At 44.6% G+C, this 71,179-nt stretch overlaps 2 protein-coding genes across 2 annotated transcripts; both read left to right on the forward strand.

Annotated features, from left to right (window-relative positions):
* The first annotated feature begins 15,016 nt into the window (after window positions 1–15,016).
* On the forward strand, window positions 15,017–31,949 carry LOC116520195. The gene is made up of 4 exons (XM_032234343.1): window positions 15,017–15,086; window positions 16,939–17,259; window positions 30,771–30,881; window positions 31,759–31,949. The coding sequence occupies exons 1-4, from the start codon at window positions 15,017–15,019 to the stop codon at window positions 31,947–31,949; spliced, it is 693 nt and encodes a 230-aa protein (XP_032090234.1).
* A 20,439-nt stretch (window positions 31,950–52,388) lies between these two features.
* LOC116520061 (T-lymphocyte surface antigen Ly-9-like) lies at window positions 52,389–63,925 on the forward strand. Its single transcript, XM_032234211.1, has 6 exons — window positions 52,389–52,804; window positions 54,572–54,892; window positions 55,655–55,918; window positions 56,135–56,251; window positions 56,942–57,349; window positions 63,435–63,925. The coding sequence occupies exons 2-5, from the start codon at window positions 54,760–54,762 to the stop codon at window positions 56,989–56,991; spliced, it is 564 nt and encodes a 187-aa protein (XP_032090102.1). The 5' UTR covers window positions 52,389–52,804; window positions 54,572–54,759; the 3' UTR covers window positions 56,992–57,349; window positions 63,435–63,925.
* Window positions 63,926–71,179: the final 7,254 nt, after the last annotated feature.

Here is a 71,179-nt window from a genome sequence, read left to right on the forward strand (position 1 = left end):
TTATATATGTCAGCCTCTGCTTTGCTGCTGCTTCGGCTGCCATTGAAACGGGGAGGGGGGCATGGTATTTGGGAGGGGACTGATTGTTGTGCTGGAGGAAGATTCTAGAGTTTGAACTGTCCACCTTACTGCACATGTGGAGGAGGAGGGTTTTCCGCCAAGGCCAATGGAACCAGCATTCCATCCTGGTGATGCCTTTAGAAGTTATCTCAAACCTGACAATTGGGAGAATTATGATTGGACTGAGCATGGGATGCCAAGGCGAGGGGAATGAATTATACAATATATTATTCGCTTTCGCGCCTAAATAATCAGACTTCGCTTAGCTTCGCTTCTATTCATTTATAATTAGTAAAAGTACACTTAATTTCTATCAATGGAGTCCTGTGGTTTTCTTTCCTGATTTTTGAATGAAGAAGGGTTGACAATATACTTCAATGGTTTGAGAACTTGACACTCAACAAAGCCCAGCCAGTTTTCTTATTCTGTATATTCTTTCAATAAAGAGACATTTATTTTCCTTTAAAAAATTGTCGGTATGTTTCTTTGCTAGAAAACAAAACCTAATCCCCGTTTGGAGCAAATGACCTTCCCCTAATACCAGTCAGCTGTTTTACTGGCTGTTTTTAAATTGGTTTGTGTTCAGGCTTAGCAAACTTTCGGAAGATTGTTTTAAGCAATTTGTTTACATCTTTTTGATTTCCTTACTTTCTTATTGTGTATTTGTCAGATCCCTAAAAGTGATACTGCCATTCAATTGGGAGGAGGGGGGCCTTGGAGTCGATGCTGCCAGCTCAACTGAGCAGTGACCAAGGAGGGATTTGGCTTTGGAGGGGTGAGTGGGATCTTTTTGGGTTGAGCAGAGATTGACCCCGATGCTCTGTGTTTAGGGAACACCAGGAGCAGTTAAATACATGGAGCATTGGAAAAGCAACTCAGTGGTCATCCTGTGCCCAGGGAAGTGGACAAGTACACTGGACGCCCTTCATGGGAGGAGAGGTAGTTGCAGAGGTCTCCTTTTGACCGAAAGTCTGGTGCAAAGTGAAAGGCTTCCCTTGATCTACCAGCTCCCTCCCACTTCCAAAGAAACAAGGGTGATCTGGATCCAGGGAGCAGCCGTGGGAAAGCAGGGTGGGAGGGCGGGACCTGCAACCAGGCAGGCGCTCCCACCTGCAAAAGTTCCACCCGTTGGAGACGGAGCCAAGCTCAGCTCTGACACACAGATCCCATCTTCAGGAGGGAACTTTTCAGAAGGGAGGGGGAGGCAAAGCCACAGCGGTTCTCCACTTTGTGAGAAAATCAGCTGGGCTGCAGACAGTGAAAGCACACAGGCACAAAACTCAACCCATGAAGAGCTAACAGAACCGAAAGCAGAAGCAGTTGGGCTCTCCCCTTTCATAGAAGATAGGATCCTAGGCCTGGGAGGGACCTCGGAGGTCTTCTTGTCCAACCCCCTGCTCAAGCAGGAGAATCGATAGCATTCCAGACAAATGGTTGTCCAATCTCTTCTTGAGGACCTCCAGTGATGGGGCACCTACAACTTCTGAAGGGAAGCCCTTCCACTGGTTAATTCTTCTTACTATCATGAACTTTCTTCTTAGTTCTAGGTTGTCCCAAAAGTGCTTTTTAAAGAGGCTGTTGGACTTTCTGATTGCTTTTTTTGAAGACATTTTGCTTCTCATCCAAGAAGCTTCTTCAGCTCTGAAAAAGCTTCTTGGACGAGAAGCAAAATGTCTTCAAAGAAAAAACAAAAAGTCCAGTTCCTCTTGAAAAAGCAACCCTGGGGCCACCATGACCTGGATGACAGAGAATCTCCACAGACATTTAGTTCTAGGTTGCTTCTCTCCTTGATTAGTTTCCATCCGTTGCTTCTTGTTCTGCCTTCAGGTGCTTTGGAGAATAGCTTGACTCCCTCTTCTATGTGGCAGCCCCTCAAATATGGAAGACTGCTATCCTATCTTCTCTGGTCCTTTCCCCCCTAGACTAGATGTATCCAGCTCCCCCAACTGTTTATCATTCAACTCCTATTCTGTCTTCAAATGCATACGTTTATCTTTTAACAATACGTTCAATCCCATATCCTTGGTTTCTAAAATCCTCCCTCTTGTGGCTAATGTTGAAATAATACTAAAATGTTAGTGTTTCACCCCCTTATGGCTAAAGTTGAAGAAAACTTTAAATGTAACCCTTTGAAGGCAAATCAGGTCTCCTTCAAGATGTACTTTATAATCCATCGAGAGATGAAGCAAAAAGAATAAAAGGGGGGAAAGTTTCTCCATTTGAAATTATTGTGAAAAGTACAGAAAAATAGTAAATTCTCAATTGTTCTTAGTAGTTCCAGGCCAGTCTTGCTTTTTTTTTTAAAGTAGTATTTCTAATTATCAGAACTGCCTTGAACTTGGGGTTCTAAGTAAAAATTGATCCTTCGGTGAGAAAGGTATAGTTTACTAGAAGTCGAGCGAATTGCAAGAGAGCAAAGCTAGAATCAAAAGTTCATGTGCCAATTTCCCCCAGTTAACTCTCCTCCCTCCCTCCCTTCCCATTGTTTGGGTCTCATTGTCCAATCAACTTTAAAAGGGATGTTTTGGGGGAAATCACTCTGTGCCAGCATTCTGCTCCCAGGGAAACGACCTTGGAAACTTTGTGGGTTCTCACAGAGAGCTGCTCTGCTCTCACAGTCCAGTTCCACTTTCCCTCCAAGCCCTTCACTCTCCCTCCCAGCCTCCCCCTCACCCCCAGCCCACTCCCCTGGTTCATGGCAGACTGATAGTGAGGAGGCAGTTCTGACACCAAGTTGGTGTGAAATTTAGAAATCTTTGGATCTTTTCTTTCGTTTAAAATTCAAGGAGCACAACCAACGTGTTTCTTTTTATTAAGACAATAATTCTCTCATGAAGACAGGAGCAGGAGAAGGGTGGGAAAGTATCTTTAGGTGCACATGGATTAAATAAATAAGTCTTGCAATGAGACTTGATTATTGGGTTTGGGGTCCGGCAGTTGATTCCAGAGAGATTGACTTCAGAAGTGAGATTCACAATTTTCTACCTGCGATTGGCGGATGACTGTCGACTGGCTGTTATAGTGAGTTTGATCCCATTACTTTCCCGCTGCCACGTAAGAGGACCATTTGGGAGGTGTGCAAGGCAGCAACCTGTGTTTAAAAATCAGTTAAGACTTAAAATTTATTTAATTTTTTGTGTGATTCTTTTTTTAAACAAATTAGTTTTATGAAGGCTTTAATTTTTTATTAATAAGTTGGTGGGGGGGAGGGTTACTATTTGGGTCCCTTTTTTCTTTAATTTAAAAAAAATGCAAAAACCTAAAAAAATTAAATATTTAACATTTAAAATTTAAATAGGTATCGTGTATTATTGCTCTGTTATTCTTTTTCCCCAATAACAAATTATTGTACTATTTCTATCAGAACTTCCACAGCTTCAACCTCACTTCAACCTAAGTAAAGATGATCCTTTTTGGAGAAAGGTGTATTTTTTTTATTCAAATGGAGGAATGCAAAGCCAGAACTGAGATTCGTGTGCCAAAATCACTAAGTTCTACTCCCTCTCCCCTTATCTGCCCCTTGACCAATCCAGTTCATGCAAGATGCTTTCATAACAGCCAGTCTGAGGGCAGGTTGGTATGCGTCTCCCTCCTTCCTCCAGTTATGTAACCTTGAAGCAGTTTCCTGAAGCAGCACAGCTTTCAGTTTCCCCAAAACATCCTCCCCGCATCGCTCGCCCTCCCTCCTGTTCATGGCAGGCTGTGGAAGCAAAGTACAAGCGAAGGATAAGATGGCAGCTGACAATTTCTCTTTTTTAGCTGTAAAAAAGATAAAGTAACATCAAATAAAGGTCGTGGATTTGATTTGATGTTCATCTTGCAGGATCTTTTCTCACTCAGACTTTTTTCTGCCTTTACATAAAACATATGAGTTCAGAATATCAGAGTTGGAAGGGGCCTTGTAGGTCATCTAGTCCAACCCTCCAACCAAGCAGGAGACCCTACACCATTTCTAACAGATGGCTATGCAGTCTCTTCTTGAAAGCTTCCAGTGATCCACAACCTCTGAAGGCAACTTCTGTTCCATGAGTTGATTTTCACTGTCAGAAAATTCCTCCTTATTTCCAGATTGAATCTCTCCTTAATCTCCCTCCTAACCTCAGAGGTTGTGGGTGCTCAGTCCCTGGAGGCTTTCAGAAAGAGATTGGACAACCATCTGCCTGAAATGGTAGAGGGTCTCCTGCTCAAGCAGGGAGTTGGACTAGAAGACCTCCAAGGTCTCTTCCAACTATTATTTCATGTTCTATTGTGTGCCACCCAGCCCTGCTGCAAGATTAACAGTGGCAAGTCTCTTCTGAATCAACACCACTAGCCAAAGAAAGGGAACCAAAGGGCTGGTTTCACATTGACAGAAGAAAAAAATACTGATAAACCATTAGTTTTCAATAAAGTCAAGGTTTAATATGTTGATTTTTCCCTGTTTGTATATGTTTACAATGTAAATATTTATATTATCTAGGTATTTTTCTCCCTTCTTCCTAATTTCTTACTTCATTTGTTTGTTTTCCATGATGTTTCAATGCCTTTTGTTCAATTTTCCTCTTTTGTAGATTAAGCACAATTTCTTAAAAAGCCTTGAATAATGCTTCAGTGTGATGCTCAGCTGATGAGGCTCAAGCAAAGCCAGTCAGGTCCCTCCTCCTGTGGCTCAGAAGGACACTCAACTCGGGGACTGAGATTCATCTGTTTGGGAGTGGAATTGTGCACCCCATTCTTAGAAGTCCTGAATTTGTGGGTGGGAGTTTGGCTGCAAGTGCTCTGGTGGTCACCCGACAATGGGTATTTCCATGGGATTCCCCCCTTCCTCCTTGTGCAACCACAAGACCATTTGCCAAGCAGAAGCTTCCTTTCTGCTGAAGGGGATCCATCGTACTTCCTCATCTGGCGCAGGTGTAACGCGAGCCACTGTGGGAGGGGAGAGATATCTGACGCTGCCTTCAAGCTCCTGCTCTCCTGGCATGACAGTTGGACCGCAGGACGGGACAAAGGAGCCGAAACAGAGAACTAACATGCCAGGAATTATGCGACGTAATGGAGGCCCAGCCCAGCTCCCTCCAGGTTTCCCTTTTCATGGAAAACAGGCTGTGCCGGACCAGACCAAGTGGGTTCCCAGATGGGATGGCCGGAAGAGAGTGGCCACACAGGTGGTATTCAGCTGGTTCTGACAGGTTCCGTAGAAGCAGCAGAAATCCCAGCTGAGCTTCTTCTATTGCCCTGGACAGGAGAACGGAGCTGGAAAGCAGGATAGTGGGGTGGGGTGGGAATGGGGATTTTGCAGTGTCCTTCCCCTGCCACGCTCACCAAGCCACGCCCACCAAGCCACGCCCACAGAACCAGTAGTAAAAAAAAAAATGAATCCCACCACTGAGTGGCAGGTGTGCTTTGAGTCTGGATCTCCAGAGAGATGGCTTGTGATCACCGCAGAATGCCACCATTTTCCTCCCTGTTCCACCCTGCCCACCATCTTCCATGCCAGGAGCTTTGGCACAGCTGAGGATTTGCATTTCTGTGATGGGATAGAAAAAGATCTCAGGTCCTGTTAGCCAACAGGGCAGAGGGACCATCCTCTGCCCACAAGGCCCAAAAAGACCAAGGAAAGGGAACAATCACCCTTCGGCACTCCTGCTGACCGAATCCAGGAGAGCCAGGCCAAGCAACACAAAACCAGACAATCCACAACAAAAGAGAAAACATCAATTACTTCTCAGTGCCCTTCATGAATGATTACGATTATACGTAGTATGCACTGGATTGTGCCTGATCTGAATTTTCCTTTCCCTGATCCCTTGCACAGCAGAGGAAATGGCAGAGGAAGGGATTACAAGAGACCAGGCAGGCACAAAATACACAGCATTTATTTAATTTAATTAATTAAATGATAATTAATTAAATAGATAGATAGATAGATAGATAGATAGATAGATAGATAGATAGATAGATAGATAGATAGATAGATAGATAGATAGATTCATGTGGCAGTTCTAGCATCCCCAAGCACACTACACAAATACCTCAGTGTGTTCCCTGTTGTTGTTACTGTTCTGTTTCATTTTTGCTGATACACAGAGAGATTACCTATATTGAAATCATTTTGGGGGGGTCTCTCCCTCCCACCCACCCCCAGACTGTAGAGATTGCTCCACCAAGCAAGGAGAGGGGGGAAAAGAGGGAAAAAGTCATTTCTTTAGCCAGTCTCTCCTGTGCCTGACTCATTGCCTTCTCTGTGGCTGCTCCGACCCTCTGGAATGAACTCCCCATGGAGATTCGAACCCTCACCACCCTCCAGGCCTTCCGCAAAGCCCTTAAAACCTGGCTGTTCCGACAGGCCTGGGGCTAAACAGCTGTTGCCCCCGTCTCGAATGGTATGACTGTTGTGTGTTTTTAAATTATGCATTGTTATGTTTCATTTTTTAATTTTTTGTCTGTACCCCCCTTCCCTGATTTGAATTGTGAGCCGCCCTGAGTCCCCTTCGGGGGAAAAGGGCAGCATATAAATATAATAAAATCAATCAATCAATCAATTTTTCTCTTCCCCATCGCAGAGTGGAGGGATTGGAGAGGAAGGGATTACAAGAGGTCAGACCAATGCGTGCTCCCGTGGGTCAGAAGAGAACTGGACTCAGGGACTGAGATTCATCTCTTTTGAAGTAGAATTGTGCATCCCAACACACAGGTGTACAACCATGGACAAGTCCTGAATTTGCAGGTGGGAGTTGTGGTGAGACAGGCCTTGCTGTCAGATCCTGAGCTTTACTATAGAGTTGGGCTACCAGTTAGTGGTCACCCAGGCCCAACACTGGGCCTTTCCCATGGAGTAAAACTTCTTCCTCTTTGTGCAACCACAAAGCATTTTGTCAAGAGGAGACTTCCTTTCTGCAGAAGAGAGTCCATCATCCTTCCTCATCTGGCACACAGAAAACATGTAACACAACACATTGCTGCTGGGAGGGGCCTTCAAGCACATGCTACATCAGTCAAAACAGAGAGCCAACATGTCAGGAACTATGTTCACCAGACAAAAACAATTGCAGTTTGCTTGTGAGGAAGTTGTTTTAAGTACACAACGGAGTAAGGAAGGCCCTTCATGGAATCTTTGGGTTCAAATCATCTAATCAGTGGTTCTCAACATTGGCAACTTTGGTCTTCAACCCCCAGAATTCCCCAGTGTGTGTCCTCACACCTCAAAGTTGCCAGGTTTGAGAACTACTGACCTATTCTAGCCTCCTGATCCGTGTAGGAGCTGTTTAAAGTATTCTCAACAGAGGTCCATGTTCTGTGTGAAGATCTCTAATGGAGGGCTTCCTGTGACAGTCTGTTCCACTGACACACAGTTTGTCCAGTCAGGTAGTTCCTTCTAAGGTCCACCTTTAATCTTCTTCCTTGTAGGTCTGGCCCATCTGTTCTCTTCCTCACCTTGGGCAACAGAGAATAAGTCCACAGTTTTTCTTCAGCTCTTCAGATATTGGAAGGTTGCTCTCATAGCTCCTCTTGGTCATCTTTTCCATAAATACTCAGGTCCTCCAGAGCTTTGTTTCTTGAGCCTTCACCATCTTGGCTTCCTCACAACTTGCTCCAATTGGTTGTTTTCCTTTTGGAATTGGTGTGCCCAGAATTGGACCCTAAACAGGGTCTGGGGCCCCATTAATACACCAGAAGATAATTTTGGCCTTGGGGCAGCTGCATCTCACAGTTGGCTTTTCCCTACCAAGTCACAGATGCTGAACTGCCTTAAGTTGGATCAGCCTTTGTAGACCATTCAGGAGCTTCAGCTGGTCCTCTGAGTGTCAGCAGAAGCAACTGGAGGCACGCTAATAAAGGAGGACATTTATAGCTCAGGGTTCAAATGATGGGTCCTCGTTGCTCCCTGAGTTTTCTGTATAAAATATTTTATTCAATTTTCACATTCCATTTGCAATCATTTATATACAGGGTATTTACTATAAGAAAAGAAATCACCAGGATGTGTGTGTCTCGCTGTCTTTTTTTTGGCTGTGGAAGAGATTAGATCCAGCCGAAGCGGAGCTTTTATCTCCGGCCAGTTCTTCTCAGCTGCCTTTTTTTTTTTTTGGCAGCCCCAGACAGGCTAGCCCCCCCCAGGACAAAACAAAGTTTTTTTCAAGCTAGATTTGATACGGGAGGGTACCACCCCTGTGAGATTTATGCTTTTATTACTATCTTAAATACCAGCACCATTCGTCTTAAAGACTTCTTTGTTTAAATAGACTTCAAAATGGCGATTTCTCTCCGTGGATGATTACTGGATGTACTTAGCCGGGCTTATCTTCCTGCAGACCACTCCTTAACAAAATAAACTCTTTTTCTTTGGAAATAGAGGGGAGCGAAGCGCTGCTTACTTGTTTATTTATTATGGCACCCAGATCAAAGAAGCGTCTTGCTACAAATGTGTCTAAAGAATTTAAAGAATCTTTTTTGGAAATACAGCCTTTGTCTCCTACGCCCTCTACTGGAGAAGTTTTAACACAGGAATATCTCTTTAAAATTTTTGATGCCTTTAAGCAAGAACTTAAGGAATTTGTATTGCAACTTTATGATGATCTAAAATCTAAAGTTAATCAAATGAAGGCGAATACGTTTGCAGCCGTGTCTGCCCTGTCGGATTACTCTGCTGAAATAGATAACAAATTGGAAAGTCTGGAGAAGGCTAATTTTGATTTGACTACCAATATTCAAATTTTACAAGAAAAAATTAGAAATAACGAAGAACAGCTTATGATGCTAAATTTTGATAGGAAGGCATTTTCAATAAGAGTCAGAGGATTCCGTGAAAAGGAGCAAGAGAATTTGAAACAGACCTTTGCTGAAGCCTTCAGCCATGCGCTGGGAAGCCCGGGACTTAACTTTGATTGGCAGATTCGGAAAATCTATCGCCAGAACTCATTGACAGCGGAACAGCGACAGCTCCCGAGGGATATAATTATACATTTCTCTACCAAAGAATCTAGAAACGCGATTGTGCAAAAGTTTCATAATAACAGTCTCCGAGTTGATGACCAGGACGTGATTGTCTTCAAAAATATACCTTCCCAGATGTTGAAAGCAAGAAGGGACTACACCTTTTTAACTAAAGAGCTTAGGAGTCAACAGATTCGATACAGATGGGAGGCCCCTGCCGGCATCACGGTTACATTTGAGAATCAAAGATTTCGTCTTAATTCTGTTTCAGAGGCTCAAGATTTCTATTGTAGGATTCTGAAGGCGGGACTTCCTGACGCGCTTGGAAGAGAGGAGAGACAAGCGGAAGGAGAAAGCAAACGGCTGGCCATGCGGCTGCAAGATGGAGGGGGTAGCCCCTCCTCCCTCGGAGAAGCAGAAGAACGCAGATCGAGAATTTAGATACTTCAAAGACTTCCTAAAGTTGAGGACTGAATGGGGGTTTGAGACCTCTCTCCGGTAGAAAAAGTGGACTAATTTTTATCAGAAGGGAAAGCTGGGTGAAACTACTTTGAGCTAGATTCTAAAGTAACGTTAGCATAAATTTGATAGTGGTTAAAAGAATGCGGAATGATTTATGTTGTTTAAACTTTGTTAGATGGGACTATTTTAAAATAGAAGGTTAACTGACTCCTGCTGAAAGTATTATTTGAATATGATCCATGCTATTTAACTTTTATTTGAAGGGAAAGTTGGTTGTAATAGTTTTGAGTTACATTTCAAATAAACGCTAGTATAAATTTGATAGTGGTAAATATTAGACAAGCAAGAGATGAGGGTAAAATGCATGTGGAATGAACTACGTTATTTGAGGTAAATACCAGACAAGCAAGGGAAGAGGGCAAAATTTATGTTGTTTAAAGCTTATTAGAATAAGAAGCCGCTTGGGATTATTTTAAGATAACTGTAAAAAGAATGCGGAATGATTTATGTTGTTTAAACTTTGTTAGAAGCGACTACCTTAAAATAGAAGGTTAACTGATTCTTGCTGAAAGTATTATTGGAATATGTGGAATGATTTATGCTACAAATCGCTCTGAGTTATATTTTAAACAAATGGTAGTATAAATTTGATAGTGGTAAATATCAGACAAGTGGGGGATGAGGGTAAAATACATGTGGAATGAACTAAGTTATTTAAATTCTATTAGAAGGGGAAGTCGGTTGGAATTATCTTAAGATAGAAATTGATTCCTGTGTAAAGTAATATCTGATCTACGCTGCTTAACTTTACTAAGAAGGGGAAATCTGGTTAGATTATTTTGAATTACTGTTTGAAAAAGGGGTAAAGAAAGATCACTTACGTTGTTTAAATTTTACTAGAAGGGAAAGTTTGATTACTTGTCTGTAAAGTTATATTTGAATATATGGCATGAACCACGTTGCTTAAATCTTATTGGAAGGGATCATGAGGTTTAGGAAGGGAACGGGAGAGCCTACAGAAGGTCGGGGTAAATAGCAAAGAAGTAAGAGATGAGAATAAAATATAGATAGAATGATTTATACTATTTAAGCATAGATAAAGATGGGGGGCTGAGATCAACACGAAGAGTGGTTTCTTTTTTTCTTTTTTCTCTTTTCTCTTTTCTTTCTTTTTTTTTTCTTTCTCTGCTTTTCTTTTTTTTTTTCTTTTGATATATTATTTTTTAATCCATATGTATACAAGATATTTTAGACAGAAGGTAGTGCCAGGTGTGGGCCCTGGGAAGCCGGGAGGATTAGGGATGGGGATTTGTGGGGGGTGGGGTGGGGGGGTGTTAATATAGTTTTAATAAGAACAAGAATGTATTTATATACGGTGGTTCTTTTTATTATTATTATTATTATTAAGGAGTATGTAAGGAGTAAGGGGAGAAGGAAGGTTTGAGGGGAAAGGGAAGTAGGAGGGGAGTGTTAGAGGGAGAAAGGAAAGTTGGAGGGGGTAGATGGGGTGTATGGAGGATGGAAGGGTTAGGTGGGGTTGTGAATGATGAGTTGTGTTTCCTTTTTATTTGTTCGTTTTATTCCCTTTTTCTTTTTTTTTCTTTTCTTATAGTTGCTCCCTGAGTTTTGTGGTTTTCTTGCAAATGTTTCATTACCCAAACTAGGTAACATCAGCAGTGCACTGATTTTGTTACTTAGTTTGGTAAAGGAATGCCTGCAAGAAAACAACCCAACTCAGGGAGCACTAAGGGCCCCTCACTTGTGAGCACAGCTTGGTCCACCCTGGTGACGCCTTCTCTGGTTGCTGGAGAGGCTCTTGGTTGGGTTCCAGTTTCTGTCCTCTGCCTGGGGCTGGTGGCTCTTCTGCAGCAATGCAGCCAGGCGCTGGTGGTTCTCCACAGTGGTGCAGTGGTCAGAGTGCAGTACTGCAGGTTCCTTCTGCTGCCTGCTGACTACCTGCAATTTGACAGTTCAAATCTCACCAGGTTCAAGGTTGACTCAGCCTTCCGCCCTTCCAAGGTGGGTAAAATGAGGGGCCAGATTGTTGGGGGCAAGAGGCTGACTCTGTAAACCATTTAAGTGCTATATATATTTATTTCTTTGGGGCCTCCTGAAAGGATTAACAAGGGCCCCTGCTCTGTTTTCAGGACAGACCGATAACCTCTCTGGGCTGCCTCACTGGGCCAAGGTGTTCCTTAGCATAATGGGAAGACTTCTCCTTCCAGGCTCCGCAGGGCTCATTCTCATGATAAAATTGAGAAAAGGTATGGATGATCTCTGGGGAAACCAACCCTTCCCTTCTCTTTTCTCGCTTCTCCTGCCCTGCGGGAGATTGTGGTGGTGCAGTGGTTAGAATGCCATGCTACAGGCCTCTCTTTTTGCCCCCACCCCACCTCTGCCTCCTGGCTCCTTCTGTCTCCTAAAGCTAATTGGCTTATTCCCTGCAGGCGGAGGAGGAAATATTTTGGTTTAATTCCATTGGCAAATAGACCTCATTGACGGATGCCTCCTGGTATGAGTCTTCCTCCTGCCCTGCACTTCTAGATGACTATAGTCTTCCTCGGTGGCTTTTAAGAACGTTCTTTGGGACAAGGGTGCTTCCATGGGCAACCCAAGGAAGTCGATTGCCAATTTGGCTAGTGGGAGGGTCCATCTTGCTTCTCTGTAACTGCTTTCACTTCTGCCTTGCCTGGCCCCAAAGAACCCCATCCCAGCTCCACATTTGCTTCCCTATTTAATATTCGGGAGTGAGGGTGAAAGCATCACAGCCATCATTAGAAAGGCACAACAATGAATGTTCTTCCTGAGTCGATTCAGAAAGCTCAGACTGCCCAAGGATCTGCTCACCCCGTTTTATAGAGGCATAATTGATTCGATTCCATTTCGATTCGATTTTATTGTATTTTTATGCCGCCCTTTTCCCAGAGGGACTCAGGGCGGCTCACAACCAAATCGGGGGGGGGGGGGGTACAAACGGAAAGAAAAAAAAGACAACGGACAACATAACACCACAATTTTAAAAACAATCAACAGCCACACCATTCGAGTGGGGACAGGAACTCATCAGCCCCAGGCCTGTCAGAACAGCCAGGTTTTAAGGGCTTTGCGGAAGGCCTGGAGGGTGGTGAGGGTCCGAATCTCCATGGGGAGTTCGTTCCAGAGGGCCGGAGCAGCCACAGAGAAGGCCCTCCTCCGGGTGGTAGCCAATCGGCATTGGCCAGCGGATGGAATTTGGAGGAGGCCTAATCTGTGGGATCTAATCGGTCTGTTGGAGGTAATTGGCAGCAGGCGGTCTCTCAAGTAAAATTCTCTCATTTGTACCTCAATAACAGTCTGGTTTCGCACTGCGACCAAACAAGACAGAGACAGACTTCAACAGATATTTAGAAGTGAAGGAAAAAACTATTGCAACCAGCCTGCCTCTGCTGCCTCGCTCCCTGCCCCCCCCAACACACATGTATGGTAAGAGTTCTACAGATGTTTATTAATCCCCCCCAAAAAACAGGTCCTTGGAAAGCACCTCTCTTGCACAGGTCCACTGCAGACGATTGGCTCCTATTTTACTGGGGGGGGGGCACTAAGACTCCAAGATCCCTCTCAGAGTTACTGCTATTAAGAAAGGTTTCAGACCTGGAAGCCATCTTTTCATTTTTGGATTTCAGGCCTGCCACACTTTCTTCTGTGGGGAAATGGGAGGGGGGATTATACAGAGTTGGATGATGTGTTGCCATAATAACTTTCTTTCTCAGAAAGTCAAGGTCGCTTTTGTCCCGGCACCTGGACGGATGTGGACGGAAGGAATCTTTCGTTGGGGGTGTTTTGGGACCCTGACATACTTTACCAGCTACCCCCAACTTTGGGGTGCTGCCCGGGGTCCTGAGCCGCAGTGCCGACCTGAAACCGGGCAGTGGGAAGACTCAGGGAAGATGGAGGAAGAGAAGAAACCCATAGGTGATAGCTCGGTGATTTATGTCGAGACCATCTACTCTCCTTCCCAAGCTGTGGTGGAAGCTGAGAAGGCAGCTGAAAAGGAAAGGTCCAAAGAGCCGGCTCCTGGGCGAATCCTGTGAGGTGAAGCGGTGGGATTCCCTCCCCTCAGGAGATGCTGTTGGAACCACAGACGAGCCTCGACTCACAAATGGAGAATGCCAAAGCATTCCTCCGCGAGCTGCACTGGCTGCCCGTTGGTCTCCGGACGTGCTTCAAGGTGCTAGTCGTTACTTTTAAAGCCCTACATGGTATTGGACCTGGGTACTTGAGAGACCGCCTCCTGCCAATTACCCCCCATAGACCTATTAGATCCCACAGATTAGGCCTCCTCCGGATTCCATCTGCCGGCCAATGTCGACTGGCAACTCCACGGGGGAGGGCCTTCTCTGTGGTTGCTCCAGCCCTCTGGAACGATCTCCCCATTGAGATCCGGACCCTCACCTCCCTTCCGGCTTTCTGCAAAGCAGTTAAGACCTGGCTGTTCCGGCAGGCCTGGGGCTGCTGAATTTTTCAGCCCCATTCAAAGGGTATGACTGTTGTTGTTTTTAAAATGTGTATGTCTTCTTATTATTTTTTTTTTATTTTGTACCCCCTTCCTTTTTTGATTGTTAGCCACCCTGAGTCTCTCGGGAATAGGGCGGCATACAAACTGAATAAATCAAATCAAATCAAAGCAGACACACAACAGGTGTATACTTGGTACTACTTGGACTTCAGGAAGGCATTTGATAAAGTAGACCACAACCTACTTCTTGATAAGAGAGAACGATGTGGGATGGACAGCATCACCACCAGATGGATTTGTAACTGCCTGATAAACACAGTCAACGTGTAGCCCTTAACGGAAGTACTTTTACATGGAGGGAAGCTTACAATGAGGTACCCCAAAGTTCTGTCTTAGGTCCAATACTCCTCAACATCTTCATACATGAGTTAGATGAGGGATGGGGGAATATTGGAGGAATTGTCACAGAGAAACAAGGCTAACCTATTCTCCACAGAGGGCAGGACAAGGAGCAATTAATGGAAATATATCCAGGAGAAATCCAACCTAGAACTAAGGAGAAATTTCCTGACAGTGAGAACAATTAATCAGAGGAATGGCTTCCCTTCAGAGGTTGTGGGGGCTCCATCACTGGAGATTTTCAAGAAAAGGTTGAATAGCCATTTGCCCGGAATGATGTAGGGTCTCCTGCTTGGGTAGGGGTTTGGACTAGAAGACCTCCAGGGTCCCTTTCAACTCTGTTATTCTGTATTCTTCCCACCCCAGTTGCTCATGCAGGGGGCACTTCAGCCCAAATAGACCAGAGCAGTAAATACCCCGCCCCAAAGACCACCAAAGGGACCAGAAATTGTGGTCTCTCTTGTGAAAGGTATTGCTTACATTCTAATTTTCTTTGCTGCCCAGATGATGAGCACAATATTTCCCTATATCAAGCACATAAAAATTGCAAAAAAATAAAAATAAATATTGTTTCACGTAGTACTAAGATAGCTGCACAATTTTGCAACTGAATCTTCCTCATACCAAAGAGGCAGTCCTTGAATATTTGCAGAAGTTGCCCTAAGCTTCTCCTCACTTCTTACTGAAATGCCAACTGCTGTCATGTCACACAAGATCCTTCTCAGTTTGTGGTTCCTGGTCCTTCTCTTAGCAGCCGGTAAGTTGTGTTTCTCTTACTGTATTTCTGGCTTCAGAAGGAGTTTCAGAGCAGGATTGAAACGGGGGCTCCAGTATGCCAAGCCAGAAGGTTGGGGGATGCTGAGTTAAACCATTCAGTGCCCCCCACCTTTCCTCACTGCCCTTTGCTCCTGCCATCCTGGTTGAAGGGAAAAATTAAATTGGTGGCAACAACGAGGAGGGAAAGGTATGTGTGTGTGTGTGTGTGTGTGTGTGTGTGTGTGTGTGTGTGTGTCTGTGTTTCACTTTCATAACATATAATCAACATAATATTATATTATTAAATGTTTACATCAATTCATCTTACCAACAACCCCCCAAAACACAATTGTTGGCTCTTCCATACATCGTATTTGTACCTTATTCATCACTTTCTACTCCCTCTCTCCTCCTCCCCCCTACCTCCTTTCTTCCCTCTGTCATCCTTCTGTTCTCTATTTCCCCTTCCTTCCTCCTTCTCCTCTCTCCCCTTTCCACTCCTTCTTTCTCTCCTCCTCTTCTTCCCCCCCTTGTCCTCTCTCCTATCCCTTTCTTCTTCCCTTACCTCTCTCCTCTACTTCACACCCTTCATCTCATTTACTTGGTGTATTTCAGCCTCTGAGCAGGCTCCATTTTATGTTGATGGTATTTTTAATTCCTTTTCAATATACACATGTAATTTTATTATGTCTGTGAAATACAGAAAAGAAATCCAGTATTTAATACTACATATAATTACGGCGGCAAGGATTGCCTTTGCACAGAAATGGAAAAACAAATTAATTCCAAGCGAAGATGAAATAATAAGAAAGGTTATGGATTGTGCTGAAATGGACAAACTAACTAAAGAAATCCAGGGAAAAGAAGAATCTGAATTGTACAAGATATGGGATAAATAGTTTAGGTGGATGGAGGAAAGAAACAAGTATAAATGAAGGAATATAACAAAACTCAAAAAATAATAGTTATGAGTAAAATAAGAGGGTTAAGAATGGTGAAATCCAAATGAAATACAATAGAAGGGGAAATAATATAAGGCGAGCGGAATTGATTGATGATTGCTATTATAAAAAACAGGAACTTCCTGTTCGTACTGTATTGTATAAATGTGGTGTATGTCTAACTTTTGTGTTTGTGTATTTTACATGTTTGTTAATAAAAATCTTAAAAAAAACATATGTAATTTTAACATATATTCTCCTCCCTTCTTTAAAAAAATAGAAAAAAAAGGATACACATATTGTCATTGTGCTTTTTAAAAAAAAAAAAACCCTCCCCAGCCTAATTTTGGCTGAGATGTCGACCTGGGTACAATTCCCAGCTATTCTCATCATTATATTTATATAGTTATGCATCCTTACACGCCCCCAATTTGAGATTCTGTCTTTAAATCTCAATAGTTTCCCATTGTAGGTATATTTCATGTTCCCTCTCCATGTTCCCATATCTTGGATTAGGTTAATTTCATTGGGTAATGAAGTGTTTACAAGAGGAGGGGCATCTGAAGGGGTGCAGCCTGGGGGCAGGGAGGAGAGACCCCAAGGGGTTTAGGTTAATCCTTCAGGTGACCTGAGGCTTGGAGGAGCTTTGGGGTCCTTGATGGGGCAGATCCTCCTTTTGAGCTCCAAAGTGAAGCCCTTGTGGGGCATTTGAACCCCTCTTTCTTCTCCAAGAAGGAAAGGCCATTGCCCAGAGCGCCCCCAACAGGTCCTCTGGCCTGGAGCCATTTTGATCCTTCTTGGAAAAGGTTTTCCTGGAGTCTGAGGGTCAGAAATGGGATGCTGGGAAGGTCTTTTGTGCCCCAACTCTGATGTCCTCCTCTCTCTCTCTCTCTTCTCTCTGGTGACTTTCAGAGACTTCTGGGATAGAAGAACTGACTGGCATTCTAGGGGCATCTATCACTTTCCAGGTGAAGACTTCTTCACCATACAAGAAGATTTCCTGGAGTAAACTGGACGGCAACAAGTCAATCAATATTGCTGAGGTGACTTTTGCACAGCCATGTGGCCACCAGGTCTTCCTCCCAGCCTTCCAAAGCAGAGTGAACGTCTCCAAGGACTGCAGAGAATTGCATCTCAGCCAACTAAAGCAAGAGGACGCCGGACGGTACTCTGCACGAATGGTTTCACCGAGCAAAGCAGAGATGGTTGAGTTCTTTGACCTGAGAGTTTCTAGTGAGTATCCCAGCCATGCCAGCAAATTCCTGGCTTCCTTCCTTTGCCAGGCTGATGTGGGGGGGGGGGGGGGGGAGAGGATGTCTGTTGGGGGGCTCCAGGTTTTGAAGAGACACACTTTCTGGATGGAACCCAGGGCTGCTCACCTGTGGCTGTCACCTTAACGTCTCTCAAAGCTTCATCTGCACATCAGAGGTTTCAGCAGAGATCTGGCATTTTAGCAATGCCAATTGGTTTAAAAAAAAATATGATCAGGTCTATCCTGGCTTGTAGACACACACCACAGATGCCCCCATTTTCCTCTGGGTTCCACCCTGCCCGCCGTATTCTTTACCAGGAGGTTTGGCACAGCCCAGAACTTGCATTTCTCTGAGGGGTTAGAAGTGGAGCTCGAGCTGTGCCTTGTGAAAAGGGAGCAGGTGGGGCCCTATCCCAGACCTTATTGCCCCCCCTCTCCCTTTGGCCAGGCCCAAAGGGGGTTCCCAGGTGGGGTGGCTGGAAGAAAGACAGGTGGGTTTGCTTTGAGGCTGGGAATCTCCAAAGAGGCACTTTGGGATCCCCTCTGTGGATCTGGTGGGAGTGGCTGGACCCACAAAGTCTTTGGGGAAGAGTCAGGGGGTCCTTGAGGGGTGAGCCTGGAGCCCTCAATCCATGGTTTGGTATAAAAAGGAGTAAGGCAGAGGACAATGTGTCCTTTTGTCCTCTACCATGCTGGGCCTCTCCCTTCACTGGTGAGGTGGAGACTGTTGTGGGATTGTTATTTGTGACCAAAATGAGTAACATGTTATTTTCTAATTTAAGCTAAACTATTCACTCAGCTGTTGCTGCTTTTCCTTCCTCTTTGGCCTTCCTGTGCGTTTGTGGTCTTTCACAAATGGAGTCTCTCCATCTCCTGCTCAGGTTGTTTGCTGGACTCTCAGCTGAGGCTGAATTGCTTGTGAAAATGGGGCTTGGCAGCTGCATTTCCCAAATGGACCTCCTGGGAAAATGGGCGAGAACTCAGCTGGACCTCAGCCGTCCACCACCTGAGTGTCCTGGGATCAAACCCATCTCCTAAGGTCTTGATCTTAATGTCAACCAGCAGAAAACCCCGCTAGGCAGCCATCCAGGGTAGTTGCTTTTGCATCTTGGAGCGAAGGGACGGGGACGCGACAAGCGGGTATGCAACAGCAACCTTTATTGAGAACAGAGTGACTACGATTCAACGTGGCATGGTTCGCGCCAAACATTTATACCCCCGGGTTTGAACGAGGAGCCAATGGGGCGTCGAGTAGCTCGACCAATCGGGGCGAGGATTGAACCGGCTCCGCCCGGGAACCAATCAGAAGGGGAGTCCTTTATCCTCGCGCTTGTATTTCCCGCACTAGTATTCAACACCCCTCCCCCCCTAGTCACAGAGTTCCCTTAGGAGGGCAAACATAGTCTTGTAAGTAGGTGGGACGGCGACGTTCTCGTCCCGACCTTCGTAGCTCCCCGGCGGTTGTCGTCGGGGGGGGTGCCGCCGGCGGAGGTGTGTCTGTGGCGGGGCGGTGAATCTGCGACGCGGCCTCGTGAGATGGCGCTGGCCCCCGGCCCCGTGCCCAATGTCCATTTGTCCGGGGTGGCGTCTCCGTGGCAACAGGAGTGTCCGACAGCGGCCCCGCGCCGTCTGGTTGGGGTGTAGGTTCAGAGTCTCGATAAGGGCTCCGAGGAAGGGAGTAGCCGGGTGAGGCGCGTCTGTCCGAAAAGTTCGTATCTGCTGGTCCCCCGTTCCCCGGGTGGAGGCGGTCCATTGGGGGGAAGGTCATCGAGGGTGGCTCGTGCTGAGAGTGGGTGTCTGAGAGGCTCGGGCCGTCTGTTTCCGTGGGGAGGCGTCGCCTTAATTGGTCCACGTGGCGCCTCCATTGTGTTCCGTCGGCCAGAGCGACCCTGAAGGAACAGGGGCCGGTCAGAGCTGTGATGGTTGCGGGAACCCACCGTGGATCCCCAGAAAAGGAACGGGCCCATACAGGATCCCCTAACTTAAACGCGTGGGAAGGGAGGGCCCCCAGGTTGCTTGGCAGATCCCCTGCGTAAAGTGGATGGAGCCTGTCTAGGGAGGTTCGCAATCTCCTACCCATCAAGAGCTCCGCGGGACTTTTATTAGTCGTTGGGCAGGGTATGGAGTGCTGACTCAAGAGGTAAGCTGCCACTCTTTCTTGCCAGTCGCCCTGGTCCATGCGGCCCAAGGCTTCTTTGGCTGAGCGAACTGCGCGCTCCGCCCGGCCGTTACTAGCTGGGTGATAAGGGGCTGTGGCTGCGTGTCTGATTCCTTGTTCGGCCAGGAATTCTTGGAACGTGGTGGAGGTAAACTGGGGCCCATTATCTGAGACTATCACATCCGGTAACCCATGGGTGGCGAACATCTTACGAAGGGCCCTCACTGTACTCTCTGCTGTGGTGGAGGTCATGATTACCAGCTCCACCCACTTGGAGTAAGCATCGACTACTATCATGAAGTTTCGGCCGTGGAAGGGGCCGGCGAAGTCAATGTGTAAACGGGACCATGGGCCTCTAGGGATTTCCCACTCCCGGGGGGCGGCTGTGGGGGGATTCGGCCTAGAGTTTTGGCAGATCCTGCAGCGGCCTACGTAGTCTGCAATTTCCGAATCTAGCAAGGGCCACCACACATAGCTACGGGCTAAGGCTTTCATTCGCGCTATGCCGGGGTGGTTTTTGTGGAGTGCGGGCAGGATTCGTGCCCGCAGGGCTGTGGGGATCACTACCCTGTCCCCCCAGACAAGACAACCCCCGTGTAGGGCGAGTTCTGCTTGTCGTGCTTTAAATGGTCGGAATCCTTCCGCTACCTTTTCCGTGGGCCAACCCCTCAAGACCCATGAAGCTACTTGGGATAGGATGGGGTCGGCCTTTGTGCAAGCTGCGACGTCCGCGGCAGAGACGGGGAGGTCGGATTCGGCGATGGACAAAATAGAGAGAGCGGGCACGTGGGCTGTGTCCGTCTCTGGCAAGGGGCAACGGCTCAGGGCGTCTGCGTGCCCTAGCTGCTTACCCGGACGGTATAACAGCGTATACGAATACGCCGTTAGGAACTCCGTCCAGCGTGTCATGCGGGGAGACAAAATGGGGGGGGTTGGCTTGTCGCCTGCCAGTAGCCCCAGGAGTGGCTTGTGATCCGTGACAAGGGTGAAGTTCCTACCATAGAGGTAGTCATGGAACCGCTTAATGCCAGACACTGCAGCCAGGGCTTCTTTATCGATTTGGCTGTAGTTCCGCTCCGTGGAGGAGAGTGTCCGGGAATAGAAGGCTATGGGGGCCTCTGAGCCGTTCGGGAGGGCATGGCTCAGGACCGCCCCTATGCCATAGGGAGAGGCGTCGCAAGTCAGAACTAGGGGCATCCTGTCGCTATATTGAATTAGGACTGCCGACGAGGTCAAAATGTCTTTTATAGCCGCGAACGCGTGCGCTTCGCGGCTACCCCATTGCCAGGCCGCTGACCGGTCAAGCAGTCGGTGTAGCGGCTCGGCTAGCGACGCCTTGTGGGGAATAAACGGGGCGTAGAAATTTAAAAGCCCCAGGAACGCCTGCAATTCCGCCCTAGAGGTGGGTGCAGGTGCGTTTTTGATGGCGGCAACCTTGGAAGGAGTGGGGTGGATGCCTTGGGCATCGATGAGGAAACCCAAGAATTCTACTTTGGGAACAGCAATTTCGCATTTGCTGCGCTTTAGTTTCAGTCCTGCCTCCCTAAAACGTGTGAGGACCTCCCGCAGTATTTTCAGGAGTTCCGAGTGGCAGGGGGCTGCGACCAGGACGTCGTCGAAGTAGGGAACGACGCCTGGGAGCCCGTGGAGCAACCGCTCCATGAGGCTCTGAAAAATCCCCGGGGCAACCGAAACGCCGAATTGGAGGCGGCGGCAACGAAAGGCCCCGCGGTGGGTGACGATGGTCTGGGCTGTAGCCGCATCGTCGTCTACGGGCAGCTGCTGGTAGGCCTGTGCCATATCTAGCTTGGCGAAAATGCGGCCTTGCCCTAAGGAGTGGAGTAGGTGTTGCACTACGGGGACCGGATATGGATTTGCCTGCAGGGCCAAATTGATGGTCGACTTATAGTCGGCACATATTCTCACCGATCCGTCGGGTTTGACCGGGAGGACTATGGGGGTTTCCCAACGGGCGTGATCTACGGGCTCGATTACCCCCTGCTCTATAAGCTTATCAAGTTCGGCGTCTACCTTTGTTCTCAATGCGAAGGGGACCCTGCGTGCCTTCAGCCTAATGGGAGCGACCTGGGGATCGAGGCAGAGAGAAATGGGGGTGCCCTTATAACAGCCCAATTTCCCATCGAACACATCTGCGAACTCGTCTAGAACGCTATCTACGGTGAGGGGAACTACCCTGTGCACCCCCTCTATGGTGAGGCCCAAGGCAGGGAACCAATCCAACCCAAGGAGAGCGGGCAGATCGTTCCTGACGATTAGAACTGGGAGTTTCCCCTTAAAGTCTCCGTATTCCACTCGGATGTGGAATATTCCTGCCGTGGGAATCCCCTTTCCCTGGTAGTCTAGGAGGGAGACCCCGACGGGGCGCAGTTTGCTCTGGGGAACCCCGGGACAAAGGCGGGAAAACAGGGCCCAAGATAGGAGAGAACGGGAAGACCCGGAGTCCACCTCCATTCGACAAAGCTGACCTTCGAGACGGACGGCGGTGCTGATTTTGCGATCGCCGGCGGGAACGTGGGAAGCCTGGTAGACCACGCAGTCGGCGCTGGAGGGCTGGTAGGTTGAGTGGCAGTCCTCAGCTCGCCTCGCAGGACGTGGCTGTTGGCGGCGTTGCGGTGCCTGGCGCTGGTCGCTGGGCTGCATGAACGATGGGGCTGGCACGAGAGCCCGGCAGACCCTGGCGAGGTGTCCTTCTCCTCGGCAGCGGCGGCAGACGGCAGAACGGAACGGGCAGGATGCGCGGCTGTGGCGGCCGCCGCATCCGCGGCAAGGTGCGTTTGAGGCTGGCTGAGCTGGCGTCGGTGGTTGCTGGTGTGGCCTCCGCTTCGGCTGCGTCCTCATTTGTCCGACGGTTTCCTCCTCCTCGTCTTCAGCAGGAGAGAGGTCGTCGACGAGGTTCGTCTGGGTGGAAGGCCCCGCGGCGGTTTGCGCGGGGGTTTTCAGCTGGAGGCGTTCGATATCGGCCGTGGATTGTTCGGAGAGCTCCGCTGCTCGCGCGGTCTCCACGGCTTGCACCAAGGTGATTTTGTGGTTCCGGAGCATGCGGCTTCGCAAATGCGGGTCGCGGACCCCGCATACAAACTGCTCTACGAGGTTCTCCTCCAGGTCTGCAAAATCGCACTGGGCGGCCACGGTGCGCAAAGCCTCTAGAAACTGGCTGATGGATTCGTTGGGCTTCTGCACTCGGCGGCGGAAGGTGAAGCGGCGTGCGATCAGAGAGGGTGAGGGAGCGTAGTGGTTCCTCAGCCTGGACATCAGCTCGTCCCACCCGAGTTTGTAGGCTGGCCTCGGGGCGGCCAGGGCTCTCGCAGAGGCGAACATGGAAGGCTCACAGCAAGACAAGAAGAAACTGCATTTCTCCTCGTCGGTCTGTGCCTGGTTCCTCGATGCGATTAAGTAGCACTCGAAACGCTCCATGAAGCCGTCCCATGATTCTCCGGCGGATCCGAATGGCGCGAAAGGAGGAAGCGCTGATGCCATCGTGGTGTGGAGCCAGAGAGGGGGAGGAAGAGAGCGGAGAAAATTTTTGCGTTCGCTGCCGGAGTTCTCAGCCTGAGATAACGTTCATGCTGATTCAGACGCGGTGGCAGCTGGCTCGTTCTACTCCGTGGTCGCGGGAATCGGGATCCCACCTTCGTCGCCAGTTTTGCATCTTGGAGCGAAGGGACGGGGACGCGACAAGCGGGTATGCAACAGCAACCTTTATTGAGAACAGAGTGACTACGATTCAACGTGGCATGGTTCGCGCCAAACATTTATACCCCCGGGTTTGAACGAGGAGCCAATGGGGCGTCGAGTAGCTCGACCAATCAGGGCGAGGATTGAACCGGCTCCGCCCGGGAACCAATCAGAAGGGGAGTCCTTTATCCTCGCGCTTGTATTTCCCGCGCTAGTATTCAACAGTTGCCTTAAAGTATGTTTGTGCAGGTAGAACATAGAATCCCAAGGCTGGAAGGGACTTCAAAGGTCTTCTCACCTGTCTCCCTGCTCAAGGCAGGAGACCCTCTACCATCCCAGGCAAGTGCCTGCCCAAGTTTCTTCTTAAAAGCCTCCAGGGGTTGATTGTTCCCACTGCCAGGAAATTTCTCCTTAGTTCAAGGTTGGTGGTTATAGCTCTTCAAGAAGTAGAACACAATCTGTATAAAAGGTAGAAAATATATAAAAAGAAAATCATGAAGTAATACAAACTTTCTAACAAAGTAGAAAATATTAAAAAGAGAAAGGGAAAATTATAAAAACACATACAAAAATCAATAAAAATGTAAAAACCACACATATATGGTATTAAAAATGTAAGAATATATATACAGAGAGAGAGAGACAGAGAGAGAGAGACAGAGAGAGAGACAGAGAAACAGAGAAACAGAGAGAGAGGGAGAGAGAGACAGAGAGAGAGAGAGAGAGAGAGACAGAGAGACAGGGAGACAGAGAGACAGAGAAAGAGAAACAGAGAGAGAGAGACAGAGATAGAGAAACAGAGAGAGAGAGACAGAGATAGAGAAACAGAGAGAGAGAGACAGAGAGACAGAGACAGAGAAACAGAGAGAGAGAGAGACAGAGAGACAGAGAGACAGAGAGAGAGAGAGAAAGAGAGAGACAGAGAGACAGGGAGACAGAGAGACAGAGAAAGAGAAACAGAGAGAGAGAGACAGAGATAGAGAAACAGAGAGAGAGAGAGAGAGAGACAGAGACAGAGAAACAGAGAGAGAGAGAGAGACAGAGAGACAGAGAGACAGAGAGACAGAGAGACAGAGAGACAGAGAGGCACAGGCAGTTCTTATACTTTACAAGAAATGGGCTGATAAGAATCTTTTTAAGTAATGGTGAAATCAAGAGGAAAAGTACAAGAGATGTTTTTAAAAATCTGATAATTAGTCATTTGCTCCCTGTTGTGGTTAGTAGTGAAATAGTACCAGGTATAACCAACTTCTGGTTGGAAGTTTCCAATATGTTTATAGGGGAGAATAGAAGGAAGGAAGGAGGGAGGGAGGAGAGAGGGAGATTCACAAAAGGGTAACTATTCCATTCACAAATGGCTTTATAGCCTTCAAAAAGAGAGATTCTCCTTCTGCTGCTCTTGCTTCCTTACTCTCTCCTTCCTTCTCTTTAGCAATCACTGCTTGATGAAAACTGGCAAAGAGCCTTGTGTCTCACCACTCTTTGACCCTCTTCCTCCCCCTCCCCCCTCCTCCATCATCTCCTCCTCCTCTTTGTCTCTATTCTCCTTCTCTTCTTTTGCCTTCTCCCTCTTTTTCTCCTTCTCCTCCCTCTCCTCCCTCAGGAAAATTAGCAGGCTCCTTAGGGGAGAAACAGCAGTTATGGGGCAGCATTCAGGCAGGGGACGGAAAGTTTACCAGAGCTTAAGCGAGGGGAGGGGGGCATGGAAGATCTTTCCATTTACTGGCATTTAAGTGGGGCAGGGAGATCCTTCAGCTTCTTCCTGGTGATTAATGATCTACTGGCAAAGCTTCTTGGCTGGGTTGGGGGCAGGCAGGCACCCTCTCCATCCGCCCCCCCCCCCCCCCGGATCCATGCAGGATGTGTCCCTCCTGGTCTCCGTCTTCCAGGAAAGTTTTTTTTCTCAGGAAAGTTTCCTCTCTTTGCAAGAGGCCAGGGATGAGAGTTCTAGAACTGCCCAACCTCTTTTGGTGCCTCTGGATGGCTGACAGCAATTAAAAAGACAAGCAACACAAAAATAAAAATACACAAAGCCAGCAGCCAAGGTAAAACAACAACAGCCACAGTAACAGCAATTAAAGCAACCATCTTATCTATGCAAGACACAAACACTTTCTGGATGGGCCAAGCACCACTCCGTGGCAGTGATTTCTCTGAGGGGAGAAGAGAAGAAAAGAGGTAATGGAGTGGAAGGGAAGGGAAGGGAAAGGAAGAGGAGAGCAGAGCAGAGCAAAGGAGAAGAGAAGAGGGGAGAGAAGAGAAGAAAAGAGAAGAGAAGAGAAGAGATAATAGAATGGAATGGAAGGGAAGGGAAAGGAAGAGGAGAGAAGAGAAAAGAGAAGAGAGAATAGGAATAGAGTAGGGTAGGGTAGGGTAGGGTAGGGTAGGGTAGGGTAGGGTAGAGTAGAGTAGAGTAGAGGAAAGTACAGTGGAGTGGAGTGGAGTGGAATCTTTACTGAGAATAGAATAGCATAGAATCTTTATTGAGAATAGAACAGAACAACAGAGTTGGAAGGGACCTTGGAGGTCTTCTGGTCCAACCCCCTTCTCAGGTAGGAAATCCTACACCATTTCAGGCAAATGGTTGTACAATCTCTTTTTTAAAACTTCCAGTGTTGGAGCATTCACAACTTCAGGAGGCAAGTTTACAGTTTACACATTACAGATGAACAGAGTTGGAAGGGGCCTTGTAGGTCATCTAGTCCAACCCCCTCCCCCCAAGCAGGAGACCCTCCACCATTTCTGACAGAGGGCAGTCCAGTCTCGTCTTGAAAGCCTCCAGTGATGAAGCTCCCACACCTTCTGAAGGCAACTTCTGTTCCATGGGTTGATTGTTCTCCCTGTCAGGAAATTCCTCCTTTATTTCTAGGTTGAATCTCTCCTTGGTCAATTTCCATCCGTTGTTCCTTCTTTCTTTCTTTTTTGCATTTTTTATTTTTAAACATAAAAACAACATAAAAAATTCTAATCCATTACATACAGCATTTCGTTTGGTTACAAGTGTTTTTGCACCCATATTTTCAGTTACATATACAATCACAGATTTTCCGTCTAATATAACTAGATACCTCACTTTCATTGTACAACATATATTCAATTATGATTAATATTTCTTTCTTTTCAACAAACCTAATTCCCTTGCATTCTTGATTGTCTGTTTAATAACAATATACCTTTATGTAATCACTTATCTCATTCTGAATATTTTTACAGTATAAAATAATTTACTGTTTATGTTTATACATCACTATTTTCAATTATGTATAATCCCGCCAATCATCCATCGAGTATGCTTATGTTCATTATTGTCCTTGTACATCATGCATTCAAACAAAAATGTTATTCCTTCATTTTTCAACAAGGTATTCTAAATACTCACTTCATATATATACCAGTTTTTGATTACTTCCTTATTAAAATTATTTATCAACAACAAGATTTCTTTATAATATACACTTAGGGTTATACATTATATCACCAATCCTCTATCAAATGTACATAGATTCATTATTATCCTTATCCTTCATTTTAAAACAAATTTTTCAAATAACTTCTTCCTGTTTTGATATTGTTTCATTTTTCCAGTTTTTTGCAAATACGATTCTAGCTGCTGTTAAAACATTTACAATCAGATATTTTAAGTCTTTGTTATAGATTTCTGTTATGATTCCCAGTAACAAAATCTCTGGTTTAAGGTCTATGTGTTTGTGTATCATTTTCTCCAACCACATGTGAATTTTAGTCCAGTATCTTTGGGCTTCAATACAGTTTCTGATGACATTTCCAGCACTTTTCCAATTTATTCTTGGACATTCTTGCCATTCTCGTTGGGGGTAGATGCCATCTGTAATGCATCTTATACAAATTTTCTCTATATGCAGTTGACATTGTCGTTTTATAATTTTGAGACCACAATTTTTGCCATTTCTCTAAATCAATCCCATGCTCAAAGTTTCCCCCCCCCCAAACTATGTCTATTTGAATAAAAAGTATATTGTTCTTTTGTAGTATTTCTTTCTCTCCATATATCTTTTAAATTTATTTCATCTATCATCCTGAAGAAGGATTTCGGAAGCAGTTTTCTATTTAATTTTGTTGTTTTGTGTGTTTTGTAGTCCATGTTCTGGTTTACAATGCCATTAAAATCTCCCATCATACAAATATCAACATAGCCCAAATCCAAGATTTTTTTGTGCAGTTATTTTTATAAAATTCATCTTGCTTTTCATTAGAAGCATAGATTCCTATTAGGAGTATTTTTAAAAAATATTATCCATAATTTCCACCATCAAAATTCTTCTCTCTTCATCTGCATAGATTAGTTTCGCTGGAATATTATCTTTAATATAGAAGATCACTCCTTTTTTCTTACAATTCACCAGTGTAGTAAACATTTTCCCAAGCTTTGGTAGTCTTAGTAGGTGTTCATGTCTCTTTTAAATGTGTACTTCTTGTAGGCAGATTATGTCAAGTTTTAACTGTTTTAATTTGTGAAATATTTTCTTTCTTTTAATTGCTGAGTTAAGTCCATTTATATTGATTGTGACCATTTTTTCCCTCCATATTTATACTTTATAGGATTTATAGCTCTAGTTGATCTGGGTTCTCATTGTTCTCTGAGATTTACACACACAAACACACCCCACACCACCTTCTTTATCAATTCCCCCTATGGCTCCTTCTACTTTTTCAATCTCAGTTATGGGTGTCTGCAGTAGTTGTGCCACTAATTCATCTTTTCCAGTTTCCTTATCGATTGTATCTATTCTATATCTTTGTCTTTGCCATGTAAATAATAGACCTTCTGGTATGAGCCATCTATAATTAACACCTATTTTAATCAGAACCTTAATCAAGAATTGATATTCTCGTCTCTTCTCTCTCACTCTTCTCGGAATTTGTTTCAGAACTACAATCTCCTTGCCTTTATATTCTAATTTTCTATCTCTCATTTTCTGTAGTATTTGTAGTTTGGTTGCTTTCTTGGTAAATCTTACGTGGACTTCCCTTGGAAGGGCATTTCTCATTGCATATTTTGTATGTACTCGGAACATTTCATCTATCCTGTCCATCATCTTCTCTTGGGATATCTCTAATACATTTGTCAATATCTCAGATCTGTACTAGGTTCCCTCCTCTTTCTTCTGTTTTGAAATCTTAGGAAAAATTCAGACCTATCCATCTCCCATCCTAGTATTCCACTGTTCTCCCTTTCCATGTCGCTCAATCACCTGTTTAACTCCACAACCTTTTTCTCTTCTTGTTGAACCTTTTCTTCAATTTTTTGGACTCTGTCTTTGTATTTCATCATCCAGTTTTGCATATCTTCCATTTTCCTTCCATTTTAGCAACTTTTTGTTCTATACTTTGATTTTGTTGCTCTATTGTCTCAATTCTTTTTTCTATCCTCTCAGTCTTCTTTACAATGGTGTCTAACTTTTCATCCTTGCTATCAGTTCCTGCTTGTAATTTCTGTATCGCTTGCATGTTTACCTCTAAAGTTACTCCCTTCTCCTTTTCTTGTTGAAGCATTGACTGTATTAATCTTTGTCCTCCTGCAGGTGAGGAGGCAGGGGTTGTTGTTGTAGAACTAACAGCTGTTGTTTTTCTACTCATCTTCTAAATTTTTTCTTTTATATTCTAGTCCAGTTAATATCACAAAAAATTAAACATCAACTTATGAAGATAAGAGATTATAAATAAAGTGAGAGGAGAGAAAAAAGAAGGAGGAAAGAGGAAAAAGTGAAAATCACTTAAAAAAAATAAAGGAATAAAAAAGAGAAAAGAAAGAGAGAGGAGGAAAAAAAGTCTTCAATCCAATTTACTCAAATTTTAAGGCAAGCCATCCATTTGTGTCCAAAATCTTCAAAAGAAAAAGACAGCAAAAAAAAAATCAGGAATCAATACTTCAAAGCCTAAAAAAAGGGGGAAGTCAAAGAGCCAAGGGAAAAAAATAATCACCTCCCCAGCAAGATAATATAATAGTATAAGAACTGCCACAAAGCTCGAAAAAGTAAGTTCAGTCTCTTTTTTTATAAGATAAAAGTCTTTCCAAGGTCACTCTGAGCTTTCCCTTAGCGCTTCTGTTTAGTCTAAAGTAAGTTTCCAGATACTGAAAGTTCCACAGGAAACAGCTGTGTAAACAGTTGTATTCCTGCCCCTTTCAGCCCTTAACCAAACAGCATTCAAGGGAATCGCTTCTCTCTAGTAATAATGTTTCAAGTCCACTAGATGGCAGTGTTAATTGTATCAACTCTCAATGCTTATTTCTTCCATCTTTATTTTGACTTTTCTTTAAAAAAATCGGAAATACAACAAGAGTAGCCAAAAAAGAAATAAAAGAGAAAAAAAATATTCAGGGCAATTAAGATTTAAATATATTCAATGTCCCCACAAGGTCCAAAATTAAAAGTATAAAAAAGCGGAGTAAACCAATCCACATTGGATTACAATGTAAGTCCAGCCTGACTTCTGAAAATAAAAAGGGGGGAAAGACTTCAATTGGACAACTTATACCCGCTGCTTTTCTCTCTAGTCAGCCTCATTTTAAATTAAGTTTCCAAATTTAGGGTGTTCTCTTTCCAATAGAAAAAAGGGTTTAAAAACTCTCACCAACACGACATGCTTCTCTCCTGCCCTTACGTGTAGGAGCTGTCATCAGCTTCAGCAGCCTGGTGGCTGACTCACAATCGCTGGCAAAGGGGGCTTTTTCTGGGTCACCAGAGACTTTGCGAGTGTCTCTGGGACCACTGGATCTCCCCCTACCTTTCACCATCTCTCCGGGATGGCTTAGATCCAGATAGGACCATCCAGATGATCTGAATTAGACGGCTATTCCGGAGAAGCCGGAAAGTCCATCTTCTCACTGTGACGTGAAGCTCCTCCCTCTTGTTCCTTCTCTGGACCTTCAGGGTCTTTGGAAACAGAAACAGTTCACTTACTGGTCCACCAGATCACGCTCCCGAATTGATGGGGCACCAAGGAGGCCGATTCTGCCAGATCTGGTGGGATGTGGGGGCCCAGTCAGGGAGAGGAATAGGAATAGGAATAGGAATAAGTTTATTTATAGGCCGCCCTTTTCCCTGAGAGGACTCAGGGCGGCTAACAACTTATATGGGAGGGGATACAAACAGTAACATATAACATAACACGTAATTAAAAGAATAAACAACATTCATTCAGCATTCGGGTGCGGGCGAATCAAATCTTTACCCCCAGGCCTGACGGGATAGCCAGCTCTTGTGGGCTGCGCGGAAGGTCTGAAGGGTGGTGAGGGTACAAATCTCCATGGGGAGATCGTTCCAAAGGGTCGGAGCTGCTACTGAAAAGGCTCTCCTCCACGTAGTGGCCAGCCGGCACTGGCTGGCAGATGGCACTCGGAGGAGGCCTAATCTGTGAGATCTGATAGGTCTCGAGGAGGTAATTGGCAGGAGGCGGTCTCCTCATACCAACACAAGAATGGCAAAAAAGATACGGATGAACTTTACCCAGAACCACTTAGAATCTATTGTAACTCATGCTGACAAACCCATTAGAATCTCATGTTGACCTTTAGATTCCCTCCACAGGGGCTTCATGTCAAGCATTTAAGGAAGGGGCTTAAGGAAAGGATTAACAGGGGATGCTGATCTTTTTCAGACCAGAGTGTCTCCGGGTTGCCTCTCTGGGCCCTGCTGTTCCTTAGCAAAATGGGAAGCCTTCTCCTCCTTGGATGCTTGGGACTCATCTTGAGAATGAAATCCAGAAAAGGTACCACTTTAAGGGTGATCTCTGAGAAACCCACACTCTTTTCCTGCTCCTTCTGCCCCAGAAGAGTTCATGGGTTGCCCAGAGGAACAGGGAGGCTCCAGAACCAATGAGCACCATGGACATCTCCTAAAGCTAATGGCCCCTATCTGGTCATTGGAGCTAAGTGCAGAGGTCCATTGGTTCAGATCCTGGTAGAAACTTTTAAGCCCGGAGAACAGGATCTGGCCATGTATATTTGATGGGTCCTAAAATGGATACAACTGAACCCATACTGGTCAATCCAAATATAATCTCACTCTCTCCATCTTGGTCTCACCAAGGACACCGGTGTATGACTGGTGCAGTTTCAGTCTCACACCAAGACCTGAGACTTGACTCAGAGAGTCTGATAGTCTTCAACCACCATCTCTGCATCTCCAAAGGGAACATCTCTTCAATGAACAATGCATTTACCACTGCCTGCATCCAGCCCCCTCGCCCCTCCCTGGTCACTCTGGCCAGCTAGTGGGGGAGAGATCTAATCCACAGGTGGCACAAGTGAGAACAGGACCTCCTGATCTCTACAGGCTGAGAATGACGTCATGTACCGCCACAAAAACAAAGCCTCTCGGTGAGGTTTGCCCAGCTTAAGATGTCCAGGGGGGCTAAGAGAGAGAGATTGACACAAAGTGATCCCATAAGATTAATGTGGGTTTCCAGTTTGAGCATACCTCTTTCATGGGAGCAGAAATACAATAGATGGATAGATGGGTGGGTGGGTGGGTGCCCCTTCTCCCTTTGCCCCTTCTGACCCACTCCACTGCTGGCCCCTTGGACCTCTGTCCTCTGGCACCATCGGTCTCCTAAAGCTCAACCATGGCCTTGCTTTGCTTCCCAGGAGATGGAGGAGGGAGTCTGCTGGGCCAATTCCTGCCAGCCTTCCTGAGGAGCCAGCCGCTGCCACCATCTCCATGGGCCAAAGCTTGCGATCTTCCGAGCTCCATTTCGGACCCTGATCTTCCGCAGTGGCATTTGAGAAGGTTCTTTGGGACAAGGTCGCTTCCATTCCACCAGGGGGCAGCCCAGTGAGATCCTTCACCCGTTTGGCTAGAGGGAGGGGCTCCGAGGGTGGTCTGTGTTGCTTCCCTCTGGCTGCTTTCACTGCTGCCTTGCCTAGCCCCCAAAGACCCTCCCCAACAGCCCCACGCTTGCTTCATTGTAAATAGTCCTCAACTAAAACAGTTCATTTAGTGACTGCTTTTCAGCAGCACTGAAAAAATGGACTCTTTTTTCACTCTTACGACCGTCACAGCAACCCCATGTTATTCAGTATGCTATATATTCTCCATTAAAAAGGCTTTGGGATCAAAGATAAAGCTGACATCGAATTGGGACAGAAAAGATCCTGGGGAAGACATAACTTTCCATAGTTATTTGTGCAGGAGAACTGTGGGGATTGGAAAGGGCTTGGACTGCAACAACAATAAAATGCCCGCCTTTGTTGGTCCTTTCTATCATTCCTCGGTTCACTTGGCCTCTTTGAATCCTAACCCTCATCTATATGCCCAAGAACGTGCTGTGTAATTGTGGTCTTGATAAACTTTAAACCCCCAAAAAACCTTTTGGGAAGGAAGGAAGGAAGGAAGGAAGGAAGGAAGGAAGGAAGGAAGGAAGGAAGGAAGGAAGGAAGGAAGGAGGCCTGGATGCTGGACCTTCTAGGAACTTAAAATTGTAGAGTTGTAGAGTCAGGGGTCGCGCTAGTGCGAATACGTAGCCACCCCTTCCTCCAGTTAATGCGAGGGTTCCATTTACGAAGCCAGGGAAGCCCTAAAATAAGGGGCTGGTCCATGCCAGGTACTGCAATAAAAGTGATTAACTCCTGATGGGTTCCCATCTTCATCTCTAAAGGCTCAGTAGAAAAATGAGCAGGGCCCCCACCCGCAATAGAACCATCAATCTGGCAAAAAACAATAGGAGTTTTAAAGTCCTCAACTTCAACCCCAGTTTTTCCACCTTCGCCGGACAAATCATACAGCGAGAACAGCCGGAGTCTAGCAGAGCTAAAAGCTTTTCAGTCATGCCGGGTGGCACCCTTAGTTCAATAGGGATCAGCATGGGGCCTTTGTTTGAACTCACCCAATGATGCGAGCGGTCATCATCTGATTCGTCAGACGAGCTGGAGCTAACGTCATCCTCCTCCTCCGGCTGGAAATGCTGGGGGACATTTTCAGCAGCGCACGCAGCCTCTCTCTTCTTTCCCGGGGCCTTGCTTGCCCTCCCCTCTCTTCTGGGAGGGGGCAGAGCGGTCTGAGCCAGTTTAATGCGGCAATTCACGGCGCGATGGCCTTCCTTTCTGCAGCGGAAGCACGTGAAAGGCCTGGCCTTGGCGGCGAAGCTTCCCTTCCCTTCACTTCTGGTGCCATGGGAGGGGGGCTTTTTGGGCCGATGGGGGGGGGCGAAAACTTCTCCGCTTCTCCCTCTTTCATGCATTGAAGTCTGGCCAAATCTAACTCAACATCTGCTGCATGTTCATACCAAGCAGTCACTCGGCAGGGAAGGTGTCTGTTAACGCACTGTTGGTAAAATTTTTTATTCAATCCCCCAGCGAACTGATCTAACAAAGCGTCTTCTGACCATCCCCTCATATAGGCTGACAGCTGTTGAAACTCCTGAATATACTCAGCCACCGTTCTATTTCCCTGCTTCAGGGCCATAAATTTCACCTTCCCGCGTTTCTCAATCAGCGGGTCATCAAACCTCCTCTTCATTGCAGACATAAAGTCATTAAAATTCCTCAGGAGAGGGGAATTGCATTGGTGTAAGCCCACCATCCAGTCGGCCGCTTTGTCTTCCAATGAGAGTAAGACCATCCTTACTTTCATATCATCCGTTTCTAAATCCGGACCATAAATTTCCATATAGTTCCAAATCTGTATGACAAACAACCCTAATTTTTTGGGATTGCCATTATATTTCTTTGTTAAGGGAGGGACTTTTGCCAATCGGCATCGCCTGCCCCCCCTACTCTTTGAGCAGCCCTAGCTGGGGGGGGGGAGGCTGGTTCTGGGTTTCCTTGCTCCCAACCCCCTTCGGCCTCTTCACCCTCCCTTAACCTATGCATGGCGTACCTTTGCTCAAACTCTTCAGCTTGCTCCCTTTCCATTGCTCTTCCACGGTTTTTGTGTTTGGACATAGCTTCCTCAAGGAGTCGCATGGCGTGGAACAATTTGTAATCCTCGTCCCCAGCATCATCCCATTCAACTGGTTTCTTACTGGTTTCCTTCTCGTGACTCTGATTCTGATGTAATTTCCAGAGTTGGAATCCCACAGCACGATGCCAACATGCCAGTCTTATTAAATTGGAACTTTAAGCATAGTTTTGCCTTCGACTCTGATTTAATTCTGCATGGTATTTGGAACGCTGACATGTTCAGCATTCCCTAACAAAGCTCTGTCTTATATGCCAGAAAATGTATTTCTTTCCTCTTCTAAGATCCACTGTTTTCAGTGTGCTGAGAAAAATCATGAGGTTTGTGTAACATGAATTAATGCTTCTAACACTATGACGATCTGTACAATCTGTGTAAGACTATGAGAAGTTTGACAAAAAGGTTTTGAGTCTGTGGTTTTCTCTCTCTATGACTGCCCTGTTAAGGTGGGAGACAAAAATGCCATCAAGTCTTTTTGCTTTCTGCAGAAAATAAAAACTGATTATCAGTAGCCTTGTGTTCAGAGTGTCATTGGAATTATCAGATTCTAGGCTGAATTCACAAACCTTACATGAGGAAGAAAATTAATTGGTGGCAGAAATTAACAGGGGCATCCCATAGGTCCCAGATAAAAGGGACCAGCCTGGTAGCACAGAGAGTCTAAACCCAACTGGGACTTCAAATGACTCCATCAGGTCTTCCCCAGGTGAGTCTTTCAGGTGGCCAGGTCAACCTGAGGCTAAGTGGAGCTTTGAGTCTCTCTGATGGGGAAGATCCTCCATTTGAGCCCCAGGCTCCTACGTAAGAGACATTTGAACCCCTCTTGAGAGGCCATCACCAAGGCAGGCATCCCACCATGTCCTCCCTCCTGGAGCCATTTTGTCCTTTCTCAGAAAAGATTTTCCTGGAGTTTGTATATCAGAAATGGGACTTTTAGGGGGCCTCTTGGGACCCAACATGGAAGCTTCTTCTCTCTGGCCTTGCAGGAGCTCCTGGAGCAGAAGAACTGAATGACCTTCTGGGGAAGTCTGTCATGTTCCAAGTGAAGACTAATCTATCATTGCATCAATTTCCTGGAATAAAATTGGCAGCAGCAACTCTGAAAATATTTCTGTTTTAGTATCCCAGTGGCCAGGCCAAGTGGGTTCCCGTTTGGGGTGTCAGGAAGGGAGAGACAGTTTGCTTTGAGGCTGGAATCTCCAGAGTTGCAGTTCAGGATCTTATCTGTGGATCTGGTGGGACCAGCTGGAGCTACAAACTCTTTGGGGGAGAGTCAGGGGGTCCTTGTGAGGCTGAGCTCAGAGGGTCATCATCTTGCCCTCCATCCATGGTTTGGTATGAAGAGGAATTGGGGGAAGGCAGAGGATGAGGGGTCCCTGCCCTCCTCCACCATGGGGGCCTCTCCCTTCACAATGAGGGTCACACATGGCAGGAAGGATTGTTACATGATTCTTATTTGCAACAGAAATGGGTGAGACATTTTTTTCCTTGCTCTCAGCTGAGCAAAACCACTGATTGAGCTTTGATTATTGCTGCTTTTCCTTCCTCCTTGACCTTTTTGTGAGTTTGTGGTCTTCTTCTCAAAAGATTTGCTAATCTGAGAGTCCTTTGCACTCCTGATGGGCCTGGACATGGAGCTTGGCAACTGAATTACTCTACAGAGACCTGGGAAGAAGGGATGAGAGCCTGCTGGACCTCAGATGTCCAAGGGTCTCACACTCAGGTGTTCTCTAATCAAGGTCTTCTCCAGAAGGGTCCTTGGTGCTCTCAGAACCTGGCTGTTTTCTTGCAGGCATTTCATGACCCAACTAGGTAACTTCATCAGAAGGGAGGGGGGGCTTCCTGTCCGTTTATGTAGTCTTCTCCTGAGAGCTTGATCTCATTGTGACCTGCACAGCAGAAAACCTGGTTAATAAGGTGTCCAGGAGAGTTTCCCTGAAAGTAAGTTTGTGCTGGACCATCGATGGAGCTGATGTTGAGTTTGGAGAGAAAAGGTCCTGGAGAAGGTAGAACTTCTCACGGTTGTTTATGCAGGAGAAACATGGGAGTTGAAAGGGGGCTGGGCTGCAACCAACACTCCAGTGGCCCCTTTTGATGGTCCTTTCTATTCTTCCTCTGTTCACCTGGACTCTTTGAATCCTGACCCTCGATGCCCAACAACTATCTGTGTCTCTATGCTCCTTATAAACTCCAAGTAAAAACTAAACCTTTAAGAACCACGTTGGTGCAAATTTGTGGAACAAGTCCAACCATTCCAGGGCACCTGCCTTTCCCCACTGGTATTGTTCCTTCCATTCTGGTTGAGGGGAAAAGACCAATAAGAGCACCAGAAGACTCCATGGCAGGCAATTCCTCAAAGTTCCATTGTATTAGAGATGTCATATTGGCACATCTGGGAAAACCCAATTCTGAAAGCTTCTGGGTTTTCCCCACCCAAAGGAAAGTCAACATCCCTTCCCCTGCACCCACATGTCCATCCCATTGTCCAGTCCATCCACCCTCCCAACTGGAGTTGAATCTCAGTCTTTCGCTTCCCCTGGTGCAGGCTGAATGTCCTTGACTCCCAGAGAAAAGAAAGTTATTATGGCTATCTATCTCTACCCACTCCAGGCAACCCCCCTCCCAGTTTCCCCCAGGAGGCCTATGCACTAAATGTGGCAGCCCTTAAGATCGAGAGGGAAAGAGGGCCTCCAGGGTTGACAACACATGGATTTAATGCTTTAATCCTTTGACATTTTAACATTGATAAATTTTGCAGCTATTTGAGAACTTCATAGTCAACTAACATTACACAATTTTCTCCTGCAGTATTTTTTCAATAAAGAGACATTCATTTTCCTTTTAAAAATACTGCTTCTTTTCTGCAAACCAAAACCTCAAACACACAGACAGATACACAAACCAAAACCTCAAACACACACACATATACACACACACACACAAGGCTTTTTTTTTTTCAAATGACCAGAACTGGACGCAGTATTTCAAGTGTGGTTTCACCAGTGTGGTTTAAAGATCACTTCTTGTTGTCCCCAGATGGCTGGAGGATTCTGGGAGTTGAAGTCCATACATTGCAAAAGGATGGAGGTGGAGAAACACTGATCTGGAGACTGTTAAGTGTCTGGATAGGACAAAAAAGGCTGAGGTTCTGTCTCAGAAAGATGGAGTTGTTCCTTCAAAGGATCTCTGTCTGCTTCAGCATTGGCTCTCGATGGAGAGTCCAAGCCCCTGGAGGAGTGAGGTTTGGATGAACCTTAAGGCCTCATGCCCTCCTCCATGCCCTCCTTTGGGCCGCCCTTGAAGAGTTCAGGAAGCTTTAATATGTCCAGGAGGCAGCAGCCCAACTCTTGGCCCAGGCTGGTCATCCCAAGGACTACGCAATGAAGAGGAATCCTGTGCAATTCCAAAATGTTTTACCACCTGTACAGTCATCCATGACTTTGGGCTGCAAAACTGGTGAAGAACTATCTCCTCCTCCAGTCGGAACAGACCTGCCCCAAAGTGTGTCCTGGGCTCCATTTCCCTGAGGTCCAAGTGCCAATGGAGGATTGTAGGTGCTGCTTCTTTCCTTGGATGGGGCAATCCCTCCCCCTAGGAGGGAGCTTGACCCCCTTTGACCTGGCCTTCAGGAACTCTGGAACACGGAGTTATTCCACCCAGAGGATCTCTTAGGACACCCTGTTTAATTGCCGTTTGTGGTCTTTTTGTTTATGATGTTAGAGATTTTACACACCAGACACACAGGTTTTCCTTCCATGGAGGTTTTATTTGTCAGTATTGGTAGGAGATGGGCAGCCGCACAAATTGTTTAAAGAAATAGAAAGAGACTTAAATGTTTGTGTTGCTTGTAGGTGTAAGTTTAGCCATTGCAATTCACGATAGTAAGTTTTAAAATTTACAATTTTAAGTTCCACAATTGTAAATCATTAATTGCTTGTTTGTCATGCAGAGCATGTTAAGGAAGATGAAGAAGGACAAGGGAGATGGCAACAAGAAGGCATCTTCTCTGGAACTCAGCCATGGATTTCATCACCAGCCCCAGGAAGGAAACACATGCCTGATGTTCCAAGGATAAGAAGTAAAGTAACTCAGATTCCCCCAAATAAAGGCATTTCTTGGTGATCAATGACTCACTGTTTAGAGAAACAGAGTCAACCATTTGTAGACCACAATATTTCTGAGGAAAGGGTGTTGTCTCCCAGCTTCAAAGATTAAAGAGGTTTCAGAGAGTCTCACTAAAACATTCGAGAAGAGAACTAGATAAGGATGCCCATTATTCCCATTATTATTCATAGTGACATTAGAGATTTTGAACAGAAAGATAAGACAGAATAAAGAAATCAAAGGAATATTTTTTTTTAAAAAAAGAATATAAATTACAAGCCTTTGTGGATCACTAAGTAGAATATGGAGAAGTAGCAGGATTTAAAAATAATAAAGATAAAACAAAACTTTTAGTGAAAAATATAACAGAATAACAGAAAAGGGAAATAATGGGGTAATTAGAGATGCAGATAGTGAAAAAAGTGAAATATTTGGGGATACATTTGACGTCAAGATGTGTAATGAATAAGGAAGATAATGATTATAAATTGAGGAAGTAAATTGAAATAGACATGCAGAAATGGAGGAATTTACAGTTATCTTTCATGGGAAGAATAGCATAATTAAAATGAAGATATTACCAAGAATTTGGTTTCTATTTCTAACCATACTGATAAAATTGAGAAAAATTATTTTGACAGTTTGAACAAAATAAATTGGAAATATATATGATAAGGGAAAAAACCAAGAATTAAGCTTATTTTAACAAACTCAGGGAGAGCCTAGGGAAAATTCCATGGATGAAAATCCTAAAGGGGAAAACAAGAACTCTGAAAGATGTGATCATAAAAGCCCAGACTAGCACAATACCAATGAGAAAGAAAAACAAGACATCCAAGAAGAAACCAGCATGGCTACACAAGGATCTCTTTGACAAATTGAAAGACAAAAAGGACAAGTATGAAAATTGGAAAGAAGGACACTTAACTAAGGCTGTTTATCAGCAGATAGACAGAACATGCAAAGATGAAGTCAAGAAAGCAAAGGCTCAGCATGAACAAAGACTTGCAACAAAAGTCAAAGATAATTTTAAAAGTTTATTTCAACCTATAAATAACAAGAAAAAAATAAAGGAAACATCAGTCCACTAACGAGAGAAGAAGGCAAGGAAATAACAGGCAGTAGGGAGGAAGCAGAGCTGCTTAACTCATTAACAAAAAGGAATTATAGCCCAACGTTCCAAAAACAGCTACTTTAAAAGAGAAACTAGAAATAAAAATTAAAATAAGCAAGAAAATGGTAAGGGAAAATCTATCTGATCTTGATGAATATAAATCACAGGGACCTGACAGCTTACATCCCAGAGTTCTGAAGGAGCTGGCAGATGTTATCCCAGAACCATTGAACCAAACCTTTCAAAAATCCTGGAGAACAGGGAAAGTACCTGAGGATTGAAAAAGGTTTGATGTGGTTGCCATCTTCAGGAAAGACAAAACAGACCCAGGAAACTACAGACCAATCAGTCTAACCTCAATACCTGGGAAGATCCTGGAAAAGATAATCAACAAATGTATCTAAGAAGAACTAGAAACAAATAAAGTTATAATTAGTAGCCAGCAGAGATTTATTAAAAACAGATCATGCCAAACCAATTTTATTTCATTCTTTGATAGAGTCACTAAATTAGTAGACCAGTGAAATGCTGTGGATCTATTTTACTTATGGTAGATTTCAGTAAGGCATTTGACAGAATAGACCACAACCTACTTCTTGGTAAGGTAGAGAGCCGAGGTAAGGTAAAGTGGCGCAGTGGGTAGAGTGCAGCACTGCAGCCACTTCAGCTGACTGCTAACTGCAGTTCAGCGGTTCAAATCTCACCGGCTCAAGGTTGACTCAGCCTTCCATCTTTCCGAGGTGGATAAAATGAGGACCCAGACTGTGGGGGCAATATGCTGACTCTGTAAACCGCTTAGAGTGGGCTGAAAGCCCTATGAAGCGGTATATAAGTCTAACTGCTATTGCTATTGCTAAGCTAGAAAAATGTGGAATAGACATCATCACCACCAGATGGATTTGGCTGATAAACCATACTCAATGAGTAGTCCTTAATAGTACTACAGCCACATGGAGATGTAAGTAGTGGTGTACCAGAAGGCTCCCTCTTAGGCCCAATTATCTTCAATAACTTCATAAATAACTTAGGAATGGAAGTGAAACTCATCAAATTTGCAGATGACGCTAAACTGACAGGAAGAGCCAACACCCCAGAAGACAAATTCAGGATCCAAAAAGATCTTGAGAAACTTGAACCTGTCCCACAAAAGGAATTTTAATGAGGAGAAAAGCAAAGTTTTACATTTAGGCAGGAAAAATTAAAGATATAAGTACAGATTAGGTGAGACCTGGCTCAGAATCAATAACTGTGTGAGGGACCTTGGAGTACTAGTGAATTAACACTTGAATATGAGCCGGCAGCAGTAGCCAAAAAAGCTAATACTATCCTTGTTTAAACAGAGGCATAGAATCAAGATTGTGTGAAGTATTAATACCGCTTTGTAAAACTCTGGTATTCCTGAGGAAAGGTTGATGACCAATGAGGGAATGGCGCATTGAAGAAATAAATCACTGGTTCAAAGGAGGATGCTATTCTGGGCACTTTGACTTTCTAGACTATGGATTACACTACCTACACAATAACAGAATAACAGTGTTGGAAGGGACCTTGGAGGTCTTCTAGTCCAGCCCCTGTTCAAGGAGGCGATTCTGCACCATTCCGGACAAATGGCTCTCCAATCTCATCTTAAAAACCTCCAGTGTTGGAGTAGCCACGACCTCTGGAGGGAAGCCATTGCACTGTTCTCACTGTCAGGAAATTCCTCCTTAGTTCTTGCTTCTCCCCATTAGTTTCCATCCATTGCTTCTTCTCCAGCCCTCAATGCTTGGGAGAATAGGTGGAGACCCCTCTTCTTTGTGGCAGCCCTCCAAATAATGGACTTCTGCTATCATGTCACCTCTAGTCATTCTCTGTGTTAAACTAGACACACCCAATTCCTGCAACCGTTCTTCTTTGAGAAAGTGACTCTGTTAGTGAACCAGCAAAATGTTGTGGACATGTTTTCTTTAAGAAGTCAGTAAGGCATTTGACAAAGTAGACCCTAACCTACTTCTTTGTAAACCAGAACTCTGTGGTATAGACAGTGCCATCATCAGATGGATTCGCAATTGGCTGGCCATGCACACTCAGTAGGTAGTCCTCAAAGGAACTGCATCTCAGAGGTCTTGGAGACCTTTTAGTGCTCAAGCAGGGAGTTGGACTAGAAGACCTCCGAGGTCCCTTTGATTCTATGTTCTCAGCAGCCCAGAATATGACATGTGCAACTCTATAAACTGAATCACCAAATAAATAAACTGCCAAAGAATTGCAAATGATCTTTCACATAGTAACCAAGATTACAGATTACAAAATTTTGCAAATGAATTCTCTCTCCAGTGGAAGTGGCAGACGTCATTTCCACCAGTACTCAAAAAAGAGAATCTGTAGTTCTTGGAAAGCCATAATGATTCTCATTAGACTATTATGCAATTTAAGTGACGAGACACAGTTTGCAGAAGTTAGACTAAGCTACTTATTGCTTTGCTCCTTGTTGCAATGCCAGTTGCTGACATGGCCCTCAAGAGCATGCTTGCACTGTGGTTCCCAATCCTTCTCTTGGGAGTTGGTAAGTTGTGCTTCTGTTACTCTATTTCCAGCTTTAGATGCCGTTTCAAAGCCGGACTTGCGGCTCAAAATAGGGTTTGTTTCCTTGAGTCCAGACAGGATCTTCCCTGAGATAAAACTCTGGAGAAACTTTCCTCCTACTCAAAAGAACTGAGTTGGAAAAGAGCTTTAAGAAAAAGGGAGACAAGACTGAAATAACAAACTAGCAGAAGAAACAGAAAATAATTCCCCATTTTTCTTATCAGATGTAAGAAACTACATATATGTAAAGTGGCTGTTGAAAGACTAAATCAAGATTAATTAAAATGCAATTAAATACATCTAAAAACCTGTTCAAAAAGTTAAAGTTAGGGATGCACTCCGGCTGTAGCTCAGGATTTCTCAACTTTGGCCACTTGAAGTTGTGTGGACTTCAAATCCCAGAATTCCCCAGATATCACGATGCTTGGGGAACACAGGGAGTTGCACCCATTTTAAACAGCCAAGGCTGAGAAACATCCAGTCTTCTGGGTGTACTGAGATACTAGAAGGAACTGGAGATGGGCTGCTCAAGTCTAATCCTCACCCAGATACCTCTAAGCTGGCCTTTTCTTGGGGTCCAAAGGCCACTTTTGATGGTCCCTTCTATCCTTCCTTCCTTCACCTGGTCTCTTTGAATAGCAGAATAGATTAACAGAATGACAATGTTGGAAGGTACCTTGGCGGTCTCCTGGTCCACCCCTACATAAGCAGGAGACCCCCCTACCATTCTGGTCAAATGGATGTCCAATCTCTTCTTGAAAATCTCCACTGCTGGAGCACCTACAACTTCTGAGGTCAAGGCCTTCTACTGGTTCGTTGTTCTAACTGTCAGGAGATTTCTCCTTACTTCTAGGTTGCTTCTCTCTCTGATGAGTTTCCATCCGTTGCTTCTTGTCCTGCCCTCACGTGCTTTGGAGAATAAGTTGGCTTGCTCTTCTTTGTGGCAGCCCTTCAAATATTGGAACACTGCTATCATGTCAGCCCTAGTCCTTATTTTCGTTAAACTAGAGATATCCAATTCCTATAACTGTTTTTGTATCTTTTCCTTTCCAGCCCCCTCATCATCTTTGTTGCTCTTCTCTGCAATCTTTCTAGAGTCTCAACATCTTTCTTCTATCATGGTGACCCCGTGATGTAATATTCCAAGGGCTCCAAGATTCCTTTCACACTTCCTGACTCCTAACCCTCATTTTAACTATAACTTTAACTTTTAATAAATTTATATGCCGCCCAATTCCGTAGGACTCCGGGCAGCTTACAAAAACAAGATTAAGATTAAGAGTTAAAAATAGAAATAGAGAAACAAATTTAAAAACAATGCACCATACACTCAATCTGGGTGGGGCTGGACCTCGTTCATGAAGTCAACAGCCCCAGGCCTGCCGAAATAGCCAGGTTTTAGTGGCTTTTCGGAAGGCCGAGAGAGTGGGAAGGGTCCAGATCTCTACGGGTAGATCGTTCCACAGGGTCGGAGCAACTACAGAGAAGGCACTCCCCCGAGGGGCCGCCAGCCGGCATTGTCAAGTCGACGGCACCCGGAGAAGGCCCAGCCTGTGAGATCTTATTGGCCGTTGGGAGGTATGCGGCAGGAGGCGGTCTCTCAGATATCCAGGTCCTAGGCCATGTAGGGCTTTAAAGGTGATGACCAGCACCTTGAAGCGCGTTTGGAGACCGATACGAAGCCAGTGCAGCTCGCGGAGGATAGGTGTAACATGGGTGTATCTAGGTACACCCGATATCGCTTGCGCGGCTGTGTTCTGGACCAACTGTAGTCTCCGAACACTTTTCAGGGGCAGCCCCATGTATAGCGCATTACAGTAATCGAGCCTACGGGTGACGAGGGCATTTTGATGCCCAAGAACTTCTTCTCTCTTTGGGGTCTTTATAAACTCTAAATAAACTCTCAAAATCTAAGAAAAAAAAATACTTTGGTACTTTTTTGTGTCCTGGGAAATGGAATCCAGTAACATGTCCTGGGCTTCTACAGATGCTGGATTTTAGGAGCATGAGACTGTAGAGTTATAAAGGACCATAAGGACTATCCACTCGAATCCTATGCAATATGTTCAAACACCAGTGCAACCATTCCAGGACCCCCGTCTTTCCCTCTCACCCTTGCACTTTCCACCCCTGTCAAGTGGAAGGAAATAAATTAGTGCCAACACATAGCAGGGGCGTGAAAGAACCAGCCTGGTGGCAGAGAAAGGCTAAAGCCAATTGGTACTTCAAGAGACCCTAGTCAGGTGTCCTCCAGGTGAATCCTTCGCTTCGGTGAAGCTTTGGGGCAGATCCACCTTTTCTTTGCAATTTTTTTTTATTTTTAAACATAAAAAACAACATAAAAAAATTCTCATCCCTTACATACAGCATTTCGTTTGGTTACAAGCATTTGTGCATCCATATTCTCAATTACATATACAATCACAGATTTTCCCTCTAATATAACTAGATACCTCACTTTCATTGTACAATATATATTCAATTACGATTAATATTTCTTTCTTTTCAACAAACCTAATTCCCTTGCATTCCTGATTGTCAGTTTAATAACAATATACCTTTATGTAATCACTTATCTCATTCTGAATATTTTTACAGTGTAAAAGAATTTACCAACTTTTTATGTTTATACATCACTATTTTCAATTATGTATAATCCCGCCAATCATCCATCAAGTATGCTTATGTTCATTATTGTCCTTGTACATCATACATTCAAACAAAAATGTTATTCCTTCAGTTTTCAACAAAGTATTCTAAATACTCACTTTATATATATACCAGTTTTAGATTACTTCCTTATTAAAATTATTTATCAACAACAAGATATCTTTATAATATACACTTAGGGTTATACATTATATGACCAATCCTCTATCAAATGTACATAGATTCATTATTATCCTTATCCTTCATTTTAAAACAAAATATTCTAAATTATACAATTCATATATATGTCAGTCTTTCATTGTATCATTATTAATCTATTTAACAACATAATTGTATTATCACTTATCTCCTTCAATTAAAACATAAGTAAAACATTTTTCATTTCCAGGATTTTTTTCCAGCCACTGATAAAAAAAATCCCATATCTCTGGTTTAAGGTCTATGTGTTTGTGTATCATTTTCTCCAACCACATGTGAATTTTAGTCCAGTATCTTTGGGCTTCAATACAGTGTCTGATGACATTTTCAGCACTTTTCCAATTTATTCTTGGACATTCTTGCCATTCTCGTTGGGGGTAGATGCCACCTAGATGCCTCTTATACAAATTTTCTCTATATGTAGTTGACATTGTCATTTTATAATTTTGAGACCACAATTTCTACCATTTCTCTAAATCAATCCCAAAGTCCCCCTCCCCCCAAGCTATCATGGTTTCTTTAACTTGTTCCTCTTGTAATTTAACCTCTAATCCATATAGTTTTTAAATTACTTTTTCATCAGTACCTGTTAAAATTTTATTTAACTCAGTCATTTTGTTTTAAAGACCTTTTGATTTTCTATCTTCATTCTATCTAGATTGTATCTGTACATATGAATACCAATTCATTTCTATCCCTTCTTGTTTCAACTCTTGGATAGATTTGAGTTCCCCCTCTGCGTTCAGTATTTCAGCATATCTGTTTGTTTCTTTTTATATATTATTGGATATGAAAATGCTTCAATCGTTGATATCCAGACTGGAATTTTTAAGTAGTGTAATCTTTTAACCTTTTCCCGATTTAATAGCAAAGCCTCCCTTATATAATGTCTTCTAAAATAACCATGTGCTTTAGTTCCCTTATGCCATAAAAAGCATGCCATCCCAACAGTAAATCATGACCCTCTACGTTCAATAATCTAGAGTTTTTCAGTGTTATCCACTCCTTAATCCACATCAGAGTTGTTGCTTGATAATATAACTCCCAGTCAGGTAAGCCCAATCATCCTCTTGTTCTAGCATCTTGTAACAATTTGAGTTTTATTCTTGCTTTTTTCCCTTGCCAAATAAACTTCAAAACCATTTTATTTAGATCTTCGAAAAAGTCCTTTCCCAATCTGATTGGGATTGTCTGGAACAGGTATAAGATTCTGGGTAAAATGTTCATTTTAATTATAGAAATTCTTCCTATCGTTGATAGTTGTAGGTTTTCCCATTTTATCAAGTCAGTCACAATTTGTTGCTTTAGTCTAGTATAATTCTCCTCCTAGAGAGTGCTGAATCTAGCTGATAAGTATATCCCCAAGTATTTAACCTTGCTTGTGACTTGAATCTGCAAAGCTTCCGCCAACTCTTCCTTTTGTCTTAAGGGTATGTTCTTTGTCAAGATCTTTGTTTTATCTTTGTTTATTTTCAAACCTGCTACTTTTCCATACTCCTCTATTCTTTCTAACAATTTGGGTGCTGTCTCTAGTGGATCTTCAAGGATAAAAACCAAATCATCGGCAAACGCTTGTAGGTTGTATTCTTCGTTTTTAATTTTCATTCCTTTTACTTCTTCTTCTTCTCTAATATTTCTATTTAAAACTTCTAATGTTAGGACAAAAAGTAACAGTGATAATGGGCAACCTTGTCTCGTACCTCTATTTCAATAGAGTCTGTCAATTCTCCATTTACCATTATCTTTGCTGTTTGTTTATGATATACCATTTGTATGGTTTGAATAAATTCTCCTGTGCGCTGCTTGGGGAATCCAAGCATGGGTTAACTTTGTCCATTAGCCTAGAGACCGAGTTATGCAAATTGCTGGCCACACCTCCTCTGACTGGGCTGGTTCAGTTTTTTAACTCAGTCCAGCCTAAAGAGACGCAAAATAATTCTCTCTAGGTTACTAGACAGATTCATCATTATCATTTTCACAAATTCATCATTATTATTTCACAAATTCATCATTATTATTTCACAAATTCATCATTATTATTTCACAAATTCATCATTATTATTTCACAAATTCATCATTATTATTTCACAAATTCATCATTATTATTTCACAAATTCATCATTATTATTTCACAAATTCATCATTATTATTTCACAAATTCATCATTATTATTTCACAAATTCATCATTATTATTTCAGCTTGGTTACTTGACCAATTCGTAATTATTATTTCGGCTGCTTGCTAGACAAATTCATCATTATTATTTCAGCTTGGATTCCACTTCACCGGATTGAGTTCCCTTCAGGGTAAATATCTCTACAAGGGGTTCATTTCTCAGTTTCAATGACGAGTGGATTTTGGCATTCCCAGAGCCTTCGGGGCCAGGGAACCTCCTTGTTGGAGACGGGGGTGCACTGTTGTTTACTCTGGGAAGGTCGGTTTGCTGCTTTCATGTTGTCTTGCTGTGGTTGGGGTTCAGTTTGCTGCTCTGCACCGGCCGCTCTCTCCACTGTCTGCTGCACCCGCACCCCCCGAGGTTGCTCGATGAAATGTAGAGCCTGGACACTCCATCAGAGCCTCTGGAGGCTGCGGTCGCTGGCAGGAATCAAGGCAGGCATTTTCCATTCTGCCGACTGCCTTTGTGCCTCGCCGATTTGAATCTCCCGCCTTCGCTGTGCTCGTGGTGGCCATTTTGGGTTGCGGTGGCCATTTTGAAGCTCTTTTTCGCACCAGACCACTAGTCTGGCTGGGCGTGGCTTCAGTTTCCCACTCGCAGTGATATAGAATCATCAGATTCATTGTTCCACAGAGGTCGGTTCGCCACCATTCTACTGGAGCACGAGTTTGATCCCTAACAGCCTCCTGTTTCGATTGCAATCGACATTTGGCATTCGGTGAACGTGAGCTTGAGCCCTTTCAGCTTAGCTTACATGGCGGATTGTTCTATTACCGGGGGCAGTGCTGGGGCCTCCACCTCTCCTCAGTTGTCCTCCGATGCCACTGGGGCCTCATCTAGAGTGGACAGGGCTCCCACCAGGGCCACCAGCCTCAGACCCTGGGCCACCTCAGCAGTTCCTGTCAGGGCCCCTAAATGCACCAGTAAGTCCAAAAATGGGCCTAGGCACACGAATCGGAGGCAACAACCATATCCTCGGAGGCAGCCCTTTCGTTTTGGGATGTCAGGGTACTCATCCCTCCCCTACACCCCCTTATCTATTAGATCTTTTTCCCAGTCCCAGGACAGGTTTCAGGGCAGGTCCAATACTAGGGACAGAGGTAGGAACCAGCACCAACAACAGGCCCATGCCCGGCGGCCCTTTCGTGGCACCAACAACCAGTCATTTCGTAGATACCAGTGACTCACTAGAGGTTGGCCCTGTTGGCAGGTGCTTAACTACCTTCATTCGCCAATGGGAAGCCTCAACCTCCGACACCTGGGCTCTTCAGACCGTCAGGCTGGGCCTCACTCTGGAGTTCCTGGCCATTCCCCTGAGAAGTTTAATCAAATGTCCGGTACCAGGTGCCAGCTAAAGCGGCGCCTGATGGACATGGAAATCCAGTATCTCACTTCCATCAGAGCAATAGAACAGGTGCCAAGGGGACAGGAAGGTCTAGGTTTCTACTCCATACTATTCCTAGTTCCCAAGGCCTCGGGAGGATGGCAGGCCATCCTAGACTTGAAACAGCTCAATTTCTACCTCAAATACCAAAAATTCAAAATGCAATCACTCAAGAGTATTCTGGAGAGCATTCACCAAGGCGATCTCCTCACCTCCAACGACATCAAGGAGGCCTACTTGCACGTTCCAATACATCCGGACCATCGAAAGTTTCTGTATTTCCATTTCGTGGGGCATCATTTCCAGTACCACGCCTTACCATTCGGCCTATCATCAGCCCCGTGGGCCTTCACCAAACTGCTAGCGGTGGTTGCAGCCTCGCTGAGGTCGGTTCCCATAAGAGTCAATTGTTATCTCAATGACATCTTAATCTTATCGTTTTCCTGGAACCAGGCCTATCGTGACTTACCGCTGATGATCGACACCCTACAGGATCACGGATTCATGCTGAACTTTCCAAAGAGCCACCTGCACCCGACCACGTCCCTGCTACATCTCGGGACAATCATCAACTCAGAGACGTGTGGTCTCTCTCTCGAGGGAGAGAGAGCAGAGCCTGCAATCCCTGGTGAGTCAACTGCTCAAACAGAGGTCACCTTCCCTTGTGGTATTGTCCCAACTTCTAGGGAAGATGATATGCTGCATAGATGTTGTACCTTGGGCACAGTTCCACACATGACCACTGCAGTGGTATCTACTCCCATTCCAAAGGGCTCACACCAGTCATTCTCTGACCAGGGTTCGCTTACTGACCAAGGTGTCCCTATTGCTCCGTTGGTGGCTGTCATCCCGCATCCTCAAGGGATGCATTTTCAAGGAACCAGAGCGGATTGTGGTTACAACAGATATTGGGCACTGCGAACATCCAAGCAGACTGGCTGAACACAGCCACAGTGGATCAGACGGAGTGGTGCTTGCACCCAGCCCTGTTCCTAGAACTGTCCCACCGCTTCGGCCACCCACAGGTGGACCTGTTCATCCAACCCGACAACACAAACCTGCCGCGTTATTACATCAGATTCCAGATACCAGGAGCGGAAGGCACTGACGCTCTCCGAAGCCCTTGGCCGGTGGGCCTTCCCGCCTCTGCCAATTGTGCCGCTGGTCATACAGAAGATTCTGATAGAGCAGGTGGAAGTGCTGCTGGTTGCACCGATGTGGCCACGACGCCCCTGGTATGCGGACCTCATCCATCCGTCCGTCTCTTGCCCGTGGAGAATTCCGGACGATCCCTCTCGCAAGGAGCTCTCATCCACCTGAATCCACAGCTGTTACAGTTAGCCGTGTGGCACATGAGCGGGCGATCCTGAGTCAGCAGCATTTCTCTGATAGGGTCATCTCCACAATCCAGGCGGCACGCCGCCCATTAACAACCCGCATTTACAAGGCTACCTGGCGAGCATTCTGCAGGGCAATGGGTGAGGACGCAACTGAGGCAACCATACCATAGGTATTGGACTTCCTACAGATGGGCATAGCCGAAGGACTAATACCTAACACCCTCCACCATCAACTTACAGTGTTTCTACCATAATTGGCGGTAGGCAAGGTCAACCCCTAGCTCAACACCTGGGGGTATGGGCCTTCCTGAAGGGAGAGGCGAACCTTAGCCCGCCTATTATTCATTGCTATCCCACCTGGGATCTCTCCCTAGTACTAAATGCCCTTACAGCGGCTCCATTCAAGCCTATTCGGACCATCTCCCTCAGGTTACTGACTCTTAAGACTGTCTTTTTGGTAGCCATTACATCGGCCCAGTGTGTGTCTGAGTTGGCGGTGCTCTCCGTCCGAGACGACCTCTGCATCTTCCCTCCGAGCAAGGTCATATTACATTTGGACCCAACATTTATTCCGAAAGTCAACTCGTGGTTCCACAGATCCCAAGAAATCACTCTCCCAGATTTCTGTCCACGGCCATCTCACCCCCGAGAACGGCGTTGGCATCATCTCGATGTTCATCGTTTACTTTGCTGCTATGTGAAACCCACTGCATCGTTCAGAAGGACAGAGGACCTGTTCGTGTCCTTCCAACCTGCTACCATGCACCACAAGGCATCATCGCATACCATTGGTAGCTGGTTGAAGGCATGTATTGCCCTAGCCTATGACTGCCAATCCTGACCAGTTCCCAGTCGTATCACTCCCCATTCTACCAGGAGTGCGGCCACGACAGCGGCCTGGGCAATGCAGGCCTCAGTGGAAGATATCTGCAGCGCAGCGACCTGGTCATCGCCATCACCCTTTATCCGTCACTACAACGTGGACGTTTATGCCTCGGCTGAGGCATCCTTTGGACGGCGCGTGCTGCAAAGGGTAGCTTCTTCAGCTACGGCACCAGACCAGCCTCGCTCCTGCCCTTAAGTTTATTGCTTTGGCTTGTCCCATGCTTGGATTCCCCAAGCAGCGCACAGGAGAACAACCATTGACTTACCTGAACGGTCTTTCTATGTGCGCTGCAAGGGGAATCCAAACCCGCCCTCGGCTTCGGCTGTTCTGGGCCTGGACTTCCTTTTTTCCTATGACATTCTGACTTACCTTGACTTCCAGACTTATTTTGCTTCTTTCAAGCCGGCTGATCCTTTGTGCAAAACTGAGCCAGTCCAGTCAGAGGAGGCGTGGCCAGCAATTTGCATAACTCACTCTCAAGGCTAATGGACAAAGTTAACCCATGCTTGGATTCCCCTCGCAGCACACATAGAAGGACCGTTCAGGTAAGTTAACGGTCGTTTCCAATTGTAAAAACATAAATGGCCAATTCACATTGTCAAAAGCCTTCTGTGCATCAAGAAACATGAAGGCCATTTGTTTTTCAGGATGGGCCTCATAGTATTCTAAAGTATTCAAAATCATTCTCATGTTGTCTTTAATTTGTCTCTTTGGTTAAAAAAAAAAACCATTTTGATCAGAGTGGATAAAGCTATTTAAGTACTTTTTGAGTCTCTCTGCTAATATAGATGCAAACAGCTTATATTCTGAATTTAATAAAGAGATTGGTCTATAGTTCTTGGTTTGAGTTAAATCAGTCTCCTCTTTAGGAAGCAATGCAATGTATGCTTCTGACCATGATTTAGGTATTCTGCTTTCAGATATCACTTCATTCATAACTTCTAAGAGTGGGAGAGACAAGGTTTCTTCAAGTTTTATAGAATTCCACAGGTAATCCATCCGGTCCTGGGGCCTTTCCATTATTTTGTTTTTTAAGTGCTTCTGTTAGCTCCATCATTGTTATTTTACTTTCCAACATTGTTCTAGTTTCGTCTGAATCTGGGGAAGATTAGTGTCCTGTAAATACTTTTTGACTCTTCCCTCTTCCATTTTCTCTTGTTCATACAGCTTAGCATAGTAGTCTTGTATAATTTTGTATAATTTTCTTTTTCTCAGTGTTTCCATACTGAATTTGTCCTTGCTCATCTCTTAATTGGAATATTTTCTTTGCTTCTCTCTCTTTTTTCAGTTTATAGGCCAATCATCTGCCTGGTTTATTTGCATTTCCAAAATAATTCTGTTTGGTGCCTCTAATTTTTTGTGCCAGTTCTTCCTTTTCCAGTAGATCCATTTTATGTTTAATTATATCCATTTTTATTTTAACATCTTTTTTTTTGTGGAGATCTCTGTAACTCTTTTTCAAGTATTTTGTAGTTGTTGTCTAGGGCTTTATGCGTTTGTCTTTTCTTTGAATTTCTCTTCCTTATGTAGTCTATTATCAGACCTCTAGTAATAGCCTTCATTGTATCCCAAAGATTCTGCATTGATGTATCTTCTTTTGTATTTTCTTTAAAGAAAAAGGCCAGTTCTTTTTTCATTTTCTGTATAAAGTCTTTTTCTTTCAATATGATATTATTTAGTGTCCATCTAGATCTTGTCCTTTGGCCTTTCCATTTGATTGTAATTGGATTATGATCCGCCTTTTGAGCCCCAAGGGAAGGACTCAGTTCCCACAGAGAACATTTGTACCCCCCCCCCCACTGCTTTTGTGTGAAGCAAAGGCCAGAACCCAGAGAGACCCCCACTATATCTGCTATCCTGGAGCCATGTTGTCCTTTCTCAGAAAAGGTTTTCCTGGAATTTGAGGGTCAGAAATGGGATGTTTAGAGGGTTTCTTGTGAACCAACCTTGAAGGCTTCTTCCCTTTGACCTTGCAGGAGCTTATGGAGCAGAAGAACTGTATAGCTATGAGGGATCATTTGCCAAATTCAAAGTGAAGACTAATCTATCATTTGATTCAATTTCCTTGAGTAAAATTGTCGGCAACAAGTCTGAAAATATTGCAGTGGTGGCTTTTAGGAAGCCCTGTGATCTCCTGGTCCCTCTCCCAGTCTATGAAACACGAGTGACCGTATCCGAGGATTGCAGAGCATTAATTCTCCACTCACTAGAGAAAGGGGATGCTGGCAGATACACCGCAGAAACCATTTCACAAAACAAGACAGTGACGGAAGAGTCCTTTGATCTGAGGGTTTCTAGTAAGTATCCCCGTGGCCAGGGAAATGTGGGCTCCCACGTGGGGTATCAGGGAAGGTGAGGCAGTTGGGTTTTCAAGCTGGAATCCCCAGAGCATCCTCTGAAGGGAACAGGGGGAATTAGCTGGACCCACAAGCTCATTGGGGAAGAGTCAAGGAGTTACCTGAGGGGCTGATTCTGGTGAGTCATCCTCTTGGTCAATGGCTTGGCACAAAGAGGAATTGGTGGGAGGCAGAGGATGAGGTGGTGGGCCTCTCCCTTTACAATCAGTATCTGAGGTGATGGGGGGAGGGTTGTGGGATTCTTATTTGCAACCGAAATGGGTGGCTCTGCTGTTGCTCCTTCTCCTCCTTCTTTGCCCTTCCTGTGATTTCTGTGGTCAAAAGATGATCTGAGAGTCCTTTGTACTCCTGATGGGGCTGGAAGTGGAACATGGCAGCTAAATTCCTCTACAGAGACCTGGGAAGATGGGGTGAGATTCAGCTAGATCTCAGATGTCCAGAACAAGGAACCCACACTCAGGGGTTCTTTAATCAAGGCCTTCTCCAGACTGGTCCTTGGTGCTCCTGGAGCTTGGCTGTTTTCTTCCAGACATTTTATTATCCAACTGGTTAACATCCTCAGTGCTAGAAAGGAGTGGGGTTTATGGTCTGTTTATATATAAGTGACTTGCCCTGTCAGTGTTGGTAGGAAAGTTCTTGATAGTTACTTGATTGGGGTCTTATTTACTCCTTCTCTGAGAGCTTGATCTCTATGTCAGCTGCAGAGCAGAAAACCTGGTTAATGAGGCATCCAGAACAGTCTCCTTAAAGCAAGTTTGTGCTGGACCAAAGATGAAGCTGACCTTGAATTTGGAGAGAAAAGATCTCCAAAAATGAACTTCCCACAGCTGTTCGTGCAAGAGAACCATAAGAGTTGGAAAGAGGTTGGGCTGCAACCAACAATCCAATGGCCATCTTGATGGTGGTTTCTATTCTTCTTGGGTTCACCTGGCCTCTTTGAGTCCTCACACTCATCCTTATGCCCAACAAGGATCTGGGTCATAAACTCTAAAAACCACTTTGGTATCTTCGGAGTGGGAATCCAGGAACAAGAGCTGGGCTTCTGCAGATGCTGTTGGAAAGCACCGCAAGGACCTTCTAGTCTAACCCTCTGCGATACACACAAGAACCAGTTGGACTATTCTGGGCCCTCCAGCTTTCCCTGTTGACCTTGCTCTTTCCACCCTGGTTGAAGGGGAGATAATAAATTGGTGGCATCATATGGGGTCCCAGTTGGTGGCAGAGAGAGATTAAACCCAACTGGCACTTTAGTGACCCTGTCAGGTGTCCTCCTTCCTTCAGGTGGCCTGGTCAGCCTTGGTAGAGCTTTGGGTCTCTCTGCTGGGGCAGATCATCCTTTTGACCCCAAGGGAAAGACTCAGAACCTATGGATCTCTTGCTTTGAGTAGAATAGAATAGAATAGAATAGAACAGAACAGAACAGAATAGAACAGAACAATATATAGAATAAGAATGGAGTGGAAAGGAATGGAATGGAATAGAACAGAATAAAACAGAATAAGGCCTTGGAGGTCTTCTAGTCCAGCCCCCTGCTCAAGAAGGAAAGCCCAAGGCCCAGAGAGGCTCCATCATGTCCGCTATGCTGGAGCCATTTTGTCCTTTCTCAGAAGAGGTTTTTCTTGAATCTAAGCCAAAGAAATGGGATGCTCGGAGGTCCCTTGTGGCCCAATCTTGAGCTCTTCTTCTCTCTTCTCTCTGACTTTGCAGGAGTTACTAAAAGAGTATCTCTGAGAGGCATTGTGGGGGAGTCTGTCACATTCCAAGTCAAGACTAATCTATCATTTGTATCAATTTCCTGGAATAAAATTGATGACTCCAAGCCTGAAATTATTTCTGTGGTGACCTTTGGGAAGCCCTGTGGCCTGCAGGTCCCCCTCCCAGCTTTGGAGACCAGAATGAAGGTCTCCAAGGACTGCAGAGCATTGCAACTCAGCCATCTAGAGCAGGATGACAGAGGCTTTTATTATGCAGAAATTGCTTTACCAACTGAAGAAGTGGAATATCAGCCCTTTGAACTGGAGGTAGAAAGTAAGTATCCCAGCCATGGTAGGAAATCCCTGGCCTCCCTCCTTTACCCAGGTGATGTGGAGAGTTGGGAGGCTTTTCTGTTTGGGGAGGGGGGCTTCATGTGTCCAGTATCTGAGGTTGATGCTCCCTCCATTGGAACTGCTGTCCCAGCATGCTCTGTCCACCACAGTAGTTTTTGTCCATTTCAGCAATGAAAATCAGTTCAAGGTCTTCTCATCAGCCTTGCTTACATTTAGCCCCTCCCCCCCAATACCTACATTTTTCTCCCTGCTGCTCCATCTCCCATGCCTGGAGCTTTGGCACACCTGAGGACGGGCATTTCTACAATGGTTTAGACACGGAGCTCAAACTGTGTCCTGCATGCTCTTCCTCTATGGAAAGGAACCCGTGGGGACCCATCACAACCCCCTCCAGGCTCCCTTCTCCATGGGGCACAGGCTGGACTGGAGCAGGCCAAGTGGGTTCCCAGATGGGGTGGCAGGAAGAGAGGCAGGGGGGCTTTGAGGCTGGATCTCCAGAGAGGCAGTTCAGGATCCTCTTTGTGGATCTGGTGGGACTGGCTGGACCCACAAACTTTGGGGAAATGTTGAGGGGTCCTTGAGGAGGGGATCCTGGAGAGTCATCATCATGTCCTAAGTCCCTGGTTTGGTGTAAGGAGGAATTGGGGGGAGGCAAAGGATGAGGGGTGCTTTGTCTCTGCTATCTTGGTGGGCCTCCACATGCCTCACTGTGATGTGATGTTTCTCTGCATCTCCTGCTCAGGATATTTGCAGAATTCTGAGATGAGAGTGACCTGCAGTTCTGATGGGGCTGGAAATGGAACCTGGCAGCTGAATTGCTCCACAGGGGACTGGAAAGACAGGGTGGAATTCAGCTGGGAATCCCCCATCTACCGGCCTTATCGTTCCCCTGATGATGCTGTGATCAAAGTCACCTCCCAGGATCTGAATGTCAGTGTCACCTGCAGGGCAGAAAATCTGATTAGCAAGGCATCCAAGACGGTCTTCCTAAAGGATGTTTGTTCTGGTAAGTTCTTCTCTCCATGAAAAAGGACCGAAGATGAAGCTGAGGTTGTGTTGGGAGAGAAAAGGTAGAATATCCCACAGTTGTTTGGAGTAGGGGTGGGATTCAAGGTGCTGCTCCTCTGCCTGGGAGTGATGGGTCTTCTGGTGCAGATGGGGCAGCTCTGTCCATTCTCTGGAGGTGCTGAAAAGATTCACAGGGCCTGTTGCTCTTTTTCAGGACAGACCAAGAACCTCTCCAGGCTGCCTCTCTGGGCCCTGCTGTGCCTTAGTCTAGGGGGAAGTCTCCTTCTTTCTGGCTGCATGGAACTCGTTCCCATGGAGAAATCCAGAAAAGGTACCATCCTAAGGAAGCCCTCTGAGAAACCCCACACTTCTCTTCTTCTTTCCTTCTCCTTCTGCCCCAGGGGAGATCATGGATGATCCAGGGGAACAGGGTTAATTTGCTATTAGAATAAAAACAACTGAGAATATTCAAACTGGAGCAGATGAATTTGCCCTTTCCTACCCACAAAGGGTCTGCTTCGTCTGGGGCTCTTTCATTACCTCAGCATCCCCAAAGGCAAAGGTTGAATAATATCTCTTCAGCAAAGACACATTTACCACCACCTCCATCTATCCCCCTAGCACCTCACTCTGACCAACCAATAGGAAAGGGATCTAATCACCCCCAGAGGATCCTCTTTATTTCTCAAGATCTACATGTTGAGATTGAACCCAAGTACTTCCACAATACAAAGCCTCTTTCATCTCAATCAGTCAGATTTGCCCACCCCAAGAGAGAATGTCAGGCAAGCTGTGAAAAACGGTTGCACAAAGTCACTCCATAGGATCAACATCCACTTTCAGTCCCCCTCCTTCATGGTAGCAGGAAGAACATGAATGAATGGATGAATGGACATAAATACTGCAGCCAAGTTTCCCCTTCTTCTCCTTTTGCACCTTCTGATCTGCTCTAGCTGGTTGTCCCTTGGACCTCTGCCTTGTTTCTCCTGAAGCTCAACTGTGGCCTTGGTTTTCTTCCCAGCAGATGGAGGAGGAGGAAGGTGGGCCCAGCCACACCCTGGAGATGATTGACAGATGACTGAGATGAGCCTCCCTCCTGCCGCTTCACTTCATCGTCTTCCTTGGCAGCTTTTAAGAGGAGCCTTTGGGACAAGGGTGCTTCTATGGACCAGCCAATCAGATCTTTTATTAGTGTGGCTAGTGGGAGGGGCCAGAGGGGTGCTCCACCTTGCTTCTCTGCATCTGCTTTCATTGCTGCCTGTCTCCCCCCCCCCAAAGAACACCCCCCTCCAGAACCACATTTGCTTCATTATTTAATATATTTGGGAGTTGAAGGGTGAGACTGGGAAGACAGCCATGAAATGAGGGAAAGTTGTTTGATGGCTTCCCATGTAAACTTTTCAAATCTGGATAACTCTTTTTGATAGAGGTACTACCCTGTTTCTTTTTTTTTTTTTTTTTTGAGAGAACTTTTTTATTTTTCTTTAAAAAAAACAAACACAAATATGTCATCATTTGTCAATCATTAAGACATTGAAATACATTTTTTTTTGTTGTGTGTACCCCTCCCTCCCTCCACCCCCCCATCCCCCCTCCTCCTTCCCCCCCCCGACTTCCCAGAACCCGTACACGGTATGGATTTTTAACTAACACAGTCTAAAATCTATTGAGAAAAAAGAAATAAAGAAATTAATGACATTCTAGATTGAACTTAGCTTCTTCTTACTGAACTAACTTTTAACAGTTTAAATCATTTCTGATCTTAAGCATAGGCTAACTGGAATTTCTTAGTCCCGTATTTATTTTGTATATAGTCAATCCATTTTTTCCAGTCTCGTTTATATCTCTCATTTGAATGATCTTTGAGATATGCCGATATTTTAGCCATTTCAGCTAAGTTTGTTACTTTCAATGTCCATTCTTGGATTGTAGGCAAGTCTTCCTTCTTCCAATATTGCGCCACCAACAGTCTTGCTGCAGTTATCAGGTGCAGAATCAAATTGGTCTCTACCACTGTAAAATCAGTACATATACCTAGTAAAAATAACTGAGGAATAAACTTTATCCTTTTTTTAAAAACATTTTGCATGACCCACCATATTTTTATCCAAAATGCCTTAACCTTTTGGCAGGTCCACCATATATGATAATATGTAGCATCGAGAGAACCACACCTCCAACATTTAGGCTGTACATTCGGATACATAGCAGCCAACTTTTTAGGATCTAAATGCCATCTATAAAACATCTTGTAAAAATTTTCTCTCAGATTTTGAGCTTGTGTAAATTTCACATTTCTTACCCAAATTCTTTCCCATGTATCCAACATTATTGGTTCCTCAATATTTTGAGCCCATTTTATCATACAATCTTTAACTAATTCTGTTTCCGAATCCATCTGTATTAATACATTATATATCCTCTTTATATGCATTAAGCTTTGATCTCTTATTTGTTTAAACAGATTATCCTCAACTTGAATAAAGCCAATTTTTTGATCTATTTTCCACCTAGCCTGTAATTGCCCATACTGGAACCATGTTTGAACTACCTTCTCCTCTTTTAATACCTCTAAAGATTTTAATTGTAATACCCCCCTTTCCGAGGTAAGAAGCTGTCTGTAAGTAAATCTATCCTGTTTTTGTGCTGTATTCATATTTTCAATTGCATGTCTAGGAATTGCCCACATGGGTATCTTGTCATTTAATTTATATTGGTATTTCTTCCAAACCCGCAATAAAGCATTTCTCAAAATATGACTTTTAAAGTTCTTATCCAATTTTTTGTTGAATAACAGGTAAGCATGCCAACCAAATACCAGATCGTGTCCCTCAATGTTCAATATTCTATCATTGGTTAAATGAATCCAATCACTAATTACAGATAATGCCACTGCATCATAATATAGTTTTAAATTAGGTAGTTTCAATCCTCCTCTCTCACGTACATCTTGCATTATTTTCATCTTTACCCTCGGCTTCTTTCCTGCCCACACAAATTTGTTGATACCCTTCTGCCATTCTAAAAGGTTCGCATCTTTTTTAAGTATAGGTAACATTTGGAAAAGAAATAAAAATTTTGGTAAAATGTTCATTTTCACTGCCGCTATCCTGCCCAGCAAAGATAAGTGCAATTTCTCCCATTTTTTCATCTCTGTCTGTATGCTATGCCAAAGTGGTTCATAATTATGCTTATATAATTTCCCATTTGAAGTTAAAATGTTAACTCCAAGATATTTGACTTTTTTAACTACCTCACATCCTAGCATCACTCCTAATTCTTCCTTTTGTTTAATATTCATATTTATAGCTAATATTTTGGTTTTTCCTAAGTTTATTTTAAAGCCAGACACTTGACCATATTGATTAATCGTATTCATTAAAACCATACTGGATTCCTGCGGTTGTTCCAATATTATGACCAAATCATCCGCAAAAGCGCGGACTCTATATTCTTGCTGCCTAATCTTGATCCCTTTTAAACCATCCAAGCCCCGTATTTTATTCAACAATACTTCCAAAGTTATAATAAACAATAATGGGGACAAAGGACAACCCTGTCTTGTACCTTTTCCAATTTGAAAAGAGTCTGTTAAACTTCCATTGACTATGATTTGTGCTGTTTGCTGTTGGTATATTGCTTTAATTGACTGTAAAAAATTATCTCCTATCTGCATTTTTTGCAATATCTTCAGCAGAAATTGCCAGTTAACTCGATCAAAGGCCTTCTCAGCATCCAAAAATATAAACGCAGCAGGGATCTGGTTGTTCTTTCCCAAATATTCTAATGCATTAATAATTAATCTGACATTACTTTTCATCTGTCTCCCTTGTATAAAACCTGTTTGGTCCGTATGTATCAATTGTTGAATGACCAACATTAACCTATTTGCTAATATTTTAGTAAAAATTTTATAATCTACATTCAGTAATGAAATGGGTCTATAATTTTTGGGTTGAGTAGTATCTTGATCTTCTTTGGGTATCAAAGATATAAACGCTGTCTTCCAAGATGGAGGGACTTTACCTTCCGTTTGAATCATATTAAATAATTCTCTAAGAGGTTCTACCATTTCTAACTGTAAGTTTTTGTAGTAAACCGCTGTCAAGCCATCTGTACCTGGTGCTTTCCCTGGCTTTAATTGCTTAATTACCTGCAGGATTTCCCCCGAGGTTATTGGTTGATTCAATTTTTGCCTGTGTTCTTCTCTAACTGAAGGTATTTTCTCCTTGTCTAAATATTTGTCTATGTCTAAACCATTAATTTTATCCCCTTTATACAGTTCTGTAAAAAATTCCCAGAAAGCCTTTTGAATCTCTTCCTGTTGGAACACCTCTTTCCCTCTGTAAATCAGTTTAGATATATTTCGAGTTTTCCTTTTTTTCCTAATCTGATAAGCTAACCATCTGCCAGGTTTGTTTGCATTACAAAAAGTATTGTGTTTTGCATATAATAAATTAGTAGCTACCTGGTCAGAGATCAACATGTCAAATTGAGATTTTAATATGTTAATAGCTTCCTTAACCTTTGTATCGTCTGGTTTCCTTGTTAACTCCAGCTCTTTTCTCTTAATTTCCTCTTCCAGTTCTGTTCGTTTTAGCCCTTGCTTATTTCTATGTGTTTTATTTATATTCATCAAAACTCCTCTCATATACGCTTTGCTTGCATCCCATACAAATTCCATAGATGTACCCTTATTCATATTCAAAACAAAATATTCAGATAGTAATTTTTTACAATCATTAATATAGTTTTCATATCTAAATAAATTTTCATTCAGTCTCCAAAACCTTCTTGCCTGCACTACCCTTCCCAACTCCATCCAAACTGGGTTATGGTCCGAAAGGACTCTAGCTGCAATCTTTGTTTTCTTGACCCTAGAAAGCAAATCATTAGTGGTTAGAATAAAATCGATCCTTGAAAGGGATTGATGCCTGTCCGAGAAGAAAGTGAAGTCATATTCCTCTGCATTTCTTTCTCGCCAGATATCCCTCAATTCAAAATCATCCATAATGTCAAAGAAAGATTTGGGTAACTTTGCTCGCATCTTGGTATTTAGGCGGGAAATCTTCTTATCTCTCTTAGTGTCTATCACTCCATTCCAGTCACCCAATAGTATACAGGAACTATAGTCCCACTGTACTAATTTAGCATGAAGATTTCTATAGAATCTATCTTGCTGTTGATTGGGAGCATAAATTCCCAAAAGTAATGTCTTTTTCCCTTCTAAGATTAAGTCTAAAGCAATATATCTTCCGAAGGGATCTGCTTCTATTAATTCAGCTTTCATATCTTTTCTTAAGTATACAACTATACCATTCTTCTTTTCCATAGCAGAAGCTGCAAAATGTTGACCAAGTTTTGAGTTGATCAAATATTTTTGATCAGTTGACTTGATATGAGTTTCTTGCAAACAAATTACATCGTTCTTAAACTGTTTAAGATAATGAAATATTTTCTTCCTCTTCTGTGGAGAGTTCAGTCCGTTGACATTCCATGTTAAAATCTTAGTTGTCATCTTTGGTTGGTTGAAGCATTTTTAGAGCTTCCTGCACGGCCTGTTTAACCTTAGGTCTAGCTCCTCCCACTGCTTCCAGATTTGTTGTTGTAGTTCCTTGATCGATGGCCGATGATTGTTGATGCTGTTGCCTCTTAGCTTGTTTCTCCATACGTCTAGTAGTCATGCGGCTAGGTCTTGGTTCCATAGCACCTTGCACTTCTAGAGAAGAAAGATGCTCCATCTTGTCTGGTGGTTGTGTAGTTTGCTGTCTATCCTGTCCTTCTTGTGGTCTTTCTCTAGGTCCAGATGGTGCAGGGTGTCCGGCCTTCAATATATTATAATAAAAATCTCGGGCTTTCCATACAGAGTTGAGGCGGTACCTTTGCTTATCAAATGTAAATATGATGCCAAATGGTGCATCCCATCTATACTGTATCTGACGATTTCTGAGTTCTTCGACCAAAAAAGCGTAGTCTCTTCTGGCTCTTAACATTTGAGGTGGTATCTCTTTCAAAACAGCCAGGTCTTGACCGCCAATTTGAAGCTTAGTGTTATAAGACGCTTGCAGTACCATATTTCTGAACTCTCTTGTAGTAAAATATATAACGATGTCTCGAGGAAGCTGCTTCTGCTTTGCCAGCCAGGAGTTAACGCGGTAAGCTTTGTCAATTTGCCAGCCTTGGTTGGTCCCTGGTCTTCCCATCAGGCGGTCAAAAGCTTCCGATAGGATCTGTTTCAGGTTCTCCTGTTTCTCCTCACGCAGCCCCCTTACTCTTAATGCGAACTCCATTTGTCGGTACTGTATCATAATAATTTCTTTTTCAGCATTTTCCACTTTTTGTTCCACCACCTCTGTTTTCAATGTCAAGTTAGCATTGGCATCATTAAGAACCTCTAGAGTATCTTCCACTCCAGAAATATGTTCTGTTAATACAGTTACAAGACTCAGCATGTCGTCTCTAATTTTATCAACCTTAGCCTCAAATTTCTCATACAACTCCTGTTTAAGTCCTTTTATTTCACTTTTAATTTCACTTTTAATTTCTTCTTTCATTTCTTTTATTTCCTCTTTTCTCTCCTCTCTATTATCTCTAAATTTATCTTCCATTTTAATTGTCTGTGCATTAAAAGCCTCGCTTAGATTACTCAGAAAAAATTCTTTCGTTAACACATCCCCAGCAGGGGGCGTAGGAAGCGGAGGCTGCAGCTTTGTACCAGGCACTGAGGTTGTGCCCCTGGAAGTAGAGGGTGACGACTTCAAGTTAATATTTGGTTTTGAGGCCATTTCAAAATTTGTCTGCCTGCAGTTAATAAAACTCTATTGCCTAAATATGCAGCTTTAAGTAAAGAGGCTTTTATTTTGAAATTTAAGGCTTGGCAAAAGTTTCAGTGAGTAAACATTGTAACAAGACCGTTCAACAGATTCATCACCATTTAACTTCCAAATAAGCAAAGTTAATGAAGGAGTAAAATTCTTCTATTGTGAAACCAAAACATGTGATAAGCTATCTCTTTTGTTTTGAATTCTTTTGAAGTCTTGTGAGAATTAGCAAAAAGTGTTCGTTATTACCGGAGAAACCAGCCTGCTCGGCGCCATTTTAAAAGCCTCTGAGTAAATAATTTTTCGGAGGAGAAAAAGAGAAGAAGCTAAAATGTTGATAAGCAATTATTGTCCTCGCAGTAAACGGATTCAGCTCGTGATAAGATTAAATCAAACAAAACTTAGAGCAGAGTGGGAGAGACCTACTTTGTCCTGCACAAGGCAGTTTGAAATTCCCAGCACGGACAGCCGTTCTGCCTTGGGCTAGCCCCCCTTTCCTTGCAAGCACAAAAGCTGCAAAAATCGAAGAGCATTTGCCAGCAAAACAGTTTCTTCTTTCCCTCTTGCCTGAAGGATAAGAAAACCTGATAAGACGTCAGATGGAAGATCCTCTAATCAGGTACGTAGCCAGGAATTCGGAGGCAGCTGATTTTTTGCTGCTTCCACCAGTAAGCTCCTCCCAGGAAGTCCAAGGTACTACCCTGTTTCTAATGGAATGGAGAAACTTGCCAGTGATGTGTCCTTCCCTCACCCCTCCTGCTTCATGTTGGGGTCACCCTCTGGCCAGAGGCCACTCACACCACCCCACAAGGGCAAAGGGAGAGAAACACTTCCCCACTTCGACCCACGTAATGCAGAAGAGACAAATCAAACAATAGAAAACCATACAACCCACAGCAGAACGGAAAATACCAACCTCATACCAAGGAGTAGATGGAACTTGGGGATGCTCCCACTGCAACCTTTCCCCATCCCAAATTCTGTCTGGGCCATCCTCCCATCCCGGTTGCTTATGCAGCACAGAGCAAGGGCCCTACCTATTTATCTACTCGCATTTGCATGCTTTCGAACTTCTAGGTGAGCAGGATATCAATATGCTTTATCATAACTTCTGTGGCAATACAACTGATATGGTTTTTTTTAATTAAGACAATAATTTTCTCATGAAGGCAGTAACAGTAGAAGGACAGGGGAGTAACTTGGGATGCAGCTTGATTAAATAAATGCATAAACATTGCAAAAAAGCCTTGATTATTGGATTTGGAGACCAGCATTTGATTCCACAGAGACTGGTTTCAGAAGAGGGGTTCACAATTTTCTAGCTGCAATTGGGGATGACAGTGTCAATTGTCCAACAGGTGAACCCAAATCAACGAAAAACTCGTGGGAGCTTTGAATTCCCAAAAGTAAAACTTTATTGGACACACGATATTAGTACTGAAGATACAAAACCAGCTCTGGTTTCTCCACTGCTTGCCTAGCAAAAAAAGAGCGTCCCTTTCTCCCCATCCCTGGGTGAACAGATTATCCAATAACGAGATGTCCATTTGTTAAGGGAACAATCCACCTCTTTCTCCAGCACTTGCAGTGGTTACCTTGATGCTTTCCATGATCTCCGCATACATTCTCGGCATTCCATTTCCCCCTTGCCTCCCCCCAGTTCTTTGGCAAGTTGAGACACCTTACATTTTGTAAAAAGCAAAGTGGTTCAATCCTGACATGCTGACACCCCCCTCCCTCAAAAGAAAGGGGCACCTGGAAAACATTAAACACAGATTAGTATTATTTCAGTGGTCTCAGCCTTCACTAACCCCTTCAGTCACTGCGGGTATTCTTACCTTCTTACAAACTTATCTGTGCTAACTTTGTGGGCACTTACCCATTCGACATCAGCTGAAGGATATCCTTTCCACTGCCCTGCGCTCTATAATTTCTCCTTAAAGTACCTTGAATCCAGTATCCACTATCTCATACTTTTCCCACCAGTATCCACTATCTCATACTTTTCCCACCACCACCATGGAAGGTGGGGGCTTCCCTTCAGCTGGTCTTAACTTAGAACTTCAGAAGGGTTTCAATAAGCTTCAGTGGAATCCTGGGTGGATTCGTCTGAGTAGCCTTAGTAAGTGTAATTGCAGTGTAACAGGATTTATAATTCTAACAATTGGGAATGGGCTTTTGTACTTGGGAGACAGTATCTTGCTTTATTCAGGGATTTCTGCACTTTTACCCAAGTTACTGAGGGGTGGGGTTCCCTCAGAAATTCAGGCATTGGTACAAACTCAAATCCATGCCCACTTTAAAGGGGGTGAACCCAGTGCTACTATGCAACAAGTTATTATAAACCACTTCTGTGAAAGGTAGGAACTCCACCGAGTTGGTTTGCTAATAGTTTACATAGCACCATAGGTATTGCTCCACTTTTGCATTAGTGCATTCCACTAGCACATTGGTGCTCGGATGGCGTGTGGAACTAAGTCCCTGGGCTGACCCTATTTGCTTGATGAAGTCCTGCTAGAACTTTGCTGTAAACTGCACCCCCTGGTCTGAGATGATGCATCTTGGGACTCCATACAGTTGGTAACTGTGCTGCACAAACATCTTGGCCAGACTCAACAATCTCTTCCCTTTCAGTGCTGTTTTGCAGTGCTTTGCCGGCTGCTTAACAGACCTCCTGCACCCGGCAGTTGCCAACTTGGAGCTTGGCTTGGTGAGGAATCAACTGCTTGGTGCCCCTCCTTCCCACACTTGAAGCATGCTGTGGACCTCAGTTTGATTGCTGGCCTGCCCTTGGCAGTTCTCAGGGCTTCTTTAGGAGCAGAGAGGGAAGGCTTTCTCCAACTGTGGTTTCCTTGGTGCTGGTCTCTAGCCAGATTGATTTCCACCTCAGCTGCCAACTCATTCCATTGCTGGAGGTCTCGAGGGGCCCCTTGGGAGATACAGCCTTGATAGATTTCTTTGTTAAAACCATTCCTGTAGCATTCCATCAGGACTTCCAGAGCTAGCCTGTCATGTGGCAGCCCGGTTCATGGAACTCCTGGGTATATCCTGCCACTGACATCCACCCCTGGATGATGCTCTTCAACCTGGTCCTAGCCTTGCATTCAGTTATGGAGTCCTCAAATTGCCTGTGGAGTGCCATCATAAACTGGCCATAATCCCTTATCTGGGGAGTGGGCATCATTGTTGTGAAGAATGACCATCTAGTCCGCAGAAGCCCCTTCCAGTGCTGTGGTGACACATCTCACTTTGGCTGCCTCTGAAGCAAAGTCTTCTCCAGACTTGAGCTAGGAAGAATCCCAGGGCTTTGGGATCCCCTTCATATTTTACTCCCAGTGGAGGAAACTTAGGAATTCCGTGCTTCTGGGGGATGACCCATCCACGGGGGGGAGGGTCCTTCAGGGATTCCTGCAGCTGTAGCTGGCCCCTGCTGAGTTACAGGGATCACAGCTGAGGTTGCAGAGAAGGTAGCTCCCCCTGTTGCCTCTCCAGCTTCTCTGTGCACTGGCAGGGCATGCTTCTGTGTGAGGGACCCCCCCCCCCGCGATCTCTGACTCAAATACTTCCTGCAGAAGTTGCAAGGCATGGGTCAGAGGAGGTCTCCTTGTAAGGTGTAATCTCCATGCCATCCTCTGGTGAGAGTTACCCCTGGAGGGTGCTCCTCAGGGTCTTCCATGCATCCTATGCCCACAACCATCTGGCTCAGACTGGGTTCTCCTTGAACTGTAGCTCTTCCAGCCATTCTGTCTCCTCTGGGAGTGGTGTGGCTGGGGGGAGGTCAACCCCAGTCTTCCTGGTCGCTCCCATGGGTTAACATTGTGTGCTCAGTCCCCTTGGTAAACTGGGGTCTCTGAGTTGGCTGATAAAGCAGATCCTAGTAATGTCAGGCCTCCCTCTGTTCAAAACCCAAGAAAGAAAACCCCCAACTCCACTGAAGTAGAGAAGAGGAACTTTTGCTGAGTTTGAAATGATAGCAGCGAAAGCAAGGCAAGATCTGAATCCAAAGGCATGAAAATGAGAGATCAAACGTTTCCCCCAATCCTTCCCCCCACAGGGTCCAGTGCTGAGGGTTCAATCAACATCCATTCTGTGAGGCTCATCTTCAGGTATTTCATCCATCTGGAGTTCTAGGACAGTTGGCTTGACAGGTTGTAAACAACTCCACTCAGCAGCACAGTAATTCTTGAGAGCATACCTCCCTTTTAGTTTTCATTTAGAACAGTGTTTCTCAACCTTGTCAACTTGAAGATGTCTGGACTTCAACTCCCAGAATTCCCCAGCCAGCGAATGCTGGCTGGGGAATCTGGGAGTTGAAGTCCAGACATCTTCAAGTTGACAAGGTTGAGAAACACTGATTTAGGCTCTCTAGAACTCCACATCAATCATAAATCACAAGAAAACAAATCAAACAATGAGGTAGGGAGTGATGAGAAAAAAGAAAAACTCAAACAACAACTAGGAGAAACACACCCATGGATGGGCATTAAAGTCTTAAAATCTTAAATACAAATACAAGATCCCCGGACTTGCCTAAGATGCCTGGGCAGCAGAAAGTACAGGCACGGGGGTGGGGACGGTGGCGAGAGCTTACGCGGCGCGACCGGTTTCCTAGCACCTTCTTAGGCGCCTGCTGCACCACGCAAACTTCCATCCATCTCCCTGTGCTCAAAAAAGCAACTCCAGGAAGGTCCTTTGGTGGCGGCAGGTGTCCTAGAAACTGCCTGCTAGCAAAGACTTGCACAGGCTTCCTTTTCTAAGTACGGGGAGACGGACGGTAGTTTGTAATGAGGTTGTAATGAAGGGTGCTCTCTGAGCTTGGTGGTTTTCTTGCAGACATTTGATTACCAAAGTAGGTGACATCATCAGTGCTAGAAGGGAGTGGGGTTGGGGGGGGGAGAAAGGACAAAAAGGAGAAAGAGAGGGAGAAAGAGGAGGTGGAGGATAGTGGGATCCTTGCTGCTTTCTGAGCTTGGTGGTTTTCTTACAGACATTTCATGACCAAACTAGGCAACATCATCAGTGGGGTTGTGGGGGAAGGAGGAAGAGGAGAAGTAGAAGGACAAAAAGGAAAAAGATAAGGAGGGAGAGGACTTTGGGGTCCTTTGGTGTTCTCTGAACTTGGTGGGTTTTTTTGCAGGCATCTCATTACCCAACCAGGTGTCATCATCAGTGCTAGAAAATATGGGGTATACAGAGAGGAGGAGGAGGAGGAGGAGGAGGAGGAGGAGGAGGAGGAGGAGGAGGAAGGCGACGACTGTGTGGTCCTTGGTGCTCTCTGAGCTTGCTTGTTTTCTTGCAGATGTTTCATTACCCAAACTAGGTATCATCATCATCAGTGCTAGAAAGAGTGGGATATATTGAGAGGAGGAAGAAGATTGTGGGGGGGAGGGAGATGACAGCGGGGTCCTTGGTATTCCCTGAGCTTGGTGGTTTTCTTGCAGACATTTCATGACCCAGCTATGTATCTCACACCTATGACAATAGAACATCTGCAAGCAAAAACCATTGAGACCACAGGACATTTATTTCTTCATTTATTAAATTTATATGCCTCCTGCCTCGTGGTCATCACAAACTCATCAGGACCTTCCACAATGACGGGCCTCAGAATTACATCTCCACAATCTCTCCCCACCCCTCAAAGAGAGTGAAAATTTGGGTGTGTCTTATACACCAAATGTAGCCCCACCCACCCACTGTCCCCCACCGTTTTGCCTCTGTCTCCCAGCAATTTACCTCCTTGCAGCAAATGGAGAAAATGGGACTTGCGGAGGCGGCAATAGGCTATGGCAATCCCTGCAGCCTGAAACAGCTGATCATCAGGAGGCGGTGCTGGAACTGAAAGTGAAAGTGAAACTTGCTGTTTGCTGCAAGGAGGAAAATGGCTGGGAAGCAGAGGCAGATTTTTCTTCTAATCAGGTTAAACTGAAACAGGCTGTTTGCTGTAAGGAGGCAAGTCAATAACTATAAATGCCTCTAGAATGTTCAAATTATTAGACTTATTTTTAAAGGCTGCTTTATTATTGTTCTAGACAGCTTAACAAAATGAAGAAGCTTTTTAAAATAAATGCTTGATCTGAAGAGGCCCAGTGCTATTGTATCTTCTTTTAAATAGCAGAGAAAGCCACATCAATTTTAACAGCATCTATACAAGTAGAGTCTGAAATGAAACACCACAAACAATGTGTATCTTTTCTACTGTTTTCTGTTTGCTGCAAGGAGGCAAATTCCTGGGAGACAGAGGCAGATTCCCCCCCCCTTGTTTTCCTCCCCAAAAGCTAGGTGTGTCTTATACTTTGGAGCATCTTATACTCCGAAAACTATGGTACTTTGGGGAAGAATCAAGGGGTCCTTGAGTAGTGAGTTTAGAGACTCATCCTTTTTCCCCTCAATCCATGATTGACATAAAGAAGGCTTGTAGGAAGGCTGAGGATGAGAGGAACATGCCACTCTATTCGAAACGAGTGTCACAGGTAAGTGGGGATTGTTGTGGGATTTTGTCATTATATGTGAGGAGTGAAATTTTATTATTTGTGATCAAAATGGGTGACACATATTTTTCCCTACCCTAATCTAAGCAAAACCATTCATTGTGTCTCAGTTGTTGCCTCTCTTCTTTCCTCCTTGGCATTCCTGTGATTTTCTGGTCTTTCACAAATGTTGTCTCTCCATTTCCTGCTCAGGACATTAGCTGGACTCTGAGATGAGAGTGACCTGCACTCCTGATGAGGGTGGAAAAAGAGCTTGGCAGCTGAATTGGGAAGACAGGGTGAGATTCAGCTGGACTTCAACCATCCAGAGCATGGATCCCACCCTCAGGAGTTCTGCGATCAAGCTCATCCACCGAGATTGTGATCTCAATGTCACCTGCACAGCAGAAAACCCTGTTAGCAAGGCATCCAGGACCGTCTCCTTAAAATAAGTTTGTGTTGGTAAGTTTTTCCCTCCATGAAAGAGGCCTTGGGACCAAAAATGAAGCTGACATTGAGAGAGAAAAGATGCTGGGGAAGACACAACATCCCACGGTTATTTGTGCCAGAAAACCATAGGAGGTGGAAAAGATGCAGTCAGGGAGAGACACATGAACAGATGAATGACAGAAAAGACACAATTTGGGGACGTTAAGCTGTACTACCCAGAATAACTGATAATGTTCTTACAATCAGTTTTTTCACGTGTTGATAAAATCTTTATAATTCATGTTGACCTTTAGATACCCATCAGCATTAATCTCTAGAAGGTGGCTGAATGTAGACACCCAATCAGCACTCGTGAGATAAAATCCTTGAGTAGAACACTTTCCGCCTCGTGTCTTGTCTCCGTCACGGAGGAAGCACCACACGAAACATTTAGTTGGAGGGGTTTAGTACTTTGAGTACTCAAAGTCTGCAAGGAAAATTGGTCCCGTGGCCAATAAAACACAGAAAAGGCTTCTGGCCAAACGGAGCAATTTGGGAGACAGCAACCCAAGGTTTCCCTTTGTGATGTACAGTTATTATAATACTGAGAGATGTAAATTGATATTCTTACTGCAGCAGCACTTGTGAAGTTGCTTCTGTTCTGTGCAGCGAGCAGCTCAGTTGCATTTCACGAGTACTTAGAAAATTCATTTTGCAGCCCTGACTTAGTCATGCCTTCATGATCTGATTGCACAAAGGTCCTTCCTAGTTTTCATACTGGAGATGAATTAGTTTTGTCTTGTAGTAAAGAAACAGAACAGTCGTGTTACCATCTGTATGAATCTGTGTGTAAAACCCCAAGGACATAGGTGCATCTCAGGAGGTTTCAGGCATTGCTTCCAAGTCTCCAACTGTGTCTTCTAACTGTTGAACTGGAGATAGTTATCAGGACCTGGATGGGAAGGACCAGATTTGGGCCCAATCCTAGCAACACTGAATGGTGGCAGATTCAGGGGTCCTGTTTCCAGGCTCCTCCCAACTGGGGTTCTCCAAGGAGGTCGCTCTTCCTTAGCTGGGACAACTGCCTAATTCAGGGATGCTGATGAACCCTCTTGCTATAGCCAGGAGGGCTTAGGACAGACCCATCTTGTGTGACAATCACACTTGTTCCTGTGACTGTCATTCATGCTGAGCTACTTCATGCTGGGACCAACCTTTAAAGATCACGAAGGAGCTTCAGCCTGTGCTCTGGAGAAACAATTGAGGACACAGGTTCTTGCATCTGTGTAACACCTGCCCTGGTTGCTGGATGGAGTCTGGCTGGGATTTCAGGTGGTGGTGGTCACTTGCCTGGGGCTGTGGGGGAGGGGTGGTCTTCTGCTGCAAGGGGGCCATGAACTGTCCATTCTCTGGGACCTTCTGAAAGGATTAACAGGGTCCATGGCTCTTTTTCAGGACAGGCCGGGAGCCTTTCAAGGCTGCCTCTCTGGGCCCTGCTGTGCCTTAGCAAAATGGGAAGCCTCCTCCTCCTTGGCTGCT

Source organism: Thamnophis elegans, chromosome 17 (assembly GCF_009769535.1).
Source record: "Thamnophis elegans isolate rThaEle1 chromosome 17, rThaEle1.pri, whole genome shotgun sequence".
In the NCBI taxonomy this organism is placed as follows: Eukaryota; Metazoa; Chordata; class Lepidosauria; order Squamata; family Colubridae; genus Thamnophis; species Thamnophis elegans.

What these genes read in the sequence shown, in the direction of transcription:
- LOC116520195 (XM_032234343.1), top strand. Translation starts at nt 15,017, where the DNA reads ATGCCAACTGCTGTCATGTCACACAAGATCCTTCTCAGTTTGTGGTTC. An exon ending in GGTCCTTCTCTTAGCAGCCG is followed by an intron (nt 15,087 to 16,938) that starts GTAAGTTGTGTT and finishes GGTGACTTTCAG; the next exon opens with AGACTTCTGGGATAGAAGAA. An exon ending in CTTTGACCTGAGAGTTTCTA is followed by an intron (nt 17,260 to 30,770) that starts GTGAGTATCCCA and finishes GATCTTTTTCAG; the next exon opens with ACCAGAGTGTCTCCGGGTTG.
- LOC116520061 (XM_032234211.1), top strand. Translation starts at nt 54,760, where the DNA reads ATGAAGGTCTCCAAGGACTGCAGAGCATTGCAACTCAGCCATCTAGAG. An exon ending in CTTTGAACTGGAGGTAGAAA is followed by an intron (nt 54,893 to 55,654) that starts GTAAGTATCCCA and finishes TCTCCTGCTCAG; the next exon opens with GATATTTGCAGAATTCTGAG. An exon ending in CCTAAAGGATGTTTGTTCTG is followed by an intron (nt 55,919 to 56,134) that starts GTAAGTTCTTCT and finishes GCTCTTTTTCAG; the next exon opens with GACAGACCAAGAACCTCTCC.